The sequence below is a fragment of the Balaenoptera borealis genome, assembly GCF_965194805.1.
Source record: "Balaenoptera borealis genome assembly, chromosome: 16".
Taxonomy (NCBI): domain Eukaryota; kingdom Metazoa; phylum Chordata; class Mammalia; order Artiodactyla; family Balaenopteridae; genus Balaenoptera; species Balaenoptera borealis.
Genome location: NC_138872.1, coordinates 32,739,173 through 32,811,261, shown reverse-complemented (window position 1 = coordinate 32,811,261; position 72,089 = coordinate 32,739,173). Strand labels below are relative to the sequence as shown.

General features: G+C 40.7%; 1 protein-coding gene across 1 annotated transcript; it reads left to right on the top strand.

The window, feature by feature from the left end:
• Window positions 1-52,761: 52,761 nt before the first annotated feature.
• PROKR2 (prokineticin receptor 2) lies at window positions 52,762-66,506 on the top strand. The gene is made up of 3 exons (XM_082361648.1): window positions 52,762-52,926; window positions 55,057-55,658; window positions 61,793-66,506. The coding sequence occupies exons 2-3, from the start codon at window positions 55,201-55,203 to the stop codon at window positions 62,487-62,489; spliced, it is 1,155 nt and encodes a 384-aa protein (XP_082217774.1). The 5' UTR covers window positions 52,762-52,926; window positions 55,057-55,200; the 3' UTR covers window positions 62,490-66,506.
• The last annotated feature ends 5,583 nt before the right edge of the window (window positions 66,507-72,089 follow it).

The window sequence follows — 72,089 nt, the reverse complement described above, 5'->3', positions numbered from 1 at the left end:
AGCTGTAATGGTTTGTAAATGTCTTCATTATGAGTTTATAACATCTCCTAGATGGTCACCTTACTCAGTAAAATCACTTCCTCAAAAGCTCTGCCCATGTGTTTACTAAATGGGCTTATGGAGAACAAATAATCACACAAAAGTTTTCTCTTCCACAGAATTCCAAAGATGATTTAAAAGCCCCCCGACCACCAGAAATAAAAAAAGGTAAAACCACTATTTCAGAGAAAACAATTGGGTGATGTTCACAGATCAAAAATAATTGTATTGCAGTACTTAGAAACATTAGCAAGCTGTATTTTAGAATACTTTATAAACTTCTAATCATTTTCAAGTGCTAATACTGTTACAAGTGATGTTTTGGAGATTAATTCACACAACCATGTGGGTCACTAACATTCCTGAGTCCATGCATTGAAAACAAGAGATTGGACCCAAACCCCAAATTATAGACTATAAAAAATAGGCTGTAGGAAAATCACATCAGGACTCAAACATCTTACAACACCCACCAGTATTTTTAGAAATTTTTATGGAAGTATAATAACGCAGATACAGAAAAGTGCACAAATGCTAAGTGTACAGCTTGACACATCTTTTACAAAATGAACACACCAGCATCATGAGCACTCACTGCAAGAAACAGATCATTACCAGTTCCCCCAAAAGTCCTCCTTGTGCTTTCTTCCAGGCACTTCTCCCTCCACGATGACTTCTGAATGTGGTGACAGAGAAAGGCAACTGAGAAGGTATGGTTAAGCCAAGAATGGCAGGATAAGTAAGATTTAGACAGAGAAGTGTAGGGGGGCAGGCTGGGGTGGGGACAGCTTCCCAGGGAGGTGAAGCATCATGTGCAAAGCATCACAACAGAGATTTCTTGAGTCTGTGTTTGTATTTTACATAAATGGAATCATATAATATGTACTCTTTTGTGTCTGGCTTCTTTCATTCAATATTTTGTCTGTAGCTCTAAATCATTCATCCTCATATCTATATTCCAGTGTGGGAATATACCTCAATTTTTTTATCCATTCTGCCATTGTGGGCATTTGAGTCACTTTCAGTTTGGCATTATCACAAACAGAGCTGTCCCACCAGTATTTTTATTGACGGATTAGATGTGATCTTTGCCCAGTAGTTCTGCAGATGAACAAATGAGTGTTATAAAACCAGTGAACTCGAGCGATGGTTCTTAACAGCAAGTATGACCAGCATCTGGAGGCTTCTTTAAGCCCAGAGGGCTGGGCCCTACCCACAGTGTGTGCTTCAGTAGGTCTGTGGTGGGGCCTGAGAATCTGTGCTTCTAACACATTCCCAGATGATACAGAAGCTGCTGGTCCAGGGATTACACTTTGAGAGCCACTGAACTAAAGATATTTGTAGAGCTTTGCCTCTATAGGACCAGATATTATTGAGAACACTGAATGAAGGACACAGGCAGCCTGCAGCAATTCCTAAGCCCAGACTCATTTTCAAAATCTCTCCAACTTTATACAGCTCTTACACAGAAAATTATTTCTCCCTTCCATGGGAGCAAGAGATCTTTCAGTTTGCAAGAAACAGAACCCCATTCAGGTTCCCTCAGGGGATTTGGATTTTTTAAGGAGAAACAGGGAGTAAAGCAGCCCAGGAAATAATTCCAGGAGCTGCTCAGCCAGGCCTTACATAGCTGTACTTGACAAAGTTGAGCAAATGAATCACCTGGGTATCTTGGAAAAATGAAGCTCCTGAGTCAGGAAGTCCAGGGTAAGACCCAATATCCTGCATTTCTAAGGAGCTCCCGGGTGATGCTGATGCCAATCCGCAGAGCCACAGAATAACAGAGTGATAAAGAGTGGAGTGTTCTTCACACCTAATGCAGGCGCTGCAGCTGGTTATCTGCTGGCAGCTCTTAGGACACTACAGGATCTCAGGAAGTCCTCTCAGCTCAGACTCAACATCTCCTTCTCTGCTCTTCTATTTAGCTCCTTCCTCACTCTCCCACCACTGACCTTTCTGCCCCATACCTTCTACTTCCTCATGTCTTCTGTTTAGTGAGACTTCTCCTGCTGCCTGCTCTTCACTTCTGTTTCTAGATCTTACATTTAAATTCCCCAACAGAAGATTTGATTGGGTCAGAACATAAGCTTTTCTGCATAGGCTATTCTTGTAGGGCAGTCCTTGCACTTCAAAGGCCAGATCATACCTACCTGTGGGTCAGAGGTGCCGATCATTGGCCTCATTAGTAGTAGTCTGAGAAACATGGGTGTGGAGTACAAAGAATGATGACCTTATCGGTGGTTCTTGGCCTTGGCTGCACATTAGAATTACCTGGTGGAAGAGGGGAAAGGAGGAGGGCATATAAAAAATACCCAGGCCAAAGCTAAAACCATGGAAATTCTATTGGCCTGGCGGGGGGCATTTATTATTGCTATCTATGAGCTCCCCAGGTATTTCTAAATACCAGTCAATGCTGAGAGTCACTTACTATATTATGTTACTAAGGCTGTTGTAACAAAGTACCACAAACTGGGTGGCTTAAAACAATAGAAATTTGTTCTCTCACAGTTCTGGAGGCTAGAAGTCCAAGACATTGACAAGGCCATGCTCCCTTGGAAAGCTCTAGGGGAGGATCCTACCTTGCCTCTTCCAGCTTCTGGTGGCCCCAGGTGTTCCTTGCCTGTGGCAACATCACTCCAATCTCTGCCTCCATCTCCTCATGACCATCTATACTCTGTGTGTTTCTGTGTCCAAATTTCCCTCTTCTTATAAGAACAACAGTTATATTGGATTCGGGTCCATCCTAATAGTCTCATCTTAACTTGATGACATCTGCAAAGATCTTGTTTCTGAATAAAGTTACATTTACAGGTACCAGGGGTTAAGATTTCAACATATCTTTTGGGGAGAAATAATTGACCTATAATATTGAGCTTTATATAAGAACCTCTCAGAAGGGGGTTCCAGCTTAGGCAGGCATGCTAAGAGTGTTCTGGAGGGGGTAGTACAGGTGACTGTCACCTTGCATGACCTGTGCTTCCCACATTCCTTCCTCCCTGTCCAAAAATAAAGCTACCTTGGAAATCAGTAGTCTCAATTTTCCCACCCAATTTTGAGAAAGTCACTCATTCTGCCCACGGTGACCTTGACAATCAAGAAAACAAAGCCCATATTTGATGTCTACATTCGGAAGGTAGTTAGTTGCTCTTACTACCTTAGTTTACTCTCAGTTCAGAATCTCAAAGAGAGAGCACTTTGCTATCATAATTAGCATCACATACTTTGTAAGAAAATCACAACTCTTCAAAATACCAAAATATATCAAACCAAAACAAAATTTTTATGATCAGAAAAATCTGGCAGGTTTGTTAGGTGTATTCCATAAATAATGTGGTTTTACAATTTTGCAGGAATTATGGGCTCCCTCTATTATTATAAGGACATGAATGTGGAGAGATTCTTCATATGTCACTAACTTTTTCCCATATTGACATTTAAGACATTTGCAAATTACCTGAGAAGTGTAAGAATGTTTCAATATTCCCTGAGGACTGGGTGAATAATACTTCAAATGTAAATACAATTACTACCTCCCACTCTTAAAAGCCATCAGTTATATAAATAGTGTCCCAGAGCTGATTCCAAAGCCTAAGAGTGATTTTGGTTTAGAGTTGGCTGGGCTACAAGACTACCCAGATACCACAGAAATCACATTTTCCAGAAAAAAGCAAGTTTTAGCTGTGGCATTGGCCAAACAACACATTCAAAATGATGGTCATAAGCAACCTGGTCCTGTGTGCTCCACCAGCGCCCTTCTGGGACCATAGAACACTGGGGCTCTCCAAGCACTCCCTGCAGTCAGCCCAGCAGCGGCTCCAGGCCCCGCGGAGCTGCTCTCCTCACCCACTGTGCTCAGCCCCGGTGTCCTCAGCTGGAAAATGAGACTCATACTGCTTCTCTCATCGTACTGTTTTGAGCATGTCAACTGAAAAAAATGCACAGCAAGAGTTGTGAGTGAAGTTTTCTTTGGGGCAAAATGAGGACGATGGCCTGGGAGACAGCATCTTAGATGGCTCTGAGGAACTGCTCTAAAGAGGTAAGAGCAGAGGTCAGTATATATGTGACTTTGATGAAGGGGGTACGTGCAGTCAAGCACATATTTTGGCAGAAGGTCACTACTAGTCACAAGGAGCAAATGTCTCCATTAATGATTTATGTGTTTGTCTAGATATGAGAAGATGCAAGAAACTGGGCTCATAAAATCTTCTCCTGAAAATATCTAATTGTCTGAAGGCCTGTTCTGCCAGTTTTTCCCTGATCTCCGCCCTGAATTCCTTTCAGGGTGTGTTGAAGGTCAGCAACTGCAGTAGCTAGTGACTTCTTTCTTCCAGAACCAGATGGTGAGCAACAATTTTTAATTGGCAACCATGAATCAAAACAACAAATTAAAGTGCTTAGCACAGTGGCTGTCACACAATGGAAACTATAAGCTATCGTTTCTGAGATCACAGTTGCCATTTGCTCACATAATTTATGTCTGCATATGTGCAGTGTATTATCTAAGAAGAATGTCCTATGTTCACCACTCTTTCCCCTGAACCAGAGTTCTGTTTTCCTGCTCTATGGTGACCTTCCAACTTTTTCATGTATCAAAATCAGCCAACCACCGTGTTATGAATTACCTGTGTCCTGCACTGTGCTAGGATTTTGAAAAATACAAAGGAACAGAATGCCCCCTCCTGGCCTCAGGCGGTTTACAATTTTATATGATATGAGAACTGGGTACATCTAATTGGGGATCAAAAGAGGTGGGAGAGGAGTTATTTGATTTGGGGGAAAAAGGGAGAGGGCTTGGTGAGAAGTGCATTCCAGACAAATGAAACAGCATACAAAAAGGCCAGGATTAAGGAATGCAGAAACCTAAAGAAAGTAGAAGGAAGATAATAAAAACAGAGAAAATAGTGCAAAAATGTTATTGAAGAGAGAATGTCTGTGCCATTCTTGACACTGAATAGACAGGAGTCCACAGATTAAAATATTCTAACAAGCACGCAGTAAAATAAGTCTAGTTTTCCACATGGGTTGGGGAGGTGCGGTTTAAATTTACATTCACTTATCACAGTGCAACTTCAAAACAAATGATACCTTAGCAAAGGAAACCATAAACAAGACAAAAAGACAACCCTCAGGATGGGAGAAAATATTTGCAAACGAAGAAACTGACAAAGTATTAATCTCCAAAATATACAAGCAGCTCATGCAGCTCAATATCAAAGAAACAAACAACCCAATCCAAAAATGGGCAGAAGACCTTTGGAGAAATAGACATTTCTCCAAAGAAGATATACAGATTGCCAACAAACACATGAAAGGATAATCAACATCACTAATCATTAGAGAAATGCAAATCAAAACTACAATGAGGTATCACCTCACACCAGTCAGAATGGCCATCATCAAAAAATCTACAAATAATAAATGCTGGAGAGGATGTGGAGAAAAGGGAACCCTCTTGCACTGTTGGTGGGAATGTAAGTTGATACAGCCACTATGGAGAACAGTATGGAGGTTCCTTAAAAGACTAAAAATAGAACTACCATATGACCCAGCAATCCCACTACTGGGCATATACCCTGAGAAAACCATAACTCAAAAAGAGTCATGTACCACAATGTTCATTGCAGGTCTATTTACAATAGCCAGGACATGGAAGAAACCTAAGTGTCCATTGACAGATGAATGGATAAAGAAGATGTGGCACATATATACAATGGAATATTACTCAGCCATAAAAAGAAACGAAATTGAGTTATTTGTAGTGAGGTGGATTGACCTAGAGTCTGTCATACAGAGTGAAGTAATTCAGAAAGAGAAAAACAAATACCGTATGCTAACACATATATATGGAATCTAAAAAAAAAAAAAAAAAAAGGTTCTGAAGAACCTAGGGGCAGGACAGGAATAAAGACGCAGATGTAGAGAATGGACTTGAGGACAAGGGGAGGGGGAAGTGTAAGCTGGGACGAAGTGAGAGAGTAGCATTAACATATAAACACTGCAAAATATAAAATAGATAGCTGGTTGGAAGCAGCTGCATAGCACAGGAAGATCAGCTCTGTGCTTTGTGACCACCTACAGGGGTGGGATAGGGAGGGTGGGAGGGAGATGCACAAGGGAGGGGATATGGGGATATATGTATACATATAGCTGATTCACTTTGTTAAACAGCAGAAACTAGCACAACATTATAAAGCAATTACACTCCAATAAAGATGTTAAAGAAAAAAAACATGATACCTTAGTGGTAGGTCAATTGGCCCACTTGTCAATGAAGGATGGAGCATGAGGCAGCTGTGAAATTAATATGCATTGTAGTTGTTTGTGGACACTTCGAAGACACTTACAGCCCCAGGCTCCTCTGAGGGTTTATTAAAAATAAAAATAAAAAAAGGATAAAGATAAAACTCAAAAGCAATCAGAGTGGAAAGCAAGTCAGCTACAAAGGACCAAGAATCATATTGACTCATGTTTGTCTTTTGCAACTTGCCTGCAAAAGTCACATGAATAGTGACTATCTTCGGGGTGCTGAAGAAAAATAACTTTGAAACAAATTGAGATGTTCTACAAATGGCTCAGCTCTTGAGCAGTTTGTTCTTTGCCAATTCTTGATGATTTTCTTTTCTTGTCAGAGAAAGAAATCAATAGTATACTATTATTTGCATTTTAGAAACACGTCCAAATGTTACAATAGAATATGAAGAATACTCTGGAACTGAATTCAAGCAAAGAGTGCATACGAATTCATTCATGGCTCCCTCCCAGGTTGAAACACTTGACTCTCCAGCTTTTGAGTATGGCCCTCTTGGTGACTGCATCCAACAGAGTGCTGAATGTGGTCTTCCAGGAGAATCCTCCATAATTTCTGTCTCTGTTAAATCCAGATATGCAGATCCATCTGAGTGAGCAATCAAATGTTTGCTGCCATGCTCAGTACATATTGTGAATTAGGAATTTCTTATTTTTTTAATAAATTTATTTACTTATTTATTTATTTTTGGCTGCATTGGGTCTTAGTTTCTGTGCGAAGGCTTTCTCTAGTTGTGGCAAGTGGGGGTCACTCTTCATCACGGTGCGCGTGCCCCTCACTATCGTGGTCTGTCTTGTTGCGGAGCACAAGCTCCAGACGCGCAGGCTCAGTAGTTGTGGTTCACGGGCCCAGCCGCTCCGCGGCATGTGGGATCCTCCCAGACCAGGGCTCGAACCCGTGTCCTCTGCATTGGCAGGCGGATTCTCAACCACTGCACCACCTGGGAAGCCCCAGGAATTTCTAATTTTAGAAGGACTAAGACAAGAAATTGATGGAATATGATAGCACAACTATTCTATCCTTGAGCTTTGACAAAGGCATAGAAAATACCATCTTGTTGATATGAAATAATTATTTTCATTTCTTTTAAAAAACGCATGCTTCATTGTGTTATAAGATTGTGTTGAATTGTTTCTTCCTAATTTACCTATAATCACTAATCCTTTTGAATAATGACATCAAATAAATGATTCACAAATGACAAAAATGGAAAACTACTGACCTAAGAATGAAGTCTAAACTCTTTAATGTACCAGGAAGTGAGCCTGCTTGTGGTCTGTTCCTCAGCCACCTTTTCAGGGTTATCCATCTCTTATTCTACTCTCCAGCCTCACCAGCTAGCCTGTGGTTTCCAGAATGCGCCATGCTGACTCACACCTCCATGCCAATGGTCACCAGCCTGAAACATCTTTCCCTCTCCTTCCCATTTCCTTCCCTCCCTTAAACTACCAAATTTCCATCCAAAACCAGTCCAGAGTCACCTCCCCTACCTAGTTTTTCTAACATGCAAAACCTGATGATTTTCTTTTCTTGTCAGTGAAGAAATCAATAGCATATTATTATTTATATTTTAAAACCACATCCAAATGTTACAATAGAATATGAACACTCAGGAACTGAATTAAGAACAGGGCTCTGTCAGCTCAGGGCCACTGGTGCTCAGACCAGGAACTGCTGGGTTGGGCAGTGAGCACAAATGGGCAGTAACTGCCCAGCTTTGGAAAGTCACCATGAGATCTTCGAATGTACAGGGAGAGGAATAACTCACCATCCAGGGCTCAGAAGCCTTGCTGGGGACTTCCCTCGTGGTGCAGTGGTTAAGAATCCACCTGCCAATGCAGGGGACACGGGTTTGAGCCCTGGTCTGGGAAGATCCCACATGCCGTGGAGCAACTAAGCCTATGAGCCACAACTACTGAGCCTGCGCTCTACAGTCCGTGAGCCACAATTACTGAGCCCACGTGCCTAGAGCCTGTGCTCTGCAACAAGAGAAGCCACCACAATGAGAAGCCCATGCACCGCAATGAAGAGTAGTCCCTGCTTGCTGCAACTAGAGAAAACTCATGCACAGCAATGAAGACCCAACGCAGCCAAAAACAAATTAATTAATTAATTAATAATTTTTTAAAGTTAAAAAAAAATGTCAGGTATTGCTTAGGAATAATTTTTAGAAGTAATGCATGCCGGGCCAACATGGGATACATGAGTCTGGAGTCAATCTGAAGTGGAACCAGCCACATTTTCATAGACCAGTATCTTTTTCCTGTTTTCAAACTGAATCTCGGATGAGTGGTTTCAGAAGTGGAGGGATTGATGAGTGATAATGACAGTTCCCATGTTCCCTATGGCTTCTTGGGAGGAAAGCACAAAGCACCAAAGCAGCATGACACCAGGACATTCCCAGAAAGGGCAGTAAAAGGAAGAGCACGACACTTTCTGTGACAGTTAATTTCAAAAGCCAAAGTGAGCTCTTAGACCTGGTGGTCCACACATGGCAAAGAAGTGCTGACTTTTGCAGAAAGATGCCCCTTGGAAGGACAGGGCAAGGGGCCTGGGCTCTCCCTACCCCTGCCTCAAGCAGACTTGTGTCCAAAGACTCCCTGGCACATAGTATGAGAAAACTTCAAAAACTCTGAGGTTTTTGCTCTTGTTCTTTATTTTTGCCTAAAAGCAAACTCAGAAAATTCAGACCAGGTTAGAGAATGAAATTTTATCATTTCAGTTTTAGTGCAAATATCCAAAACATTTTCTCCGACTTCTTATCTTGGAAGTTCAAACTTATTATAATTTGATAGTACAGAACAATGAACATCCTTATACCATTTGCCCAGAATCACCACATATTATCATTTAGTTACATTTGCTTGCTATTTTTTTTTTACTGAAACTAATTGAAAGTAAGTTGCACAATAACAATAGCCCCACAACCCCGGGGGTGCATGTGACCCACTACTGTTGCCAAATGCCCTGCAACCTGGTACCAACCACTGTGCCTCCTACCCCAGGATTATGTTCAGCCAGCCACCTCCACTGAGGGACCCACTACTGGGAGCCAACTACTGCCCCCGTGTTCATGGGAGTGTGCTCGGGCTGTGAACCTGCACACCTCCTATCAAACGGACAACAGCCAGCACACACTGAGGAAAGAGACAGCAAGCACCCAAACCAAAAACAGCCCTCATGTAAAAAAAATGTTAAACCCACACAAGCTATGCAGGGATGCTCTCACATATAAATAGCCCTCCAAGACTACAGTGGATAAGTGTTTCTCCTAAACTCACAGAGTAAGAGAAATATAAGCAAAATGAAAAAGCAGAGGAACTACTCTCAGTTAAAAGACCAAGAGAATTCACCTAAAGGAACAAATAATGAAACAGACCTCTTCACTCTAACAGACAGCCAGTGCAAAAAGGAGATAATGAAAATACTGAAGGAATTAAGAAAGGCTATCTAGAGAAATGCAGATTACTGAACTAGAAATGATAAGGAAGAGCCAGGAAAAGTTAGAAAGTTCATTTGCTGAAATAAAAGCTGAGCTCAAGGCAATGAATAGCAGAATGAATAATGTAGAAGAAATGAAAAAGAAATGAAGGAAATGATAGCAAAGATCAATAAAACTAAAAGCTGGTTCTTTGAGAAGATAAACAAAATTGATAAACCATTAGCCAGACTCATCATGAAAAAAAGGGAAAAGACTCAAACCAATAGAACTAGAAATGAAAAAGAAGAAGTTACAACTGACACTGCAGAAATACAACACATCAAGAGAGATTACTACAAGCAACTCTATGCCAATAAAATGGACAACCTGGAAGAAATGGACAAACTCTTAGAAAAGCACAACCTTCCAAGACTGAACCAGGAAGAAATAGAAAATATAAACAAACCAATTACAAGAACTGAAATTGAGATTATGATTAAAAATCTTCTCCAGCAAACAAAAGCCCAGGACCAGATGGCTTCACAGGCGACTTGTATCAAACACTTAGAGAAGAGCTAACATCTATCCTTCTCAAATGCTTTCAAAATATAGCAGAGAGAGGAACATTCCCAAACACATTCTATGAGGTCACCATCACCCAGATACTGAAACAGACAAAGATGTCACAAAAAAAGAAAACTACAGGCCAATATCACTGATGAACATAGATGCAAAAATCCTCAACAAAATACTAGCAAACAGAATCCAAGAGCACATTAAAAGGATCATACACCATGATCAAGTAGGGTTTATCCCAGGAACACAAGGATTCTTCAATATATGGAAATCAATCAATGTGATAAACCATATTAACAAATTGAAGGGGAAAAACCATATGATCATCTCAATAGATGCAGAAAAAGCTTTCAACAAAATTCAACACCCATTTATGATAAAAACCCTCCAGAAAGTAGGCATAGAGGGAACTTACCTCAACATAATAAAGGTAATGACAAACCCACAGCCAACATCGTTCTCAATGGTAAAAGACTGAAACCATTTCCTCTAAGATCAAGAACAAGACAAGTTTGCCCACTCTCACCACTATTATCCAACATAGTTTTGGAAGTTTTAGCCACAGCAATCAGAGAAGAAAAAGAAATGAAAGGAAGCCGAACTGGAAAAGGAGAAGTAAAGCTGTCACTGTTTGCAGATGACATGATACTATATATAGAGAATCCTAAAGATGCTACCAGAAAACTACTAGAGCTAATCAATGAATTTGGTAAAGTAGCAAGATATAAAATTAATGCACAGAAATCTCTTGCATTCCAATAAACTAATGATGAAAAATCTGAAAGAGAAATTTCGGAAACACTCCCATTTACCACTGCAAGAAAAAGAATAAAATACCTAGGAATAAACCTACCTAAGGAGACAAAAGACCTATATGCAGAAAACTATAAGACACTGATGAAAGAAATTAAAGATGATACAAACAGATAGAGAGATATACCATGCTCTTGGATTAGAAGCATCAACATTGTGAAAATCACTATACTACCCAAAACAATCTACAGATTCAATGCAATCCCTATCAAATTACCAATAGCATTTTTTCACAGAACTAGAACAAAAAATTTCACAGTTTGTATGGAAATGCAAAAGACCCCAAATAGCCAAAGCAATCTTGAGAAAGAAATACGGAGCTGCAGGAATCAGGCTTCCTGACTTCAGACTATACTACAAAGCTACAGTAATCAAGACAGTGTGGTACTGACTCAAAAACAGAAACATAGATCAATGGAACAGGATAGAAAGCCCAGAGATAAACCCACGCACATATGTTCACCTTATTTTTGATAAAGGAGGCAAGAATATACAGTGGAGAAAAGACAGCCTCTTCATCAAGTGGTGCTGGGAAAACTGGAGAGCTACATGTAAAAGAATGAAATTAGAACACTCCGTAACACCATATACAAAAATAAACTCAAAATGGATTAAAGACCTAAAAGTTAGACCAGGCACTATCAAACTCTTAGAGGAAAACATAGGCAGAACACAGTATGACATAAATCACAGCAAGATCCTTTTTGACCCACGTCCTAGAGAAATGGAAATAAAAACAAAAATAAACAAATGAGACCTAATGAAACTTAAAAACTTTTGCACAGCAAAGGAAACCATAAACAAGACAAAAAGACAACCATCAGAACGGGAGGAAATATTTGCAAATGAAGCAACTGACAAAGGGTTAATCTCCAGATTTTACAAGCAGTTCATGCAGCTCAATATCAAAAAAACCCAAAAAACAAAAAACAATCAACCCAAAAATGGGAGAAGACCTAAATAGATATTTCTCCAAAGAAGATATACATATTGCCAACAAACACATGAAAGGATGCTCAACATCACTAATCACTAGAGAAATGCAAATCAAAACTACAATGAGGTATCACCTCACACCGGTCAGAATGGCCATCACCAAAAAATCTACAAATAATAAATGCTGGAGAGGGTGTGGAGAAAAGGGAACCCTCTTGCACTGTTGGTGGGAATGTAAATTGATACAATCACTATGGAGAACAGCATGGAGGTTCCTTAAAAGACAAAAAATAGAACTACCATATGACCCAGCAATCCCACTACTGGACATATATCCTGAGAAAACCATAATTCAAGAAGAGTCATGTACCACAATGTTCATTGCAGCTCTATTTATAGTAACCAGGACATGGAAGCAACCTAAGTATACATCAACAGATGATTGGATAAAGAAGATGTGGCACATATATACAATGGAATATTACTCAACCATAAAAAGAAACGAAATTGAGTTATTTGTAGTGAGGTGGATGGACCTAGAGTCTGTCATACAGAGTGAAGTAAGTCAGAAGAGAAAAATAAATATCATATGGTAACACATGTATATGGAATCTAAAAAAAAAAAAAAGGTTCTGAAGAACCTAGGGGCAGGACAGGAATAAAGACACAGACATGCAGAATGGACTTGAGGAAATGGGGAGGGGGAAGGGTAAGCTGGAATGAAGTGAGAGAGTGGTATGGACTTATATATACTACCAAATGTAAAATAGATAGCTAGTGGGAAGCAGCCACATAGCACAGGGAGATCAGCTAGGTGATTTGTGACCACCTAGAGGGGTGGGATAGGGAGGGTTGGAGGGAGACACAAGAGGGAGGAGATATGGGGATATATGTATATGTATAGCTGATTCACTTCGTTATAAAGCAGAAATTAACACACCATTGTAAAGCAATTATACTCCAATAAAGATATTTTTTAAATTAATTAAATAAATAAAGGGAGCAAGAGAAAACCAAAGAGGTAATTACAAGCGAACCCCCATAAGGCTATCAGCTGATTTCTGTACAGAAACACTACAGGCCTGAAGGGAGTGGCAAAATATATTCAAAATCTTTTTTTTTATATTATACTCTTTTAAAATTTATTTATTTCATTTATTTATTTTTTGGCTGTGTTGGGTCTACATTGCCACCCATGGGCTTTCTCTAGTTACAGCGAGTGGGGGCTACTCTTCATTGCGGTGCACATTTTTCTCATTATGGTGGCTTCTCTTGTTGCAGAGCATGGGCTCTAGGCACATGGACTTCAGTAGTTGTGGCACGCAGGCTCAGTAGTTGTAGCTCACAGGCTCTAGGGCACAGGCTCAGTAGTTGTGGCTCACAGGCTTAGTTGCTCCATGGCACATGGGATCTTCCTGAACCAGGGATCGAACCCATGTCTCCTGCATTGGCAGGTGGATTCTTAACCACTGTGCCACCCGGGACGTCCTTATTCAAAATCTTGAATGAGAAAAATCTGAAACCTAGAATACTCTACCCAGCAAGTTTATCATTTAGAATAGGAGGAGAAATAGAGAATTTCTCTGACAAACAAAACCTAAAAGAATACAGCAATACTAAACCTGTCCTAAAAGACGTATTGAAAGGTTATCTCTAAATAGAAAAGAAGCAAGAAGATATAGAAAAGAGGAAATCACAACTGGAAAGTAAATCACTTAAGTTACCCACTATACAGGTCAAAAAGAAAGAAAAAAACTATTTGTGAGAGCAATGATAAACACAAGGAACAGCCAAAGGATAAACATGAAGATGTAAAAAGGGACATCAAAATCATAAAATGTGGGGAAGGAGAGTAAGAAAATGCAGATTCTTTTTCTTTTTCTTTTTCTTTTTTTTAGAATGTGTTTGAGCCTATATGACTATCAGTCTAAAGCAAGATATAGGAGGGAATAACATACTTGAAAAACAGGGCAACCACAAATCAAATACATACAATAGATTGACAAAAACCAAAAAGAAGAGAACACAAGAATAAAATAAAAGGAAATCATCAAGCCACAAAAAGGAATACAAAAAGAAAAAGAAAGGAACAAGGAAGAAACAAAAAATCAACTGGAAAGCAAGGTTTGAAATGGCAATAAATACATATGTATGAATAATTACCTTAAAAGTCAATGGACTGAATGCTCCAAACAAAAGACATAGAGTGGCAGACTAGAAAAAAAAACAAGAGCTTACAATATGTTACCTACAAGAGACCCACCTTAGGGCAAAGGACACACATAGATTGAAAGTGAGAGGATAGAAAAAGACATTTCAGGCAAACGGAAATGACAAGAAAGTGGGAGTTGCAATACTCATATCAGACAAAATAGACTTTAAAGTAAAGACTATAAAGAAAGATAAAGAAGGACACTATATAATGATAAAAAGATTAATATAAGAAGAGGATATTACATTCATCAACTTATATGCACCTAATATAGGAGTACCTAAATACCTAAAACAAATACTAACAGACATAAAGGGAGAGATCAAAGGGAATACAATAATAGCAGGAAACTTTAACACCCCACTCACATCAATGTACAGATCTTCCAGACAGAGAATCAGTAAGGCAACAGAGATCCTAAATGATACAATAAAACAGACTTAATTGATATTTTCAGGACATTACATCCAAAAAACCCAGAATACACATTCTTTTCAAGTGCACATGGAACATTCTCTAGGATTGACCACATACTTGGGCACAAAACTAACCTCAACAAATTTAAGAGTATAGAAATTATTTCAAGCATCTTCTCTGACCACAATGGAATGAAACTAGAAATCAGCCACAGGAAAATAAATGAGAAAAAAAAACGACTACGTAGAGACTAAACAACATGCTACTAAAAAACAAATGGATCAATGAGGAAATCAAAAAGGAAATTTAAAAGTACGTTAGACAAAAGGCAATGAAAACACAACCATACAAAATCTATGGGATGCAGCAAAAGCAGTTCTTAGAGGGAAGTTCATAGCAATACAGGCCTTCATCAAAAAACAAGAAAAATCTCAGATAACAACATAACCTACCACCTAAAAGAGTTAGAAAAAGAATAACAAACAAAACTTAAAGTCAGCAGAAGGAAGGAAATAATAAAGATCAGGGTGGAAATAAATAAAATAGAGATTTAAAAAACAATAGCAAAAGTCAATAAAACCAAGAGTTGGTTCTTTGAAAACATAAACAAAATTGACAAACCTCTGGCCAGGCTCACCAAGAAGAAAAGAGAGAGAACCCAAGTAAACAAAATAAGAAATGAAAAGGGGGATTTCCCTGGTGATCCAGTGGTTAAAGCTCCATGCTCCCAATGCAGGGGGCCCAGGTTCGATCCCTGGTCGGGGAACTAAGATCCCACATACTGCAACTAAACCCACACACTGCAACTACTAAGCCCACACACTCTAGAGCTCTTGTGCTGCAACTAGAGAGCCTGTGCGTGCAACTAGAGAAGCCCATGTGCCGCAACTAGAGAAGCCCATTCACCACAACGAAGAGCCTGTGCACTGCAACAAAGACCCAGTACAGCCAAAATAAATAAATAAATAAATAAATAAATAAATAATATTTTTTTAATGAAAAAGGAGAAATCTCAACTGATACTGCAGAAATACAAAAAACCATAAGAGAATACTATGAACAATTATATGCGAACAAATTTGACAACCTAGAAGAAATGAACAAATTTCTAGAAACATACAGCCCACCAAAGCTGAATGAAGAAGAAATAGGTGATTTGAACAGACTGATCACTAGAAGTGAAATAGGATCTGTAATTAAAAACAAAAAACAAACAAACAAAAAAACCTCCCTACAAACAAAAGTCCAGGACCAGATGGCTTCACAGGTGAATTCTACCAAACATACAAAGTATGTTGAGAAGAATATACCAATTCTTCTCAAACTCTTCCAAAAGATTGAAGAGGAGGGAACACTCCCAAAGACATTATATGAAGCCACCATCACCCTGATACAAAAAGCAGACAAAGATAGCATCAGAAAAGAAAATTACAGGCCAATATCTTTGATGAATATAGAGGCAAAAATTCTCAACAAAATATTAACAAACACATAAAAAGATCATACACCATGACCAAGTGGGATTCATTCCAAGTTCACAAGGATGGTTCAACATTTGCAAATCAATCAATGTAATACACCACATTAACAAAAGAAAAGTAAAAAAACACATGATCATCTCAATAGATGCAGAAAAAGCATCTGACAAAATTCAATATCCATTCATGATAAAAACTCTTAACCAAAGTGGGAATAGAGAGAACATATCTCAACATAATAAAACCAATGTATGGCAAACCCACAGCCAACATAACACTCAACAGTGGAAAGCTAAAAGCCTTCCCACTAAAATCTGGAACAAGACAAGGGTGCCCACTCTCACCACTTCTATTCAACATAGTTTTGGAATCATAACCACAGCAATCAGACAAGAAAAAGAAATTAAAATTATCCAAATTGGAAGGGAAGAGGTAAAATTGTCACTATATGCAGATGACAAGATTACAATATGTATTGATAGAAAACCCTAAGGACTTCATACAAAAACTACTAGATCTAATAAATGAATTCAGCAAAGTAGCAGGATACAAGACTAACATTCAAGAATTGGTTGCATTTCTTTATACTAACAATAAAATATCAGAAAGGGAATGTAAAAAAACAATACCTTTTAAAATAGCAACCAAAACATTATACCTAGGAATAAACCTAACCAAGGAGGTGAAAGACTTATATCCTGAGGACTATAAAACATTAATAAAGGAAATTAAAGAGGATTCAAAGAAATGAAAAGATATCCCATGTTCTTGGATTAGAATAATTAATATTGTTAAAATGGCAATACTACCCAAAGCAATCTACAGAGTTAATGTGATCCCTATCAAAATACCCATGACATTTTTCACAGAACATTTGTTTCAAAAACAAAGCAGTAGACATAACTCTCCCAGACTTCAGACAATACTACAAAGCTACAGTAATCAAAACAGTGTGGTATTGGTACAAAAACAGACATAAGGATCAATGGAACAGAACAGAGAGCCCAGAAATAAACCCACACCCCAACAGTCAATTAATCTTCGACAAAGGAGGCAAGAATACAAAGTGGGAAAAAGACAGTCTTTTCAGCAAGTGGTGCTGGGACATTTGAATAGCTGCATGTAAATCAATGAAGTTAGAACTCACCCTCACACCATGCACAAAAATAAACTCAAAATGGCTTAAAGACTTAAACATAAGACATGACACCATAAAACTCTAAGAAGAGAGCATAGGCCAAACATTCTCTGATATAAATCGTACCAATGTTTTCTTAGGTCAGTCTCCCAAGGCAATAGAAATAAAAACAGAAATAAACAAATGGGACCTAATCAGACTTACAAGCTTTTGCACAGCAAAGAAAACCATTTAAAAAAAAAGACACCTTATGAAATGGAAGAAAATATTTTCAAATGATGCGACAGACAAGGGCTTAATCTCCAAAATATACAAACAGCTCATACAACTCAACAACAACAACAACAAAAAACCCAATTGAAAAATGGGCAGAAGACCTTAATAGACATTTCTCCAAAGAAGACGTACAGATGGCCAGTAGGCACATGAAAAGATGCTCAACATCACAAATTATTAGAGAAATGCAAATCAAAACTACAATGAGGTACTACTTCACACCAGTCAGAATGGCCATCATTAAAAAGTCTACAAATAACAAATGCTGGAGAGGCTGTGGAGAAAAGGGAACCCTCCTACACTGTTGGTGGAAATGTAAGTTGGTACAGCCACTATAGAAAACAGTGTGGAGCTTCCTCAGAAAACTAAAAATAGAATTACCACATGACCCAGCAATTCCACTCCTGGGCATATATCTGGACAAAACTATAATTCAAAAAGATACACGCACCCCTGTGTTCATAGCAGCACTATTCACAATAGCCAAAACATGGAAACAACTTAAATGTCCATTGACAGATGAATGGATAAAGAAGGTGTGGTATATATACACAATGGAATACTACTCAACCATAAAAAAGTATGAAATAATACCATTTTCAGCAACATGGATGCAACTAGAGATTATCATACAAAGTGAAGTAAGTCAGAGAGAAAGACAAATACCATATCACTTATATGTGGAATATAAAATATGGCACAAATGAACCTAAGTGTGTGTCTTCTAAGAGTATTCTCCTACACAGCCATGATATTATTAGCACCCTATCAATAAATAATATCAAATATATAGTCCATACTCATATTTTTGCCAGATCTTCCCAATAATATCCTTATAGCTTCTTTTTCAATTGAAGATCCATTCTATGATCACACACTGCATTTGATTTTCATGGCTCTTTAATCTTCTTTCATCCAGAATAGTTATTCTGTTACTTTTTGTCATACATAATATTGGCTTTTTGAAGTGTCCAAACCAGTTATTTTGCACAATGTACCTCAACTGTATTTGTGTGGCTTTTTTCCTCATAACAAGATTTGGCTTATGTATTTTTGTCAGGAGCACCACAAATGTGGGATTGTGCCCCCTCAGTGCATCACATTAGAGGTCACATGATGTCATCTTGTCCCATGATTGGGAATGTTAAGTTTGACCCCTTCCCTAAAGTGATGCCCTCTAGATAACTCCCTTGTAAAGCTACCTTTCCTCCTTTGTAATTAACAAGTAGTCTGAGGGCTGATGCTTCAAGACTGAGGTCTGGGAGAAGACAAGTACTGGAGGTGGATCCATCGATAATTCTGTGAAAAAAGAAAATACAAGAATGTTAGAGAGGAAAGTAAGTGCTCCCTCCCACACCACTTCCCTTTCACACACACATGCACACGTGCATACACACTCACTCCATGGATCCCTGGAGATGCTGAGGAAGAAGAATAATGGGATACCCAGCATTTATGGGGTGAGGGTTTGAGCTGTTCTATTTGCAAACTAAAGGAAAAATAACCCAGAATGCTGGAAGAATTGGTAGCATTGAGGTGGCAGGCACCCTGGTAAGTTGTTTGCAGTAATGAACCCAACCTGTCCATGCCTCTCTATCCATGCTCTTTTGTGGTGCCCTCTCACATGACCTCTGAACCTGGCCATATGACTTGCTTTTGTCAATGGGACAGTACCAAATGACACAAGTAGAGACCAAAAAAGTGCACATTAGGATTTGCTCTCTTGCTGTTCTTGGACCTTGAGAAAACCATGTGAGTGACCCATATAGCCTGCTGGACAGTGAGAGACCACACGGCCCTGGCACTCCCGTCACCACAGTCCACAACTGGAAAACCAGCAGACAAATGAGTGAAGCCATCTAAGACCAACTAGTCCACATCCATCTCACAAGCTGACCTCAGCCACATGAACAAGCACAGCTGAGATCAGCCAAGCCTAGCCCAGATCAGCAGAATGGCCCAGCTGACCCATAGACTCATGAGAAATGATGAGTAGTTCTTAAGCTACTAAGTTTTGGGACAATTTATTACGCAGCAAAAACAAACTGATACACTTAGGAACTACTCTAATTCACAAACTTTGGTTCAAGATATAAACTGTCACCTGGTTTTTAAAAAATAATATCCCTCTTCATAGATGATAACCTTTTTCAAAACAAAATTTATACTGAAACTTTATCAGTATTTTCCAAAAAACTTAAAATAGTTTCAGCAAATTCTAAATTCAAGTGAACTCAAAATCAATATCTTGTGACTTTTTAACTACATGCTTATTTTAGTACAAGATAGACATGTACAGTTGAAGAATACATTGGAACATTCCAAATGTTCTTTAGTTGGGTTATTAACATAAACACACTGTTCAATAGAAATACCAAGCCTCAATGAAGGCCAATCAATTCAACCTCAAAGACTAACTTTGCTGCAAAGGGTTTAAAGTAGTATGAAAATCCCATAGAGGAATGCTCAAACTTTCCTGCATGTTAGAATCATCTGGAGAAGCTTTTAAAAATCCCAATACCCAAGCCACACTCCAGACCAATTAAGTCAGAATCCCGGGGAGTAGTCCCCAGGTATCAGTATTCTTTCACAGTTCCTTGAGTGACTCCAATGCACAGCTAAGCCTGAGAACCAGACCCACCAAATGTGCCTGTATATAAATGTATCAACAGATGTAAGTCATTCTGCAGTTTGAGTAATTGAGAGGCAAAAATATAGCATGTGGTCCACTCACTAATACATATTCTACAACAACCCTTTACAAAAGCATCAGAAGACGTGTTTGTTCATCTGCAATTTCTACCCATGACAATTTCATATTTTAGGTAATGTAAAAAAAATGATCTGACAACCAAACTTCACAATTATCCAATAATGCTTAATTTTTTTTTCTCTTCCAGAGTGTATCCTGAACCATGGAAACTTACTAAAACACTGCAGAAAGTGTTCAGCTACTTAATTTGAGTATTAAATAATGTAATAATTTTCTCAATAGCCCTCTGCACTCCGAGGATTCCCTATTCTGTCTCTGCCTGCCTAGCAGAAAATACTTTTAAATCTCTTTTGAAGACTATTCTTGGCTTGCTGTTCTGAGTTCCTTGGCCCTCATATCCTAACAGCTTTATGACTCAACCCCAGGACTCCTAAACCATGTGCATGGAAAGTCATTGCATCTACATTGTGACTTTTCCATAGGGTCTTTTGCTGCTCTGGGATTTTGTCTACATTTTACAACCTGGCTCCTACAAATCCTCTGCAGCTCTTTTAGCCAAAGATCTCTAAAATGAGCCAAACTACTTTTCTCCCTAGACTTTTAAAATCTTCCAAGGCACCACTGAACAATTAGTTGCCTAAGTCACATCACACCCACAACATGACATGTTGTTTAACAATATTCTCTGAACAAGAAGATAACACACCAGGATGATGGGTTAAAAGAGATTCAGGGGCTTCCCTGGTGGCGCAGTGGTTGAGAATCTGCCTGCTAATGCAGGGGACACGGGTTTGAGCCCTGGTCTGGGAAGATCCCACATGCCGCGGAGCGGCTAGGCCCGTGAGCCACAACTGCTGAGCCTGCGCGTCTGGAGCCTGTGCTCCGCAATAAGAGAGGCCGCTATAGTGAGAGGCCCGCACACCGCGATGAAGAGTGGCCCCTGCTTGCCGCAACTAGATAAAGCCCTCGCACAGAAACGAAGACCCAACACAGCCATAAATAAATAAATAATAAATAAATTAAAATCTCTAAAAATAAATAAAAAAAAGAGATTCAGAGCTACACAAACTGGACATAGCCAATTCAACCAATTATGCCCAAGTTGTAAATGTGATCATCAACATCTCCTGCCATGATTTCCCCATCCAGCCCAGAGGTGGTATCGAACACCTTGAACTGAATCAAGTTAGGGTTATTTTGCGGCAGAAAATAGACAATAAAATCTGAAACAGAGAACCTACAAATAGTCCCAATGTCTCAAAGAATATTCTAAGGTCAACTATAAATATATTGACCTCCAACTACAAGAGGAGGTCAATGCCTTGTCATTTCACAAAGGCTAATAGAATGATATTTTGAAATGTGTGTCCAGCTATACTGGGTCTAAAGGGATGGTGAGGGAGGATCAGTGGCTGTTAGCATCAAAGGAAATTGGGAAATTCCATGTCACCAGAAGGGACTAGAAGTGAAACCTTAGTGACTGATGACCCATCAGGAGAGCCTGCTCTGCAGGGAGAAGAGGGAAGCAGGGACTCCTGACACAGCCTGAGTCTTGTCAAACAGGGGGAGGGTGGAGAGTGGGGAGGCAAAACAGATGCAGAAAGCCAGCGCTTTCCCAAAATACAGATGGGTTTTTATGTCTAATATGGGAATAAGGATTGACAATTACAAACAGATTTCAGAAGACTGTGAGCCAGTTTATAGGAGTGGGTTCAAACAGACTTTTAAAAGGAAAGATCTGATTGCTTTTTCTGAGTGAGGTATCCTGGTCCATTCAGTAGGGCCAGGAGAAGCACTCTAGACCCTGCCTCACTCCTGCTCCCTCTCCCAGCAGACACAATTCCATATTATCCCAGATGGTTCCAGTTTCTAGAATGAAAACCTCCTAAAGGAGAACTCCTGTTCCTTCTTTAATAAACCATTTGTTTCTTGGTGTTGAGGCTCAGAAACCATCTTGTATTTCACTCAGTTGTTTGATGGTAGAAAGTGAGCCCAGGTGATCTCTTTTTTTTTTTCTTTGCTATACATAGTAACACACATATCAACTTGGATTTAATCACGTTCTTCATACATATAAACAGAGGTTACAGTTTCTTTGTGGAATATGCCAGCACAAAGTATTACCTCCAGCCCCACTGTAACATGATCTGCCTGAAAGAGGTAGGGTGGAAAGTTCCAGAGCTGTTTTTGTTCCTGAGGTGGAGGGTAGAGAGGAGGAGTGCTGTCTCCCCACTCGCCTGCTTGACGGAGTCCATACAATTCTGCCTGCAGCCAGCCAGCCACAGCTGATTAGACCAGAGATGGTCAAGGGCTGCCATGTACGGTTGTCTGGGCTGTACCCTGCACAAGGAAAGGAGTGGGTGGGCTCAAGTGAAGCCTGAGTGTGTGCCTTGGGTCAGGGCTCCATCTGCCTGCCTGGAGGAAGAATGCCTTTTCCAAATTAACACAAATGCACCCTGTATGCCTGATCTGAGCTAGGTGAGTTAAATTCTCTTTCTTCCAGGCACATAGGATTCCTGGGTTTTAAAACTGATAAGTCAGATAGAACTGGGTCTGGAACAGGGAGAGAACAGAGCAAACACACAGAGAGGAGAGGGTGCAGAAAACCAGCCTGAGCCCCCAGAATGTGGGGATACAAGCTGCGTAATGATCTCCGGCTGGGATTCTGGACCCGAGAGTTCTGACTTGGGTTCCATGAGATATGCCTGGCTCTCTCACCTAGATTTCCTTCCTTGATATGGGCTGGTTCAAGTGCATTTCTGGTGGTTGCAACTAGTGATGCTTGACTGAGGCAAAGGCCCTGTGAAAAACTAATCCCCAGGTGCCTTTGAGATAGATCATCTGAGTCCCATGCCTGCTCAGTATAACTTCCCCTAATGTTTCTCTATTGATGAAAGTAGAAAAGTGTTTGCCAAGAGCTAGGGAGAATAGAAAGGGGGAACTAGAGTTTAATGGATTTAGAGTTTCAGTTTTGCAAGATGGAAAATTCTAGAGATCTGTTGCCCAACAAGATAAATATGTTTAACACTACTGAGCTGTACACTTCAAAATGGTTAAGAGGGTAAATGTAATGTTATGTTTTTCACTACAATAAAATATATTCATATAAAAGATGATAGACTATTGTTCACTAGTTCTGAGAGTTGCCAGATTTTGTCTAAACCAGTCCAATTGCATAATGAACCCCCTTAGAATGATAAGTGCTGCCTGCAAAAGAAAAAGTGGAAAATAGTAGTTGTCCTATCAAGAAAACTTTCTACTTCAATAAAAGTAGCAACAATCACTAATTCAAGACATGAGGTAGAAGCCAGCCTCTAGCTCTGCGAAGCTAGAGCCCACCAGATGGGCTTCAGATAGGTCAGGGTGTTAACCAGCTTTGGAAGGTGCACGGAAGTTAAACAGGGAGATGCTGACTTCTGAACTCCCTGCAATTCAATATCCAGCGAAGCAGATTGAGTTTGTTGGCCTTAAATAACAGGAAAGTTGCAGTCTGAACTCCAGTTTTGCAGATTACAAAGCAAAGGGCATTCTATGGGAATAGACACACCGTGGGGCAATAATGAATATTAGAGATGGCCTTTGCCATTAAAAACAAAATGGAAATTGTGGGAATGGAATTAGAAGAAAGGGCATGGCACCTACTGGGCCTTCAGACATGGACAATGCCAATGGTGGGCTCACTCCTTCACTTCTTAACTTTTTTTTTAATTTGATTTTTATTTTATATTGGGGTATAGTTGATTTACAATGTTGTGTTAGTTTCAGGTGTACAGCAAAGTGATTCAGTTATACATATATCCATTCTTTTTCAGATTCTTTCCCCATATAGGTTATTACAGAATATTGAGTAGAGTTCCCTGTGCTATACAGTAGGTCCTTGTTGATTATCTACTTTACATATGGTAGTGTGTATATGTTAATCCCAAACTCCTAATTTATCTTTCCCCACCCTTTCCCCTTTGGTAACCATGTTTGTTTTCGAAGACTGCTTCACTTCTTAACTTTCAATGTAAGTATAAACATGAACATTTACAATACCACATCTCGGCTGTCCCTTGCCTGCCTTTTCCTCTCTTTCTTTCACGCCAACCTCATCTCCAACTGGGGTGCTGGGGGTCAGCAAATAAAGACGGCATGTCTGCATGGGGTCTCCTTCAGCCCCTATTCCGATTTTGCCATGTGGAAGCCCAGTGGCCCCTGCAGGTCCTGTCTGCACTCTAATCCTCATCATTCCTTATAAAGCATCCCTAGTGGGGCAGGGACAGCATTGTGTGGTGAAGAGAGTGCAGGTGTCCTAAGATGGGGCTAGAAGCACGTGTGCAATTCCTGCTAGCATGACCATCCCCCCACCAACTCTCACCCACCTTTCCCTCAAAGTCAAAGGCAAGAGTGTCAGTGTTCCGAGCCTTTGGGTGCCTTTTTTTAGGGACATCTTCTATCTCTCCTACTCAGACTGTTTGTGATAGGAACAGTAAGATTTGGCTTCTTTATTCCCAACTCATGCCCAAAGTGGTACAAAAGCCAAAAATATGCCACCACCTAGACTGTGCAGACTCCTGAGGGTGCAAGCCACTCCAGTACCTCCCAGCTCTCATCCCTATGAAACCATTCGGGACTTAAATGTTAGTTGCCTTCTGTTTAACAAGAGACAAGTATGTATGATTCAGGCCATTTACTGGGTATATGGTTTCTCAAAACCTACTTCCAGTTCCCTTAACAAGCTGTGCCTTTGGATAATCTGGTATCTCTCATTTTTCCGTCTTTGCCCCAGCTCAGAGGCACTCCACGCTTCACCTTTCAAAGCCTTACACTGACTAGCACAGTGTGTTATATAGAGCCGGTACCCAAAAAACCATGTTAGACTTGTCACTGATTTTAATTTTCTCTTCCTGGTGCCTGTGTGTTTTTTAAGTGACATTTTCAACTAGTAAAGGATCAAAAAGTGTCTAAACTAAATTAAATATAGAGAAAAAGCCCAAAACTGAATTTTTTAATTAAAAAAATAAAAGTATTCACACAATCCTGGCTGATATGAGAGACTATAACTAAGAAAACAAAACGCCATTCTGCTAGGAAGATGCTCTGCTGTTTTGAGCTGAGTGCATTAAGGGCCACGTCTTATAGTCAATGATTTACATCACAGTATTTTAAGTTTTTGTCTTGGTTTTTGTGGGAACCTAGGTGAAGAATGAACACTTTTCTGAAGAAGCCAGGAAAACCTTATTGATATATAGAATAAAAATCTATCCGCATGGGGCCCAGGTATGTGTCTTCTGAAAAAGGTCTGGGTACACCCTCCACTTAGAGAACTGCCATCATGGCCAGTCTGGGCTGCAACGCTCAGAGCCCCCAGATTAAATACGGGTCTTGAGAATCTTGTTCATTTTTATCCTGCTTTGTTCAGCTCTTGCTTCAATACCACACTCCCTTTGAGGCAGGCAGAGTTCACTAGAGCAAGAACATGTGTGATAAATCCTGACCCCAGCCACCTTTCCCTTGCACTAGGGAAACCACAGTTCTCAAGTTAGTGCGATGGGAAAATCTGGGATTTGGAGCCTCATTTGAATCTCAACTCTGCCACCTATTAACTGTCTGACCTTTGCAACTTAACCTCTCCGAGCCTATTCTTTCCTGCATGAAAATATCTGAATCTGTTAGGAGTCCTTGATAGCAAGCAACAGAATCCAATTTTAGGTAAATTAAGCCAAAAATGGAAATTTACGTATTGTTAGTTTCCGGTGTACAGCAAAGTGATTCAGCTATTTTTTTCACATTATTTTCCATTATGGGCTATTACAAGATATTGAGTATAGCTCCCTGTGTTATGAGTATAGCTCCCTTGTTGCTTATCTATTTTATGTTTAGTAGTTTGGATCTGTTAGTTCCGTACTCCTAATTTATCCCTCCCTTGCTCCCTTTCCCCTTTGGTAACCATAAGTTTGTTTTCTTTGTCTGAGAGTCTGTTTTATACATAGATTCATTTGTATTATTTTTTAGATTCTACATATAAGTGATATCATATGACATGTGTCTTTCTCTGTCTGACTCACTTCACTTAGTGTGATAATCTCTAGGCCCATTCGTGTTCCTGCAAATGGCAATATTTCATTCTTTTCTATGGCTGAGTAATACTCCATATGTATATGTGTGTGTATATCTATCTATATATATGCACACATACATATATATACAGGTATGTGTATATATCAATATATACTACATCTTCTTAAACCACTTATCTGTTAATGTGCACTTAGGTTGTTTCCATGTCTTGGCTATTGTAAATAGTGCTACTATGAACATTGGGGTGCATGTACCTTTCCAAATTAGAGTTTTCAGCTTTTCCAGATATATGCCCAGGAGTGGAATTCTAGATAATATGGTAGCTCTATTTTTAGTTTTTTAAGTGACTTCCATACTGTTTTCCATAGTGGATGCGTCAATTTATATTGCCACCAACAGTGTAGGAGGGTTCCAAAAAGGGAAATTATTGAGACAAGGAGGTGCTTCACGAAATAAAAGCAACAGCTGAAGGGGCAGGGCAGGCAGTTCTGGGATCCAAGACACAAAAGATAAATGCGGTGGATTGCTTTGTTTGGCACCAATTCTTCACTCCTCCCTTCATTCATTCCCTTTTGCCGTATAACTTTGCAGCACCCTCCCATAGAGGGTGGGGTGACCTCCTCCAAACCATGACTCTGGACTCAGCCATATGACTCGTTTCAGCCAATGGGATTTTAGCAGATGTGATGCAAGGAGAGGCTTGAAATGGCTTCATACATTGAAATTAGCTTGTTCTTGCACACATGTCATCACCTTGTGAAGGATGTGCTCAGACGAACCTGTTGGAGGATGAGAAACATGAAGTAAAGGGACAGCCAAGAATTATAGCATAACCATGCAAAGTAATGCTCACACAGCAAATGTTCTGGGTGCTCATGCACACACACTCACTATTTCAGTGCATGTCTTCCAACTAACATCACATGCATCTCTTTGCTTGAGGACTATCTCTGACCACAGAATTCTGCTCTGCCCATGGGTTGGGCAGACTGGACAGATTGGGGAATTAACACCTCTGAAGAATAGTCCTCTGCAGATGACTGTGAGCTCCCTCATGCCCTCTGCTGGCAGAACACTGGGGTGCTTGTTCCACTGTCCCAGAGTCGCCAGTTGAATTCAGTTCCATTTGCCCATAGGGGAACTTGCATGGTTTCACACCCTTTATTGGCTACCTTCCCTTCCCTGTCTTACTTTTCTACTCCCCTAACATTATTTCTTGGGATTACCTCCCCAGTAAACTTGATGTGCTCAAATCTTTGTCTCAGGATCTGCTTTTATGGAAATCCAAACTAAGACAGCCTACTTTCACCTTGGCATGCAAAATGTAATAAGGAAGAAAATTTGTATTCTATTACAAGTTAATCATTAAAGGGAAGTTGCCTATAAGCTTAAATTATACATAATGGCTCATCTCTGGGAGTGCTGCCTCCCAGGTGATGAGTGTTAAGCTAAAATACCTTTGTTTAGCTCACAGGAAACATCCTGATCAGGCCCACCTGTCTGCACCTGACTGCAGGAAGGAAGAAATTAAGACATCCCCTCCAGAGGCTGACCAGAACCAGGAAATGTTTGACATTATTCCCTCCCCTTTCAGTATAAAAGAAGCCTGAATTCTACCTCAGGCAAGTTGGTTCTTTGGGACACTAGTCCACCATCTTCTTGGTCTGCTGGCTTTCCAAATAAAGTCACTATTCTTTGCCCCAACAGCTCATCTCTCGATTTATTGACCTGTCATGTAGCAAGCAGTATGAGCTTGGACTCAGTAAAAAAAAAAAAACCAAGGTCACATTCTTTTTTATATTCAAGTCAAATAACTCAGAGCCCTATGTTACCTATAGTGAAAATGTCTTTCTTCCCCCTCCTGAGTCCTCCCATAGTGATCCCATGCATTCCCAAAGCCAGTATGTGTATAATAAAATCCAGGTGATAAGGGTCACCACCAAGGGACTGGATGTGGAGAGGGGGTGGAGGAAGGATTTAGTTTTTGACTTTCTACATTTCTACATTATGTGGATTTTTTCCACATGCATGCACCCAAACCCTGCCTCAGGTGACATCTGAGAGAGGAGTTTTTCTGTCCTTTCCTGAGCTCAGGTAGATGTCAGATGAGCACCTCGATACATCAGCTTTACCTGCAGGAGGAAACACCAAAGAAGCTGAGTGTCAACCTAAATCAATACAAAGCACCAGGACTTCCCTGGTGATGCAGTGGTTAAGGCTCCACGCTCCCAATGCAGGGAGCAACTAAGAGTTTGCATGCCACAACTAAGGAGCCCGCCTGCTGCAACGGAGACCCAGCACGACCTAAATAAATAAATAAATATTTTTAAAAAAAATACCCAGTACCTTCCTATAAAACTAAACCCTTTCTAAACCCAACCAAACATAGCTCTTGACTTGAAAGCCTTCAGTCTTTCTTATAAGCTACACTATAGTCATCTCATTCATCTGAACTTTCAGAGAACAAGATCATTACCACCAAGAGGATTTCATTAACTAAACTCTCAGTGAGTCCAGCTTTAATGCCATTGATGACCTGCTTCTTGCAAAGACTTTGCTCACTCAGGCCACTCTCTCCCCACCACTGCCTCATCCTGAGGGTTCTGAAAACCTTCAGAAACAGTTTAAAAATAATCACAATTTTCTGACCAAAAATCTGTAAGCTACCATAGACAGGAAGTGTGCCTGGCAGAGACAGAACCTGCTGCCTCATCTCACTGCTGACCATCATCTTCCTGGTACTGCCCTGGAAGCAGATGGAAACCAGAGAGGGAACAATACTCTACCTGGGTCAGGTGAGTCAAACAGCATGTCTTAGAGTCACTCTTCCCAGAACTCTGTGAAAGCCAGGTGGATTGAATGAAAGGTGGAAGCCAGTGCCAATGCACCTTGAACCATTAATTATGCTCCACTTTTTCCAATTATAATTCACAGAGTTTTATTACATTTACTTTCAAAGTAATTAAGTATTTTACCTAACAATGTGTCTACAGTCGATAACAAGGTCACATTCTTAATTTGATTATTAGTTACTTTATGAGAGGCACACAAACACATATAAAAATAACCTGAAGTAATTTCTTGGGAACAGAGCCCCTCCCTACCATACTTTGAATGACTGAGAGGACACCCTGCATTCAGAACTGAGGACAGGTGTGATAGAATGACATTGCTGAGAAATCATGCTTTTGAATATTGACTTTTTCAGCCTCAACATTTGCAGCCCCTGGCACTCACCTCTACCAAAGACTGTTTACCACAAAAGTGCAAAATGGTGAGATCTCTATGGAGTTTGATGTGACAATATCTAGCAGAATTACAAATGATTTTATGCTTTGACTCAGCAGCACCACTTCTAGGAATTTATTATCCAAATTGTATTTGCACATATACAAAAAGATGTTATGTACAAAGTTATTCATTGAAGCACTATTAATTTCATATTATAACACTACATATAGCACTAAATAGCTAAAAAGTGGGAACTAATCCAATTTATAATTTGACAGGCGTATTTTGAAAATATTAAACCAAAATCCAGCAATAGGGAAATTTTAAAAAACTGTGGTATATCCACACAATAGACAATTGTACAATTGTAAAAGAAAGAATGAAGCAGAACTCCATATCTTGATGTGAAAACTTCTAAAAGGGGAATAAATGAGATATATTATTGTATTTGTAAAAAGAAACAAATGAAAAGGGGTAAGGAGAACAAAATAGATGAGGACAGGGTGAGAGTGATACTTCTCAATGTATAATTTTGTGTATGTTTTGATTTTTGAATCATGTGAATTTATGATGGATACAAAAATATTAATGATTACATGATATTTTATAAAAGACCTTTTAATCATGTTTTAATCAAGTTGTGGGAAATTCAGGTTGTTTCCAATTCCTTGTTATACTACACGATGCTGCTGTCAACATATTTGTAGTGAAATCTTTATCTGCTTCACTCATTATTTCCATAGGACAAATTTACAAAAATATAATTTCTGTATTAAAGAATGTAAAATTTTCAAGGTTTTTCATATATATTGATAAATCAAGCCCCAGAAAATCTGTACCCATTTTTAAAAATTTTTTATTGGAGTATAGTTGCTTTACAATGTTGTGTTAGTTTCTGCTGTACAGCAAAGTGAATCAGTTATACGTATACATATATCCACTCTTTTTTAGATTTCCTTCCCATTTAGCTCATTTTTATAGACTATATTTTTTAGAGCAGTTTTAGGTTCACAGCAAAATTGAGAGGAAGGTGCAGAGATTTCCTCTATACTCTCTGCCCCCACACATACATAGACTTTCCCATTATCAACATCTCTCACCAGAGTGATACATTTGTTGTAATTGATGAACCTACATTGACACATCATTATCACCCAAAGTTTGTAGATTTACATTAGAGTTCATTCATGGTATTGCATATTTTATGGGTTTGGACAAATGTATAATGACCTGTATCCCCCTTTATAGTATCATATAGAGTAGTTTCACTGCCCTAAAAATTCTCTGTACTCTACTTTTTCATCCATCCCTCCCTGCTAACCTCTGGCAACAACTGATCTTTTTACTGACTCCATAGTTTTGCCTTTTCCAGAATGTCACATCATTGGAGTCATACTGTACGTAAGCGTTTCGGATTGGCCTCTTTCACTTAGTAATATGCATTTAGGATTCTTCTGGGTCTTTTCATGGCTTGACAGATAGCTCATTTCTTTTTAGCACTGAATAATATTCCATTGTCTGGATGTACCTGTTTATTTATCCATTCACCTACTGAAGGACATCTTCGTTGCTTCCAAATTTGGGTAGTTATGAATAAAGCTACTGTAAATATCCATGTGAATGTTTTTGTGTGGACATAAGTTTTCAACTCCTTTGAGCAGATACCAAGGAGCATGATTGCTGGATCTTATGGTAAGGGTATGTTAGTTTTTTAAGAAACCACAAACCGTCTTCCAAAGTGGCTGTACCATTTTGGATTCCCACTACAAATGAATGAGAGTTCCTATTGCTCCACACCCTCACCAACATTTGGTGTTGTCAGTGTTCTGGATCTTGGCCATTCTTACGAACAGATGTGTAATAGTATCTCATAGTTGTTTTAATTTGCATTTCCCTGATGACATCTGATGTGGAGCATCTTTTCATATGCTTATTTTCCATCTGTATATCTTCTTTGGTGAGGTATCTGTTAAGGTCTTTGGTCTACTTTTTAATTGGGCTGTTTGTTTACTTACTGATGAGTTTTAAGAGGTCTTTGTATATTTTAGGAAATAATTATTTATCAGATACAACTTTTACAAATATTTTCTCCCCAAACCAGTGGTTTGTCTTATCATTCTCTCTTTATTTTGGAAGAAAAAAGTGTTTATTTAGGCCATTCACTAGGATCATAATAAATAATGTAATATACTAATGTAATAACAGATGTTCTTAGGCATTTATCACATTTATAAATATACAACCAACCTGGCTTACAGGGCTGTTGGGACAAATTTGGAAAAGTGTATTTGGCAATACAGTGAAAGTTAACAATCTTAAGACTATCAGACAGATCTATCAGACAGATTCTCTTCCTATCATTTTTTAAAATACATCCTCTATATGTCTATGAATAAATGGTAATGTTCACTTATAGTTTCTACTTTTTATAAACATGCCAGAGCTAAGCCAATTCTCAAAGATCCAGGTTGGCAATTTGTTATTTGTCAATATTTCTAATGGAAACCAGATTTTAGAAAAGAAATAACAGAGATAAACTCTTTTGTATTTCAGTATAGAGGCTGATATATTGCATGCCAGAATCATTTAAATGATAAACTGTGCCTGAATGAAATAAAACCCCAAAGTACAAGTTTATAAATAGTAACTTTGATACTCAATATAAAAATGCTAGAGTAATATGATGTTTGTAATTTGATAAATGACCAAATTATCTGACTGCAACAGTGATGAACTTTGATTAAAACTTAGTCTTGTGGAGAGGAGCTTCAAGATGGTGGAAGAGTAAGACGCGGAGATCACCTTCCTCCCCACAAATACATCAGAAATACATCTACAGGTGGAACAACTCCTACAGAACACCTACTGAACGCTGGCAGAAGACCTCAGACCTCCCAAAAGGCAAGAAACTCCCCACGTACCTGAGTAGGGCAAAAGAAAAAAGAAAAAACAGAGACAAAAGAATAGGGACGGGACCTGCACCAGTGGGAGGGAGCTGTGAAGGAGGAAAGGTTTCCACACACTAGGAAGCCTCTTCACGGGCAGAGACTGTGGGTGGCGGAGGGGGGAAGCTTCGGAGCCACGGAGGAGAGTGCAGCAACAGGGGTGCAGAGGGCAAAGTGGAGAGATTCCACACGGAGGATCAGTGCTGAGCAGCACTCACCAGCCAGAGAGGCTTGTCTGCTCACCCGCCAGGGTCGGCGGGGGCTGGGAGCTGAGGCTAGGGCTTCGGAGGTCGGATCCCAGAGAGAGGACTGGGGTTGGCTGCGTGAACACAGCCTGAAGGGGTTAGTGCACCACAGCTAGCTGGGAGGGAGTCCGGGAGAAAGTCTGGAGCTGCCGAAGAGGCAAGACTTTTTCTTGCCTCTGTTTCCTGGTGCACGAGGAGAGGGGATTAACAGCACCGCTTAAAGGAGCTCCAGAGACCAGCGTGAGCTGCGGCTATCAGCGCGGACCCCAGAGACAGGCATGAGACGCTAAGGCTGCTGCTGCAGCCACCAAGAAACCTGTGAGCAAGCACAGGTCACTATCCACACCTCCCCTCCCGGGAGCCTGTGCAGCCTGCCACTGCCAGGGCCCCGTGATCCAGGGACAACTTCCTCGGGAGAACGCACGGCGCACCTCAGGCTGGTGCAACGTCACGCTGGCCTCTGCTGCCACAGGCTCACCCCGCACTCCATACCCCTCCCTCCCCACTGGCCTGAGTGAGCCGGAGCCCCCGATTCTGCTGCTCCTTTAACCCTGTCCTGTCTGAGTGAGGAACAGACACCCTCAGGCGACCTACATGCAGAGGCGGGGCCAAATCCAAAGTTGAACCCCGGGAGCTGTGCAAACAAAGAAGAGAAAGGGAAATCTCTCCCAGCAGCCTCAGGAGCAGTGGATTAAATCTCCACAATCAACTTGATGTACCCTGCATCTGTGGAATACCTGAATAGACAACAAATCATCCCAAATTGAGGAGGTGGACTTTGGGAGCAATGATATATATTTTTTTTCCCTTTTTCTCTTTTTGTGAGTGTGTATGTGTATGCTTCTGTGTGTGATTTTGTCTGTATAGCTTTGCTTTTACCATTTGTCCTAGGGTTCTGTCTGTCCGTTTTTTGTTTTTGTTTTTTTTAATATAGTTTTTAGCACTTGTTATCATTGGTGGAGTTGTTTCTTGGTTTGGTTTCTCTCTTTTTTCTTTCTTTCTTTTTTTTATTACTTTTTTTAATTTTTATTTTTTAAAAAATTATTTTTTATTTTAATAACTTTTATTTTATTTTATTTTATTTTATTTTATCTTCTTTCTTTCTTTCTTCTTTTTTTTTTCCCTTTTATTCTGAGCTGTGTGAATGACAGGATCTTGGTGCTCCAGCCAGACGTCAGGGCTGTGCCTCTGAGGTGGGAGAGCCAAGTTCAGGACATTGGTCCACAAGAGACCTCCCAGCTCCATGTAATATCAAACGGCGAAAATCTCCCAGAGATCTCCATCTCAACGCAAAAACCCAGCTCCACTCAACGACCAGCAAGCTACCGTGCTGCACACCCTATGCCAAACAACTAGCAAGACAGGAACACAACCCCACCCATTAGCAGAGAGGCTGCCTAATATCTTAATAAGGCCACAGACACCCCAAAACACACCACCAGATGTGGACCTGCCCACAAGAAAGACAAGATCCAGTCTCATCCACCAGAACAAAGGCACTAGTCCCTTCCACCAGGAAGCCTACACAACCCACTGAATCAACCTTAGCCACTGGGGGCAGACACCAAAAACAATGAAAACTACGAAACTGCAGTCTGTGAAAAGGAGACCCCAAACACAGTACGTTAAGCAAAATGAGAAGACAGAGAAACACACAGCAGATGAAGGAGCAAGGTAAAAATCGAACAGGCCTAACAAATGAAGAGGGTATAGGCAGTCTTCCTGAAAAAGAATTAAGAAGTATGATAGTAAAATGATCCAAAATCTTGGAAATAGAATGGAGAAAATACAAGAAATGTTTAACAAGGACCAAGAAGAACTAAGGAGCAAACAAACAATGATGAACAACACAATAAATGAAATTAAAAATTCTCTAGAAGGGATCCATAGCAGAATAACTGAGGTAGAAGAACAGATAAGTGACCTGCAAGATAAAATAGGGGAAATACCTACTACAGAGCAGAATAAAGAAAAAAGAATGAAAAGAATTGAGGATAGTCTCAGAGACTGCTGGAACAACAATAAATGCACCAACATCCGAATTATAAGGGTCCCAGAAGAAGAAGAGAAAAAGAAAGGGACTGAGAAAATATTTGAAGAGATTATAGTTGAAAAATTCCCTAATATGGGAAAGGAAATAGTTAATCAAGTCCTGGAAGCACAGAGAGTCCCATACAGGATAAATCCAAGGAGAAACACACCAAAACACATATTAATCAAACTATCAAATATTAAATACAAAGAAAAAATGTTAAAAGCAGCAAGGGAAAAGCAACAAATAACATACAAGTGAATCCCGATAAGGTTAACAGCTGATCTTTCAGCAGAAACTCTGCAAACCAGAAGGGTGTAGCAGGACATATTTAAAGTGATGAAGGGGAAAACCTACAACAAAGATTACTCTACCCAGCAAGGATCTCATTCAGATTTGACGGAGAAATTAAAACCTTTACAGACAAGCAAAAGCTAAGAGAATTCAGCACCACCAAACCAGCTTTACAACAAACGCTAAAGGAACTTCTCTAGGCAGGAAACTCAAGAGAAGGAAAAGACCTACAATAACAAACCCAAAACAACTAAGAAAATGGAAATAGGAACATACCTATCGATAATTACCTTAAATGTAAATGGATTAAATGCTCCAACCAAAAGACATAGACTGGCTGAATGGATACAAAAACAAGACCCATATATATGCTGTCTACAAGAGACCCACATCACACCTAGGAAGACATACAGACTGAAAGTGAGGGGATGGAAAAATATATTCCATGAAAATGGAAATCAAAAGAAAGCTGGGGTAGCAATTCTCATATCAGACAAAATAGACTTTAAAACAAAGACTATTACAAGAGACAAAGAAGGACACTACATAATAATCAAGGGATCAATCCAAGAAGAAGATATAACAATTGTAAATATTTATGCACCCAACATAGGAGCACCTCAATACATAAGGCAAATGCTAACAGCCATAAATGGGGAAATCGAAAGTAAGACAATCATACTAGGGGACTTTAACTCCCCACTTTCACCAATGCACAGATCATCCAAAATGAAAATAAATAAGGAAACACAAGCATTAAATGATACATTAAGCAAAATGGACTTAATTGATATTTATAGGACATTCCATTCAAAAACAACAGAATACACATTTTTCTCAAAGTGCTCATGGAACATTCTCCAGGATAGATCATATCTTGGGTCACAAATCAAGCCTTGGTAAATTTAAGAAAATTGAAATCGTATCAAGTATCTTTTCCGACCACAACGCTATGAGACTAGATATCAATTACAGGAAAATATCTGTAACAAATACAAACACATGGAGGCTACACAATACACTACTTAATAACGAAGTGATCACTGAAGAAATCAAAGGGGAAATCAAAAAATACCTAGAAACAAATGACAATGAAAACAAGATAACCCAAAACCTATGGGATGCAGCAAAAGCAGTTCTAAGAGGGAAGTTTATAGCAATACAATCCTACCTTAAGAAACAAGAAACATCTCAAATAAACAACCTAACCTTACACATAAAGCAATTAGAGAAAGAAGAACAAAAAACTCCAAAGTTAGCAGAAGGAAAGAAATCATAAAGATCAGATCAGAAATAAATGAAAAAGAAATGAAGGAAATGATAGCAAAGTTCAATAAAACTGAAAGCTGGTTCTTTGAGAAGATAAACAAAATTGATAAACAATGAGCCAGACTCATCAAGGAAAAAAGGGAGAAGACCCAAATCAATAGAATTAGAAGTGAAAAAGTAGTAGTAACACCTGACAATGCAGAAATACAAAGGATCATGAGAGATTACTACAAGCAACTATATGCCACTAAAATGGAAAACCTGGAAGAAATGGACAAATTCTTAGAAATGCATAACCTTCTGAGATTCAACCAGGAAGAAATAGAAAATATGAATAGACCAATCACAAGCACTGAAATTGAGACCGTGATTAAAAATCTTCCAACAAACAAAAGCCCAGGACCAGATGGCTTCACAGGCGAATTCTATCAAACATTTAGAGAAGAGCTAAAACCTATCCTTCTCAACCTCTTCCAAAATATAGCAGAGGGAGGAACACTCCCAAACTCATTCTACGAAGCCACCAACACCCTGATACCAAAACCAGACAAAGATGTCACAAAGAAAGAAAACTACAGGCCAATATCACTGATGAACACAGATGCAAAAATTCTCAACAAAATACTACCAAACAGAATCCAACAGCACATTAAAAGGATCATACACCATGATCAAGTGGGATTTATCCCAGGAATGCAAGGATTATTCAATATATGGAAATCAATCAATGTGATACACCATATTAACAAATTGAAGGAGAAAAGCCATATGATCATCTCCATAGATGCAGAGAAAGCTTTTGACCAAATTCAACACCCATTTATGACAAAAACCCTCCAGAAAGTAGGCATAGAGGGAACTGACCTCAACATAATAAAGGCCATATATGACAAATCCACAGCCAACATCATTCTCAATGGTGAAAAACTGAAACCATTTCCACTAAGATCAGGCACAAGACAAGGTTGCCCACTCTCACCACTATTATTCAACATAGTTTTGGAAGTTTAACCACAGAAATCAGAGAAGAAAAGGAAATAATAGCAACCTAAATCAGAAAAGAAAAAGTAAAGCTGCCACTTTTTGCAGATGACATGATACTATATATAGAGAATCCTAAGGATGCTACCAGAAAACTACTAGAGCTAATCAATGAATTTGGTTAAGTAGCAGGATACAAAATTAATGCACGGAAATCTCTTGCATTCCTATACACTAATGAGGAAAAATCTGAAAGTGAAATTAAGAAAACACTCCCACTTACCATTGCAACAGAAAGAATAAAATATCTAGGAATAAACCTACCTAAGGAGACAAAAGACCTGTAGGCAGAAAATTATAAGACACTGATGAAGGAAATTAAAGATTATACAAATAGATGGAGAGATATACCATGTTCTTGGATTGGAAGAATCAACATTGTGAAAATGACTCTACTACCCAAAGCAATCTACAGATTCAATGCAATCCCTATCAAACTACCACTGGCATTTTTCACAGAACTAGAACAAAAAAATTCACAATTTGTATGGAAACACAAAAGACCCAGAATAGTCAAAGCAATCTTGAGAAAGAAAAACGGAGCTGGAGGAACCAGGCTTCCTGACTTCAGACTATACTACAAAGCTACAGTAATCAAGACATTATGGTACTGGCACAAAAACAGAAATATAGATCAATGGAACAGGATAGAAAGCCCAGAGATAAACCCATGCACATATGGTTGCCTTATCTTTGATAAAGGAGGCAAGCATATACAGTGGAGAAAAGACAGCCTCTTCAATAAGTGGTGCTGGGAAAACTGGACAGCTACATGTTAAAGAATGAAATTAGAACACTCCTTAACACCATACACAAAAATAAACTCAAAATGGATTAAAGACCTAAATGTAAGAGTGGATACTATAAAACTCTTAGAGGAAAATATAGGAAGAACACTCTATGACATAAATCACAGCAAGATCTTTTTGATCCATTTCCTACAGTAATGGAAATAAAAACAAAAAGAAACAAATGGGACCTAATGAAACTGAAAAGCTTTTGCAAAGCAAAGGAAACTACAAACAAGACAAAATGACAACCTTCAGAATGGGAGAAAATATTTGGAAATGAATCAACAGACAAAGGATTATCTTCCAAAATATATAAATAGCTCATGCAGCTCAATATTAAAAAAACAAACAACCCAATCCAAAAATGGGCAGAAGACCTAAATAGACATTTCTCCAAAGAAGACGTAGAGATTGCCAAGAAGCCCATGAAAAGCTGCTCAAAATCACTAATTACTAGAGAAATGCAAATCAAAACTACAATGACATATCATCTCACACTGGTCAGAATGGCCATCATCAAAAAATCTACACACAGTAAATGTTGGAGAGGGTGTGGAGAAAAGGGAACCCTCTTGCACTTTTGGTGGGAATGTAAATTGATACGGCCCCTATGGAGAACAGTATGGAGGTTCCTTAAAAGACTAAAAATAGAACTACCATATGACCCAGCAATCCCACTACTGAGAAAACCATAATTCAAAAAGAGTCATATACCAAAATGTTCATTGCAGCTCTATTTACAATAGCCAGGACATGGAAGCAACCTAAGTGTCTATCAACAGATGAATGGATAAAGAAGATGTGGCACATATATACAATGGAATATTACTCAGCCATAAAAAGAAACGAAATTGTTATTTGTAGTGAGGTGGATGGACCTAGAGTCTGTCATACAGAGTGAAGTAAGTCAGAAAGAGGAAAACAAATACCGTATGCTAACACACATATATGGAATAGATAAAGTTCTGAAGAACCTAGGGGCAAGACGGGAATAAAGACACAGACCTACTAGAGAATGGACTTGAGGATACAGGGAGGGGGAAGTGTAAGATGGAACAAAGTGAGAGAGTGACATGGACATATATACAGTACCAAATGTAAAATAGATAGCTAGTGCAAAGCAGCCACATAGCACAGGGAGATCAGCTCGGTGCTTTGTGACCACCTAGAGGGGTGGGATAGGGAGGGTGGGAGGGAGGGAGATGCAAGAGGGAAGAGATATGGGGATATATGTATATGTATAACTGATTCACTTTGTTATAAAGCAGAAACTAACACACCATTGTAAAGCAGTTATACTCCAATAAAGACGTTAAAAAAAAAAAAAAAACAGAAAAAAAAATGTCATCACCAAACCCAAGGTCATCTAAATTTTCTCCTATGCTATCTTCTAGGAATTTTAGAGTTTGCATTTTACATTTGGGTATGTGATCCATTTTTGTTGATTTTTGGGGTTTTTTAATTTTTCATTTATTTTTTATTTAATATAGTTGATATACAATATAAATTACAGGTGTACAATATAGTGATTCACAGTTTTTAAAGGTTATACTTCATTTGTAGTTATTATAAAATATTAGCTATATTCCCCATGTTATACAATATATCCTTGTAGCTTATTTTATACATAATAGTTTGTACCTCTTAATCCCCTACCCCTATATTGCCCCTGCCCCCTTCTCTCTCCCCACTACTGGTAACCACTAGTTTGTTCTTTATAAGGGTATGCAATCCATTTTGAGTTAATTTTTGTGAAGGCTGTAAGACCTCTGTCTAGATTTTTTTTTTAATGTGTAGATGTCTAGTTGTTCCAGCATCATCTGTTGAAAAGACTATTTTTCTCCATTGTTTTGCCTTTTCTCCTTCATCAAATATCAACTGGCTATATTTATGTGAATCTATTTCTGGGCTCTCTATTGTATTTCATTGATATATTTGTCTACTCTTTCACCAGTACCACACTGTATTGATTACTATCGCTTTATAGCAAGTCTTGAATTCGGTAGTGTCAGTACTCCAATTTGTTCTTCTCCTTCAGTATTGTGTTGGCTAGTCTGAGTCTTTTGTCTCTCCATATAAACTTTATTTTTTAATATTTATTTATTTATTTGGTTTCTCTGGGTCTTAGTTGTAGCAGGCGGGCTCCTTAGTTGCAGCACGTTTGCTCCTTAGTTGTGGCATGAGAACTCTTAGTTGCAGCATGCTTATGGAGTCTAGTTCCCTGACAGGGATCGAACCTGGGCTTCCTGCATTGGGAGCGTGGAGTCTTATCCACTGTGCCACCAGGAAAGTCCCTCCATATAAAATTTAGAATCAGTTTGTCAATAGCCACAAAGTAACTTGCTGGATTTTTATTGGGATTGTGTTGAATCTACAGATCAAGTTGGAAAAAACTGACATCTTGACAATATCGGGTCTTCCTATCTGTGAATATGGAATAGTTCATTTATTTAGTTCTTCTTTGATTTCTGTCATTAGAGTTATGTAATTTCCCTCATATAGATCTTGTCCATAGTTTGTTAGTATTTCATTTTGTGGGGGAGCTAACATAAATGGTATTGCATTTTTAATTTCAAATTCCACTTGTTCTTTGCTGGCATGTAGGAAAGCATTTGACTTCTGTATATTAACCATGTATCTTGCAACCTTTCTATAATCACTTATTAGTTCCAGGAAGTTTTTTGTCAGTTCTTTTAGATTTTCTACATAGACCATCATACCATCTGCAACACAGATAGTTTTATTTCTTCCTTTCTAATCTGTATCCCTTTTATTTACTTTTATTGTATTATTGCATTAGCTAGGACTTCCAGTATGACGTTGAAAGCAGTGATGAAAGGGGACATTCTTGCCTTGTTCCTAGTCTTGGTGGGAAAGCTTTCAGTTTCTCACCATTCAGTGTGATGTTAGGTTTTCTGTAGATATTCTTTATCAGGCTGTGGAAGTTCACCTCTATTCCTAGTTTACTGAGGGTTGTTTTCTTTTTTTACCTGAATGGGTGTTGGATTTTATTAAATGCTTTTTCTGCATTTATTGATATGATCGTGTGATTTTTCTTCTTTAGCTTGTTGATGTGATGGATCACATTAATTGATTTTCAAGTGTTGAACCAGCCTTGCATACCTGGTTGTGGGATAAATCCCATATTGTTGCAGTGTATAATTCTTTTTATACGTTGTTGGATTCAATTTGATAATATTTTGTTGAATAGTTTCACATCTATGTTTATGAGAGATAGTGGTCTATATTTTTCTTGTAATGTCATTGCCTGGTTTTGGAATTAGGATAATACTGGCCTCATAGAATGAGTTAGGAGGTATTCCTTCTGCTTTTATATTCTGAAAGAGACTGCAGAGGACTGGTGTAATTTCTTCTTTAAATATTTGGTGGAATTCATCCGTGAGCTCATCTGGGTATGTTTTCAGTTTTGGAAGGTTATTAATTATTGATTCAATTTCTTTAATAATGTAGACCTATTCAGATTATTTATTTCTTCTTATGTGAGTTTTGGCAGATTGTTTCTTTCAAAAAATCAGTCCATTTTTATCTAGGTTATCAAATTTGTGGGCATAAAGTTGTTCAGAGTGTTCCTTGATTATCCTTTTAATGTTCATGATATTGGTAGTAACATCCCCTCTTTCATTCCTGGTGTTAGTAATTTGTGTCCTCTTTTTTTTCTTCACTTGACTAGAAGCTCATAACTTTTATTCATCTTCTCAAAGAACCAGTTTTGGGTTTCATTGATTTTTCTCTATTAATTTCCTATTTTTAATTTTATTGATTTCTGTTCTAATTTCTCTTATTTCTTTTCTTCTGCTTACTTCGAATTTAATTTGCTCTTTTTCTAGTTTCCTAAGGTGGAAGCTTAAATGATTTATTTTAGATCTTTCCTCTTTTCTAATGTATACATTCTATGCTACTCAATTTTCCTCAAACCTCTGTTTTCACTGTATCGTACAAATTTTTATGAGTTGTGTTTTCATTTTCATTTATTTGAAAATATTTTTAAATTTCTCTTGAGATTTTTTCCTTTGACTCATGTATTATTTAGATGTGTGTTGTTTTTTGTTTTGGGGTTTTTTTTTAATTTTTGAATTTTATTTAATTTATTTTTTTATACAGCAGGTCCTTATTAGTCATCAATTTTATGCACATCAGTGTATACATGTCAACCCCAATCTCCCAGTTCATCACACCACCACCCCACCCCCTGCCGCTTTCCCCCCTTGGTATCCATATGTTTCTTCTCTACATCTGTGTCTCAATTTCTGCCCTGCAAACCAGTTCATCTGTACCATTTTTCCAGATTCCAAATATATGCGTTAATATACATTTGTTTTTCTCTTTCTGACTTACTTCACTCTGTATGACAGTCTCTAGATCCATCCACGTCTCTACAAATGACCCAATTTAGTTCCCTTTTATGGCTGAGTAATATTCCATTGTATGTATGTACCACATATTCTTTATCCACTTGTCTGTTGATGGGCATTTAGGTTCCTTCCATGACCTGACTACTGTAAATAGTGCTGCAATGAACATTGGGGTGCATGTGTCTTTTTCAATTATGGTTTTCTCTGGGTATATGCCCAGTAGTGGGATTGCTGGATCATATGGTAATTCTATTTTTAGTTTTTTAAGGAACCTCCATAATGTTCTCCAAAGTGGCTGTATCAATTTACATTCCCACCAACAGTGCAAAAGGGTTCCCTTTAATCCACACTCTCTCCAGCATTTGTTGTTTGTAGATTTTCTGATGATGCCCATTCTAACTGGTGTGAGGTGATACCTCATTGTAGTTTTGATTTGCTTTTCTCTAATAATTAGTGATGTTGAGTATCTTTTCATGTGCTTCTTGGCCATGTATATGTCTTCTTGGGAGAAATGTCTATTTAGGTCTTCTGCCCATTTTTGGATGGGGTTGTTTGTTTTTTAAATATTGAGCTGCATGAGCTGTTTATATATTTTGGAGATTAATCCTTTGTCCATTGATTCGTTTGCAAATATTTTCTCCCATTCAGAGGGTTGTCTTTCTGTCTTCTTTATGGTTTCCTTTGTTGTGCAAAAGCTTTTAAGTTTCATTAAGTCCCATTTGTTTATTTTTGTTTTAATTTCCATTACTCTAAAAGGTGGATCAAAAAAGATCTTGCTGTGATTTATGTCAAAGAGTGTTCTTCCTATGTTTTCCTCTAACAGTTTTATAGTGTCCAGTCTTACATTTAGGTCTCTAATCCATTCTGAGTTTATTTTTGTGTATGGTGTTAGGGAGTGTTCTAATTTCATTCTTTTACATGCATCTGTCCAGTTTCCCCAGCATCACTTATTGAAGAGACTGTCTTTTCTCCATTGTATATCCTTGCCTCCTTTGTCATAGATTAGTTGACCATAGGTGTGTGTGTTTATCTCTGGGCTTTCTATCTTGTTCCATTGATCTATGTTTCTGTTTTTGTGCCAGTGCCATATTTTCTTGATTACTGTAGCTTTGTAGTATAGTCTAAAGTCAGGGAGTCTGATTCCTCCAGCTCCTTTTTTTTCCCTCAAGACTGCTTTGGCTATTCAGGGTCTTTTGTGTCTCCATATAAATTTTAAGATTTTTTGTTCTAGTTCCGCAAAAAATGCCATTGGTAATTTGATAGGGACTGCATTGAATATGTAGATTGCTTTGGGCAGTATAGTCATTTTCACAATATTGATTCTTCCAATCCAAGAACATGGTATATCTTTCCATCTGTTGGTATCATCTTCAATTTCTTTCATCAGTGTCTTATAGTTTTTTCCATACAGGTCTTTTGTCTCCCTAGGTAGGTTTATTCCCAGGTATTTTATTACTTTTGTTGCAATGGCAAATGGGAGTGTTTCCTTAATTTCTCTTTCAGATTTTTCATCATTAGTGTATAGGAATGCAAGAGACTTCTGTGCATTAGTTTTGTATCCTGCTACTTTACCAAATTCATTGATTAGATCTAGTAGTTTTCTGGTGGCATCTTTAGGATTCTCTATGTATAGTATCATGTCATCTGCAAACAGTGACAGTTTTACTTCTTCTTTTCCAATTTGTATTTCTTTTATTTCTTTTTCTTCTCTGATGGCCGTGGCTAAGACTTCCAAAACTATGTTGAATAATAGTGGTGAGAGTAGACATCCTTGTCTTGTTCCTGATCTTAGAGGAAATGCTTTCAGTTTTTCACCATTGAAAATGATGTTGGCTGTGGGTTTGTCATATATGGCCTTTATTATGTTGAGGTAGGTTCCCTCTATGCCCACTTTCTGGAGAGTTTTTATCATAAATAAATTGTTGAATTTTGTTAAAATTTTGAATTTTGTTAAAAGCTTTTTCTGCATCTATTGAGATGATCATAGGGTTTTTATTCTTCAATTTGTTAATATGGTGTATCACATTGATTGATTTGTGTATATTGAAGAATCCTTGCATCCTTGGGATAAATCCCACTTGATCGTGGAGTATGATCCTTTTAATGTGTTGTTGGATTCTGTTTGCTAGTATTTTGTTGAGGATTTTTGCATCTATATTCATCAGTGATATTGGACTGTAAGTTTCTTTTTTTGTAGTATCTTTGTCTGGTTTTGCTATCAGGGTGATGGTGGCCTCATAGAATGAGTTTGGAAGTGTTCCTTCCTCTGAAATTTTTTGGAAGAGTTTGAGAAGGATGGGTGTTAGCTCTTCTCTAAATGTTTGATAGAATTCACCTGTGAAGCCATCTGGTCCTGGACTTTTGTTTGTTGGAAGATTTTTAATCACAGTTTCAATTTCATTACTTGTGATTGGTCTGTTCATATTTTCTATTTCTTCCTGGTTCAGTCTTGGAAGGTTATACCTTTCTAAGACTTTGTCCATTTCTTCCAGGTTGTCTATTTTATTGGCATAGTGTTGTTTGTAGTAGTCTCTTAGGATGCTTTGTACTTCTGTGGTGTCTGTTGTAACTTCTCCTTTTTCATTTCTAATTTTATTGATTTGAGTCCTCTGCCTCTTTTTCTTGATGAGTCTGGCTAATGGTTTATCAATTTTGTTTATCTTCTCAAAGAACCAACTTTTAGTTTTATTGATCTTTGCTATTGTTTTCTTTGTTGCTGTTTCATTTATTTCTGCTCTGACCTTTATGATTTCTTTCCTTCTACTAACTTTGGGTTTTGTTTGTTCTTCTTTCTCTAGTTCCTTTAAGTGTAAGGGTAGATTGTTTATTTGAGATTTTTCTTGTTACTTTAGGTAAGGTTGTATAGCTATAAACTTCCCTCTTAGAACTGCTTTTGCTGCATCCCATAGGTTTTGGATCATCGTGTTTTCATTGTCATTTGTCTCTAGGTATTTTTTTTTTTTTTAAAAAGCTCCTTTTATTTTTTTAATTAATTAATTTATTTATTTATGTCTGTGTTGGGTCTTCGTTTCTGTGTGAGGGCTTTCTCTAGTTGTGGCAAGCGGGGCCACTCTTCATCGCGGTGCGCGGGCCTCTCACTATCGCGGCCTCTCTTGTTGCAGAGCACAGGCTCTAGACGCGCAGGCTCAGTAATTGTGGCTCACGGGCCCAGTTGCTCCGCGGCATGTGGGATCTTCCCAGACCAGGGCTCGAACCCGTGTCCCCTGCATTGGCAGGCAGATTCTCAACCACTGCGCCACCAGGGAAGCCCCTCTAGGTATTTTTTGATTTCCTCTTTGATTTCTTCAGTGATCTCTTGGTTATTTAGTAACGTATTGTTTAGCCTCCATGTGTTTGTGTTTTTTACATTTTTTTCCCTGTAATTCATTTCTAATCTCAAAGCGTTGTGGTCAGAAAAGATGCTTGATATGATTTCAATTTTCCTAAGTTTACTATGGTTTGATTTGTGACCAAAGATGTGATCTATCCTGGAGAATGTTCCATGTGCACTTGAGAAGAAAATGTAATCTGCTGTTTTTGGATGGATTGTCCTATAAATATCAATTAAATCTATCTGGCCTATTGTGTCATTTAAAGCTTCTGTTTCCTTATTTATTTTCATTTTGGATGATCTGTCCATTGGTGTAAGTGAGGTGTTAAAGTCTCCCACTATTATTGTGTTACTGTTAATTTCTTCTTTTATAGCTGTTAGCAGTTGCCTTATGTATTGAGGTGCTCCTCTCTTGGGTGCATATATATTAGTAATTGTTATATCTTCTTCTTGGTTTGATCCCTTGATCATTATGTAGTATCCTTCCTTGTCTCTTGTAACATTGTTTATTTTAAAGTCTATTTTATCTGATATGAGTATTGCTACTCTAGTTTCCTTTTGATTTCTATTTGCATAGAATATCTTTATCCATCCCCTCACTTTCAGTCTGTATGTGTCCCTGGGTCTGAAGTGGGGCTCTTGTAGATAGCATATATATGGGTCTTGTTTTTGTATCCATTCAGTAAGCTTGTGTCTTTTGGTTGGAGCATTTAATCCATTCACGTTTAAGGTAATTATCAATATGTATGTACCTATGATCATTTTCTTAATTGTTTTGGGTTTGTTTTTGTAGGTCCTTTTCTTCTCTTGTGTTTCCCACTTAGAGAAGTTCCTTTAGCATTTGTTGTAGAGCTGGTTTTGTGGTGCTCAATTCTCTTAGCTTTTGCTTGTCTGTAAAGGTTTTAATTTCTCCGTCAAATCTGAATGAGATCCTTGCTGGGTAGAGTAATCTTGGTTGTAGGTTCTTCCCTTTCATCACTTTAAGTATATCATGCCACTCCCTTCTGGCTTGTAGAGTTTCTGCTGAGAAATCAGCTGTTAACCTTATGGGAGTTCCCTTGTATGTGTCATTTTTCACTTGCTGCTTTCAATAATTTTTCTTTGTCTTTAATTTTTGCCAGTTTGATTACTATGTGTCTTGGTGTGTTTCTCCTTGGGTTTATCCTGTATGGGACTCTCTGCACTCCCTGGACTTGGGTGGCTATTTCCTTTCCATGTTAGGGAAGTTTTCAACTACAGTCTCTTTGAATATTTTCTCTGGTCCTTTCTCTCTCTCTTCTCCTTCTGGGACCCCTATAATGCGAATGTTCTTGTGTTTAATGTTGTCCCAGAGGTCTCTTAGGTTGCCTTCATTTCCTTTCATTCTTTTGTCTTTATTCTGTTCCTCAGCAGTGAATTCCACCATTCTGTCTTCCAGGTCACTTATCCATTCTTCTGCCTCAGTTATTCTGCTATTGATTCCTTCTAGTGTAGTTTTCATTTGTTATTGTATTGCTCATCTCTGTTTGTTTGTTCTTTCGTTCTTCTAGGTCTTTGTTAAACATTTCTTGCTTCTTCTCAATCTTTGCCTCCATTCTTTTTCCGAGGTCTTGGATCATCTTCACTATCATTATTCTGAATTCTTTTTCTGGAAGGTTGCCTATCTCCACTTCATTTAGTTGTTTTTCTAGGGTTTTATCTTTTTCCTTCATCTGGTCCATAGCCCCTGCCTTTTAATCTTGTCTATCTTTCTGTGAATGTGGTTTTTGTTCCACAGGCTGCAGGATTCTAGTTCTTCTTGTTTCTGCTGTCTGCCCTTTGGTGGATGAGGCTATCTAAGGGGCTTGTGCAAGTTTTCTCTAGAAGTGTGTTGTTTTATTTCCAAATATTTTGAGGTTTTCCAGCTATCTTTCTGTTATTGATTTCCAGTTTAATTCTATTGAGGTCTTAGAGTAGACTTTATATGATTTCTTTTTTTTTAAACTGGTTAATGTATACAAGTTCATTGCCACTAGACCTGCCTTACAAGAAATGCTAAAGGAATTTCTCCAAGTTGAAACAAAAGGATACTAACTAGCAATATGAAAACATATAAACATATAAAACTCACTGGTAAATGTAAATATATAATCAAGTTCAGAATACCCTAATACTGTAATGGTGGTAAGTAAATCACTTTTATCTCAAGTATAAAAATTAAAAAACAATTTTAAATGTAACCGTAGCTACAATAACATATTAATGAATGCTCAATATTAAAAGGTGTAAACTATGACATCAGTAGCATAAAATATGGGGGAAGAAGTAAAATTCTAGACTTTTTGTATGCAGTTTAAGGTAAGCTGTTATCAGCTTTAAAAAATATTATATCTAGAAGATGTTTTGTGTAAGCCTCATAGTAACCACAAAGAAAAAACCTATAGTGGTTACTGAAAAGATAAAGGAAAAGATAAAGCATACTATTACCCAAAAAAAAAAAGAATCACAAAGGAAGACAAGTAAGAAAGGAAAAAAGCAACTAAGGAACTAAAAAATAAATAGAAAACAATTAACAAAATGGCAATAGTAAGTCCTTACCTATCAATAATTACTTTAAATATAAAAGGACTAAATTCTCTAATTGAAAGACACAAGGTGGTTGAATAGATAAAAAAATAAGATCCAACAATATGCTATCTACAAGACACTCACTTTAGCTTTAAGGACACACATAACTTGAATGTGAATGATGGAAAAAGATATTCCATGCAAATGGAGTATCAGATAAAATGGACTTTCAGTCAAGATTGGTCACAAGAGAAAAAGAAATATACTAGATAGTGGTAAAGGGGTCAATTCATCAAGAATATACAACAATTGTAAATACATATGCACCCAACATTAGAGCACCTAAGTATTTTAAACAAATATTTACAGAACTGAGGAGAGAAATAGACAGCAATATAAAAATAGTAGGGAACATCAGTGCCCCACTTTTCACATTGAACAGATCATCCAGACAGAAAATTAATAAATAGCACACCTGAATAACACTATAGACCTAATGGGCCTAAGAGACACATACAGAACATTCCATACAACAGCAACAAAGTACACATTTTTCTCAAGCGCACACAAAATATTCTCCAGGACATCCTATATTGGGTCACAAAGCAAGCCTTAACAAATTTAAGGAGATTGAAACCATATTTAGTGTCTATTCCAACTGCAATGATATGAAACCAGAAATCAGTAACAGGAAAAAACTGCAAAATTCACAATTATGTGGAAGTTAAACAACACACTCCTGCATAACCAAGGAGCCAAAGAAGAAATCAAAAGGAAAATCAGAAAATACTTTGAGACAAACAAAAATGAAAACACTACATACTAAAACTTATGGGATGTATCAAAAGCAGTCATAAGATGGAAGTTTATAGCAATGAATTTGTACATTAAGAAAAAAGAAAGATCTCAAATAAACAACCTAAATTTACACCTCGAGGAATTAGAAAAAGAAAAACTAAGAAACCCAATATTAGCAGAAGGAAGAAAATAATAAAGATTAGAGGAGAAATAAATAAAATAAAGAATAGAATGATAGAAAAAAATCAATAAAACTGAGCTGGTTTTTGAAAAGATAAACAAAATTGACAAAACTTTAACTAGACTAACCAAGGAAATAAGAGAGGACTCAAAAAACAAAAGTGTAAATGACAGAAGAGATATTACATCTTGTACCACAGAAATAAAAAGAATCCTAAGGTCACTATGACAACAAATTGTATAACCTAGAAGAAACAGATAAATTCATAGAAACATACATACAACCTACCAAGACTGAATCATTAAGAAATAGACAACAGTAGAACAATAGAACAGATCAATGATGACTAAGAAGATTGAAACCATAATCGAAAGACTCCCAGCAAAGAAAACCCCAGGACAGGATGCTTTCACTGGTGAATTCTACCACAAATTTAAAGAAGAACTTTTTAAAAAAATTCTAAAATTCATATGGAACCACAAAGACCTGGAATAGCCAAAGAAATCCTGAAAAAGAAGAACAAAGCTGGAGGCATCACACATCCTGGTTTCAAACTAAACTACAAAGCTATAATAATCAAAACAGTATGGTACTAGCATTAAAAACAGACACACAGTCTAATGGAATAGAATGCAGAGCCCATAAATAAACCCATACACATACACTTAACTAATATTTGACAACAGAGCCAAGAATACCCAGTGGGGAAAAGATAGTCATTTCAATAAATGGTATTGGGAAAACTGGATATTTACATGCAAAAGAATGAAATTGGATCCCTATATATATATATATATATATATATATCACTCACAAAAATTAACTTGAAATGGATTAAAGACTTAAATGTAAGGCCTGAAATTCAAACTCCTAGAGGAAAACACCATGACATTTGTCTCTGTGACCATTTTTTAGGTATAACACTAAAAGCACACTCAATAAAAACAAAAATAAACAAGCAGGACTACATCAAATTAAAAAGCTTCTGCACAGCAATAGAAACAATCAACAGAATGAGGAGGCAGCCAATGGGATAGGAGAAAATATTTGCAAACCATCTATCAGATAAGGGGTTAATACCCAAACTGTATAAGGAATTCATACAGCTCAATAGCATTAATAATAATAATCTGATTTTAAAATAGGCCGAGGGCTGAATAGGCATTTTTTCAAAGAAAACATACAAATGGCCAACATGTACATGAAAAGATGCTCAATATCACTAATCATCAGGGAAATGAAAATCTAAACCACAATGAGATATCACCTCACACCTGTTAGAATGGCTATTATCAAAAAGACAAAGGATAACAAGTGTTGGCAAGGTTGTAGAGAAAAGAGAACCCTGTACACTGTTGGTTGGAACGTAAATTGGTGCAGCCACTATGGAAAAGGTGTGAAAGTTCCTCAAAAAATTAAAAGTAGAACTACCATATGATCCAGCAATCCCACTTCTGGATATATATCAGAAGGAAATAAAACCACTATCTTGAAGAGATATCTGCACCCCCGTGTTCATGGCAGCATTATTCACAATAGCCTAAACATGGAAACAACCTAAGTGTCCATGGATGGATGAACAGATGAGATATACATATAATGGAATATTGTAGAATGGTGGTTGCCAGGGGCTGGAGAGGTAATGGGGAGATGTTTGTTGAAGGGTACAAACTTGTACTTAAAAGATGAATAAGTTCTGGATATCTAATGTACAGCATGATGATTACAGTTAACAATACTGTATTATATACTTGAAAGTTGATGAGAGAGTAAATCTTAAATGGTCTCACCATCAAAAAAAAAAATTATGTGAGGTGATGGATGTGTTAACTAACCTTATTGTGGTAATCATTTCACAATGTATACATGTATCAAATCTTCACGTTGTATATCTTAAACTTGCACAATGTTATATGTCAATTATATCCAATACATCTGGAAAAAAAAAAACTTAAAGAGGAGAAGGAGGGGTTAGTTCTACATAAGGTGAAAGGCAGAATCACATAATGTCACCACCCGAAGGGTTTCTTAATCATCTATTCAGGTATTTTAAGTTGGCAACCCAGTGGACTATATTCTTTCTGAGATATGTTCTCTTTGGCCAACACAGGGTTTTTGTTTTGTTTTAACTAACCCAACTTTATTTATAAAGTTCTGAAATCCCATCTCTGGAAAGATCGGAAGATCTGACAAAGCAGAGTCCATATTCCAAGCTGTCAATAATCATTGGCTGGGATTTAACAGCAGGGAATCCCTTTAGACCTTCAGTCTCCTGCCACAGTTTCCAGTTCCAATTCTGTAAAGCCAGAGCTTCCCTCTGTGCTTTGCAGCTACCAGTCATCAGAATTAGCAGGTCCTGAGGGTTTAATCCCCTCGCTCAATGTATAAGGAAACCAAGGACCAGAGAGGCAATAGAAATTGCCTAAAATCAGAGCCTGTTGTAAACAAAGTGGAGGGCTCGGGCGTCCCCCTAAAGACAGGAGGAGACCCAACTGGGATGGTCTTTGAATGACCAAGGACTTTGGCAGTTGTGGACATCTCAGGTTTTAGTGAGGACTTCGGGATCGGAGCCTTGAGCAGGGTAAGCTGCCCCCGGTCCTCAGCTTCCTCCCGGGGGTCTCCTCCCCCACAACCCCAAAGTCCCACTCTGCACTCGCTGGAGTATCCCCAGCACCAGCTCCCGGAACGATGGAATGCACCCTGGGCTTCTCCAGAAGGAGTCACTGTGTAGCAGGAGCGGACGCTGTCACTGGACTCCCTGGAAGACAGGATCCTCGGATCCTCGGATCCTTCACTGGCGACCCCCTTGGGGCGCCACCTAGGGGGTGCAGAGGGCCTCGCGGGTTCTTCGGAATCGCATTATCTAAAAGGCTAAATGTAAAATAGAGAAGCAGTGGGAAGTAGCTGCATAGCACGGGGAGGTCAGCTCGGTGCTTTGTGACCACCTACAGGGTGGAGTAGGGAGGGTGGGAGGGAGACGCAAGAGGGAGGGGATATGGGCATGTATGTATATGTGTAGCTGATTCACTTTGTTATAAAGCAGAAACTAACACACCATTATAAAGCAATTATACTCCAATAAAGATGTTTAAAAAAAATAAAAGGCTACTGCGTTCCATTCACACGGGGGTACGGAGGGCTCAGAAACTCTCTAGAGGGACCCACCCGCGCCAAGGAGGCTAGAGCTCCATGCGCCCGGCGCCCGGGGAGCACCAGTTGCAGGAGCCGAGTGCCCACCCTTTGCCTCCGCGCAGAGACAGGCGGGGACTCCGGGGCGGAGCCCAGCGCGGGGCGGGCGCACCCGGCCGCGCCCCAGAAGCCGGGAAGAGCTTCGCGGGCGGAGCGCCAACTGTAGCAGGAACCCGGAGACCGCGACTCGCCTGGGAAGCGCGCTGAGCGAGGAAGAAAGAGGAACACCTCCTACGCAGCGCAAGTCCGGGTCCCCGAGGCCGCCAGGGAGACGGGGAAGCGCGGAAGCCTGTAGGTGCAGAGCTCCGCGCAGTCCCGGGGCTCCAGTGGCCGGGTGGGGGGCGTCGCCCGGGCTGAGGGCTCCGATGCCTACTTCTTTCTCTGGGGTCTTCGAGCAGCTTTGCCTGCTGCCGCCCTCGGGATGCGCCCTGGCTGGCTCGCACTAGAGGAGTGGGTGCCGGGAGATGACCGGGCCGGGGACCGTAGGCTGGGACTGGGCAGTGAGGCCGCAGACCGAGGGAGCCAGCGGGTGGGCGGGCGCCAAACTGCAGGGGAGGGCGTGGGCGGGGGGCACCTACGGGAAGGTGAGCAGGAAAGGGGAGGTGTCTCTGGGAAAATTCCCTTTCACCGTCTCCTCCCTCCACCCCCAGTTTTCTTCCCGCCCGGAGATCCCACCGGCTTTGCTTCTCGAGCCTAAATTTCTGACGATTCCCGCCCCTGCCGGGGCAGCGCCTCCGGGAGCCGTGCGGCCGTGCCGTACCGGGTGGTTAATAAGGGAGAGGAAGGACGGGGATCCTGGAGCGGCTTGATCAAGGGCAGGGAGTGCATCCAGCGGTAACGGGGAGGGGACCTGCTCCAGCCTGGGCGCCCGCTGTCTCCTCGCGGGTCCCGGGACAGAAGAGCAGCCGAACGTAGAAGCCGAGAGGGCGCAACTCCCGCTTCTCCGTCTCAGTGTCTGCGGGGGTTGGGGTCTCGCGTGAGACGGAGAGGCGACCCAAAAAGAGGACGCCCCCAGCTGCGGTTTTGAGCCTCCCCTCGGGTACACAGCAGGCAGGCGCGCCGCAGGTTGGAGTGTCCCCGCCACCCTGCGACTGCTGTCCCTTCCGGGAGCAGTTCCTGTCCTTCGTTCTCCCGCTCTTCTCACAGGGCTGGGCCAAACCTACTGTCCAGTTTGGTCCACTTCTTGCTTCCAGCATCCCGCGGCCCGCACACTTGGAGTCCTTTCCAGGTGTGCTAAGAGGTGGGGGAAGGTGGTTCATGGCTGGATGGCCGGGACCCCCATTCTGCAGGTGCTGGACCTGGGTTCTTTTTCCAGTCCCTCAGACACAGCGAACCCAACAGTGCCCAATCTCCTGATTGTACTTCAGAGTAAATACTTCAGTACTTCAGAGACTTTATTTCCTCCCCCGCGAGCATCTGGAGGCACCAAGAATGTAGAGGACTTAGGCCATAAGAGACAGGTCAGCCCTCAGGCCCTCCTGGGTCCTCACTGACACTCCCCCCACCCCCCTTGGGTGGCTGTTTTCAGTTAAGCGAGGTCTTGGAGCAGCCACCACTTTCAGAGGACACAGACTTTGGTGACAAGATGTGGTACCTCCCAATCAAGGCTGATTCTGGAAGGGGAGCTGGGGGCCTGGTGAAGGGACAGCTCAAAAGAGTGGAGACAGGGAAGGGAAGCAGACAGAGGACTTCTTTCTAGAGTGGCCCAGCAGCGCAGCAGGAGAATTCCCTCCCACCCACAGGCCCCTCCACCTGCAGAGTCCTGATCAGGATCCTCAGTCATTCCTTCAGCAGATTCCTATCCAGCCCCTACTCTGTGCCAGGCCCTGGGCTAGGCAACAGGAATTTGGTTTACAGGAAAACTGGGATTCAGAGAGCATAAATCACTGGCCCAAGTTGACTCAGCCTGTCCATGTGAAAATGGTGATTTCCAAGTCTGTGGACTGGCCAGGACAGAGGGAGCAGTTCCTGCTTTGGAAGAAGGACCCTGCTGTATCCCCATATTCTGGCTTCATTGTCCCTGGCCAACAGCTGGCACAATGTTGTGACTGCCATAGAGTCCTGGGCCAGCTGCCTGAGCAGCTGGGAAAAACTTCCAGAAGACCCCTGTGGGGGCTGCTGGGGGGAGGGGGACTGGGCAGTCAAACTGGTCCTGGTCCCTGGACAAAGGGCAAAGATACACATTCTTCTTGGGTGTCTCTGGGGAGTCCAATCCATCCCATGCCCAGTCCCTCTTGACAGCCAAACAGCCAATAGAGGGTTTCCCAATTTCCAGAACTCATGTGTCCTCCCCTCTGTGCCATGGGTAGTTCTGTCTGTGGGTTAGACACTGCGTCTGGTTGGCCTATACCTGGGGGGACTCTGGGAGGATGCTACCAGGTGTTCTCCTATATTTTATCAACTGGTTGTGTCTCCTTCCAGGATCCACGATGGCGTCTTGACTCCCCACAGATGTGGGCAGGGTACTAGGATCTCTGACCTCATGAAAGCAGAGGGTCTGGACCCCCAGCTCAGAGTACTCAGACCCCGGAGACTCCTGCATACCACTCACTGGCAAGCTTCACCATGGCAGCCCAGAATGGAAACACTAGTTTTGCAACCAACTTCAGTATACCCCAAGACCATGCCGCCTCCCTCCCCTTCAACTTCAGTTATGGTGATTACGACCTCCCTCTAGATGAGGATGAGGATATGACCAAGACTCACACCTTCTTTGCAGCCAAGATCATTATCGGAGTGGCACTTGTGGGCATCATGCTGATTTGTGGCATTGGCAACTTTGTCTTTATCACTGCCCTTGCCCGCTATAAGAAGCTGCGCAACCTCACCAACCTGCTCATTGCTAACCTGGCCATCTCAGACTTCCTGGTGGCCATTGTCTGCTGCCCCTTCGAGATGGACTACTATGTGGTGCGCCAGCTCTCCTGGGAGCACGGCCATGTGCTCTGTGCCTCTGTCAACTACCTGCGTACCGTCTCACTCTACGTCTCCACCAATGCCCTGCTGGCCATCGCTATCGACAGGTGAGGATGTTGGGTAGGGGTAAAGATGGAGGTGGCCCAGGTTGCCTCTTTCCTCACTTCAGCTCTAAAAGTTGGCATTACTCCAGATTCAAATGCTTGTCCATCTATCGAGGCAAAAGGAGACTTGATTTCTCCAGTTGTGGCTCATGTTCTCCCAAATGTGGACAAGAGGGAGGCTCCTGAGCCTCCCAGCTCTGGGCCATGCCCCCATACACCACATCTGCTTCAGATACAGGCATGTCATATAACCATGAACCTCACCAAACACAAAAGCAAAAGCAGCAAGTTTAGGCAGGTTACTACTTAGAAGCCATGTTAACTAGGTTAGCCAGGGCAGCTTCCAGTCTAGGTAGCATGTGCGAAGTTTTTCCTGTAACCACTACCCAAATCAAGATATAGAACATTTCCATCCCCTAGAAAGTTTCCTTGTGCCCCTTACCAGTCAATCCTCCCACCCCAGGCAACCACTGATCTGATTTCTAGCATCATAGTTTAGTTTTGCCTATTTTTTAACTTCATAAAAATGGAATCATACAGTATGTACTCTTGCTTTTGGTGACTTTATGGCAGAGCTGATTTTAAAATAAGATTACAGGGTTTGGTTGCAAAAAAGAGGGAAGGACATTCTTGCCTTTTTTGAATACATCCATGTGCTTATTTGCATATATTTGTGTGAGATGTTCTGTAAGTCCTTGATCTAGTGTAAATTTATAAAGTAAAATTTCTAATAGCAGCTTCAGACAAATCTGAAACATGTTTTATTTATGTAAATAGCTGTAGGCCAGCATTGGACCACCAGGGGCCCTGTTTGAGGGGGGCAATTTGTGTCACATCTTCTTGGTCCACCATTGTGAGTTATGCTGAAACTCATTTTGATGTGTTTTTAATCATCTTTTTCCCTTTTATCTCCTTTCAACTCCAGTTTTTCCCTCGTTCTCAGTGCTATTTAGGTCTGTGTTCCTTTTTAATCAACCCAGTGATTATTTTTCATTTATGATAATATAATACACATACAGGTATAAGAGGCATCTTCCTTTTTATAACTTAATTCCTGCAAGAAAAAACAATTTTGTTATCACAACTCTGAGGCTCGTAAGCCCTGAACCCAGTGTTTATGAAACTTACCTATCAACCAACTGCACAAAATTCCCCAGGGGAAATGATACAAAGTATGTTTGGTACAATGGTACAAAGTCAGATTCCTGGGCCCCTACTGAATGGGAATCCCCTGGGCTAGGGCCTAGGCATCTGCATTTTACCCAATCCCTGAATGATTCTGATGGTTACTCAAGTGAGTTACCACTGTTCTCATCACCTTTGTTCCATTGAAACCTTTGTCTTTCTAATGTAGGTGTGGGGTTTTTCTTTCTTTCTCTCTCTTTCTTTCTTTCTTTTTCTTTCTTTCTTTCTCTCTCTCTTTCTCTCTTTCTTTCTTCTTTCTTTCTTTCCTTCTTCCTTCCTTCCCTTCTTTCTTTCTTTCTTTTCTTTCTTTCTTTCAACATGGGAGATTCTCAGGAAGCAACCATTCTGTTACAATACAGAGTGGTTCCTTTTCCACCCCAAACCAGCTCTGCCTCAGTCAGCTTCCAGCTCTGTCAGCAGTTCCACCATCTCCCAGTCACCCAAGCAGGAGATACTACCATCATCCTTTTCCTTTCTCCCTGTTCTACCCCCACCCACACACCCCTACACCAGGTGCAGCCCTACACCAGGTCCTGGCAATAGTCCCTGCAGCTTCATCTCTTGGCAAGTCATGGCTGAACCATCATAATGCTCCTCTAACTTGTCTCTTCACCCCTTCAGGAGCCCCTGACTGTCCCCTGAAATCTATACTCATCCATATTAAGCATCAGAATATCACCACTGAAGAGTCTTTCTAACATGTCTCATTCCTTACAAAACCTCCAAAAGTTTCGATGCTTATAGAACACATGCCAAATCCTGAGTCTAGCACTCTAGAGTCTTTGTAATCTGATGCCAATCTGTCTTTTAATCTCATGCTGTGTCTGGGGACACAGACAGTCTTTTCCAAAGGATACTGTGTTTTAAGCGCAATAACCACTTCTATCTTCATGTTTCCATAGTGCTTAGCGCAGAGCCTCAAACCTGTGCCTTAGTTTGGTTTACCCCTAAAATAGACCCTGAGACAAGGATTCATGTGCAGGTAGCCCTCAGGAAGTACCTATAGGGAGATAGGAAAGGAGGCAGGCAAGGGAAGGCAGTCAATACAAGCTGTGTTATTGAACAAGTTTCCACTGTGCACAATTGATGCTTATTCCTGCCACAGAACTCTTGGAGCTGGTGTAGATCTCACCTCAGAGTTCTCCCAGGAGTGAGAGGTGGGAGGGAACTAGGATATTTACACACCAACCCTCATAAGTCATTTGTGAAGGCCACTCTGGAAATTCTGTGCAAGTTACCAAGAGGACTCTGGAAGCCAGAGAAGGCCTTCCAACAAAGAAATGCAGGTGTTAGCAGGTGGCAGTGGACAGGTATGCACTGAAGTGATAAAAGCAAAGGGATAATAGAGGGGCACCAACAGCATCTGCTACAACCTGGTAGATCCACAGGTTGCTGGGTCCTACTGTGTGCCCAACCTATGCGTATGGAAACATAAAGTAGTAGAAGACACAGTCTTTGACCTCAGGGAGCTTTTCTTCCACACAAAAACTAGAATAATCTAGTGATAAGTGAAGAGTAACTCAGAGAAAGACAGATGATTATGTTAGTGATGCAGTCTGGGAACGCTTCACGAGGAAGGTGTTGCAATTCAAGTGTGCTATTCTGACCACCTCCTATTCACCCCGTTGATGAAGGCAGGACTCTCCAGCACCAATAGTAGTAGATGACTGAACACACAACACCTGAAACTAGAACAATGAGGGTGAAAGCACTTGGTTGGTCTCATATACTGCCAGCCCAGGGGAGAAGAACACTGCACACCAGGCAGGGTCACATGAGAGCTGTGCTTGGGAATAGAATGAACCAGCAGGGTATGTGGGCAGCAGGGTTTATAGTGACAAGAGGCTGAGGTGACCCTTGGCTCCCATGGGAGGATGTGATTGGCTTGTTTGAATGATTTTGCCAACTGGCAGAGAAGTGAAACCCATTAGGTTGAGGATTGGGGGTGCAGCTATTCCCACTGATAGAGGAACTAGCAGGACAAGAGCCTTTCTCACTGGGTGGAGGGGTATATCTGATGAAAACAGAGGAACTCACAGCTAGGCTTTTGGGGCCCTGTAGATGTCAAAGCAGTATATGGAATTTCAGCCCTTACAATCCAGGACCCTAATAAATAAATAGCACCTCTCTTTCTCACTCACTTTCAAACCAACTGAAAAATCAGGCAAAATGATAAGAAAGATGGATGACGGCCAAACTCTCACTTTTGCTGAGATGACACTAATATTAAATAATGGACTTGTATCTGTAGGCATGGAGACCACATCCTACTCAGAATTAGATAAACCTGCAAACCCTGACACAGGCAGCAGCAGAAGAGCAAGGTTCATGTGCAGAGGGCCTAGAAGGGATGATATTTGAAGTCATAGAGAACCCAGAAGAAGAGTGTTGACCTCAAGAAACACACATCCAAGCAGATAGATGGCAACAAAGACTTTGCAGATATCCCTCTTGCCAGTGAATGAGTCATGGGAAAAGATGGGTTTAAACAAAGTATTATAGCGTCCACCATGCTTTCTGTACATTTACCTTCTCAAATAGAATCTTTCAAAAAGCCTGCAAGGTTGTCTGTAAAGTCATTTTTATCTTCCTTTCACAGATGAAGAAACTAAGTCCCAGAAGCATAAGTGATTTATTCAAGGATTTAGGTGCACAGCTGAAATCCAGGCCTTCTGAATAATGCCTAGGCCAGTGTTCTTTATTTTAGTATTTAGCTGATGACAACTCTGAATTTTGGAGCATCCTATAGGATAAGGAATTAGAATTTAAGAGTTGACAACAGATTAAGCAGGGCTGTGGAAGTTCTCTTTGGCATTGGTTACTGAGATACTTTTCATGCTAGAACCAGATTGAGAGAGTTATTAAGTCTTGAATTAGTTCTGCATTATCTAAGGACTTTGAACTCAGTATGATAGGCAGAATAATGATGCCCCCAAGATATCCACATCCTAATCCCCAGAATATGTTATGCATGAGGGGAATTAAGATGGCAGATGGAATTAAGGTTGCTAATTAGCTGATCATAAAATAAGGACATAAGACTGGATTATCCAGGTGGGCCCAGTGTAATCACAAAGGTCCTTAGATGTGCAAGAGGGAGGCAGAAAAGTCAGTGTCAGAGTGATGTGTTGTGGGAAGGGCTTGACTGGTCACTGGTGGCTTTGAACATGAAAGGGGGCCCTAAACCAAGGAATGCAGGCAGCCCTAGACAAGAAACAAATGAGATTTTCCCCTCAGAGCCTCCAGAAAGGAACACAGTGCTACCAACACCTTGATTTTAGCCCAGTGAGACACATATCAGACTTCTGACCTCCAAAACTATAAGATAATTAATTTGTGTTGTTTAAGCCACTGAGTTTGTGGTAATTTGTTACAGCAGCAACAGGAAGCTGATACACTCAGTATCACAGAAAGACAGTGATTGTGAGTTGTCCCTGCCCCATTGAAGGATTGGCTAGCCCATTTGTCCCAATCTCCAGCCCTGTGAGCCTTGTGCTACCCAGGCAAGTCACGCAGGTTAACTTGGAAAAGCTGGGTCCCATGGATGGGTGAAGAACTCCAGTAAGCAATGCTCATTAATATATACAGTTAGGGTGCAGCCAATGGTTGGGGTGGGATGCAACTTTATCTCATGTCTTCAGAAAGCTGCAAGCTGGGGAGAGCCAGGCTGCCATGAGATCTCCTAATTGAAGTCTATAGAGTCAGAGCTGCCAGTGAGCAAGGGGAAGGCAAGAGCCGATAAAACAGTCGCATGACAGACATATTGCCAGGGACAGACAGAAATAACATGGCAGAAGGCCTTCTTGGTCAAGTCAGAAACTTGGAAAGGTGACCAAAGGGTCTAGTTACAAAAGAAGGGTAAACTGGATGGAATTTCTATGGGTGGCTTCCTGCTCTTGGTCATAACCTGACTCAAGCTGCAGGTATAAGGTACATATTCATTTCCAAGGTTGTATTGTTTCTTCCCTACCCCTCATGCCTCTTTTCTTCCTCTACCTTCCTCCACCACCTCTTCCTCTCACTCCATAAAATGCACAGGAATGATTCCAGGGCACTAAATTACCTAAATAGGTGTTGTTAGGTTTTTCTGGAAAGAAGGTATTCAACCTACACAAATGAGCTCATTTCCCACTAAGGGCTCCAACCTCTTTCCCAGGCAGCATTGCTCATTGGAAAGAGCAGGATAAAAGTTTCATGCTGTGTGCTGCTTTATGGTGTCAAGGCAACTTTACACACCTTCTCATCTGAGCTTGAGACAGCGCAGGGAGGTGGGTGTAAAAGTTTTGTATCAGGAGCCTGGATTCTGTTCCCTGCACCAAGTGAGCTTGGGCAAGTCATTTACATCTCACTAGATTCCTCAGATTCTACCCTTAGTCCACTCCTGCTCTGTAATGTGGGGTGACACCTGAGGCCAGGAGAGAGAAATTCCTAGTCCACAGCTCTTCTTTCACCTCTACACCAGAAGATATTTAGATTGAAGAGTTTTGAAAGAATTATGTTCTTAGGCAGAATGGCAAGCTGGAAAGCCAAGGTGGTATCAATAGGACTTATAATCATGATAGGCCACATGTACATGCCACACCTAGCACATGCCAAGCATTTCACAAACATTATAATATTTAATATTTACAGCAGCCCTGCAAGGTAGGTATCATTTTATCTCATGTTGCATTTGAGGAAACGAATCTCAGAGAGACTGAGTGATTCACTCCAGCCAAGATTTATTCTGTCTGTTTGACCCAAATCCTGTGCTGTTTACACTAAATCACTCCTCTCCTCCAAATGCCAAATGATGTTGCTAAAATAAGATGAAGCACGTTGACGCTGGAAAATAGATACGTGGGGAGTCATTGTGCCATTTTGTCTGCTACTGTGGGTGTTTGGGTTAGTTAAAAACCAATAATGATTACAAGCACACATCATTATTACTGATAGCTTCCCTCCCCCACCAGATATCTCGCTATCGTTCACCCCTTGAAACCACGGATGAATTATCAAACAGCCTCCTTCCTGATCGCTTTGGTCTGGATGGTATCCATTCTCATCGCCATCCCATCAGCCTACTTCACAACGGAAACCGTCCTCTTTATTGTCAAACGCCAGGAAAAGATCTTCTGCGGCCAGATCTGGCCAGTGGACCAGCAGCTCTACTATAAATCCTACTTCCTCTTCATCTTTGGCATCGAGTTCCTGGGCCCGGTGGTCACCATGACCCTGTGCTACGCCAGGATCTCCCGGGAGCTCTGGTTCAAGGCGGTCCCTGGTTTCCAGACAGAACAGATCCGGAAGCGGCTGCGCTGCCGCCGGAAGACGGTGCTGGTGCTCATGTGCATCCTCACGGCCTACGTGCTGTGCTGGGCGCCTTTCTACGGCTTCACCATCGTGCGCGACTTCTTCCCCACCGTATTCGTGAAGGAGAAGCACTACCTCACAGCCTTTTACGTCGTCGAGTGCATCGCCATGAGCAACAGCATGATCAACACCGTTTGCTTTGTGACCGTCAAGAACAACACCATGAAGTACTGCAAGAAGATGCTGCAGCTCTACTGGCGGCCCTCCCACGGCGGGAGCAAGTCCAGCGCTGACCATGACCTCAAAACCAGCGGCCTGCTGGCCACGGAAGAGGTGGATTGTATCAGGCTGAAGTGACCCACTGGTGTTTCATAATTGAAAACCCAAAAGCCAGTACTTGGAGCACAATTCACCAATAACCAAGTTCACAGGCTGCTTGGGGAAAGGGCAACTGTGTTCACACCTCACTGCTTTCAAGGAGCTGGAGTCATAAAATGCGATGCAACTAGACACAAACCACAGCAGCTGACATTTACTGATACCTGCTCAACACCTACTGTGTGCACAACCACACCAGCGAGATTAGATAAGGGCAACAGGAGCTGACATTTACTGATTACCTACTGTGCAAAAATATTTAAATAGCAAAATGAAATGGCAGAAGCCATTGGAGTCACCAAGCTATATCCAGATATTTAGGTGGTCAAACAGAGGCCACAGATGGTTATCTAGACTCATTCTTCATCTTCCCTCATTCTGTATCTGGCCAGTGCAGGAGAGTCAAAGCCTACAGAATGCAGCACAATGGAGATAAAAGGGTGAATTAGAGTGTGGGGTTTACAGCCTCATGGGAAGACAATTCACGCCAGCACACTGAGCTTTCCCACCCAGATCTTATGACCTCCCTAGAACATTCTCTAGGATTCTGGCTGCCGGAAAAGAATTTTTCTCATAACCAGGTCATTGGTTATCTATAATGGTGTAATCTCAAAGGAAAGAACCAAAAAAATTTCTTTTCCACTGATGCTTGAAAACTCATCATTCTTTTGGGTGAAGACAGACAATCCTGAAATGAGGAACACATCCAGTTCCTGAAACCTTAATGTGAAGGATGTCAGCAGCTCTAGTGTCAGGGAGGAAGGGGACAGAGAAAGGGGTGGAGTTTGCCACTGGCAATGAACATAATCTGTGTGGCCATTTTGCTAAGGCCTGGGCCACTTTTCTAGAACACACCCTCTCTTGCAAAGATGAGCTCTACTTGGAATCCAAAGACCTGGGTTCAAGTCCTAACTCATGTGACCTAGATGTTTACTCTCTCTGCATCTCAGTTTTGTTCAACGAAACAGGGATGATGAAAATATTTTCTCTGCCTGCCTTACAGGACTGTTGGGCAAGCCCACTGAGGTCATAGTTTGTAAAAGTGCTTTTCAACTATACAAGTGATGAGAATGGATAAGAGATATTGAATGATTTGTTTGGACCCCATCCACTGTGGCTTATTATGGAGAAACACTCCCACTTTTTCATCCTTAGTCTATGGACCAGTGATCTCTGAACTCTTCTCAGTGCAGTCCATCTACATCAGAGCAAAAAAGGAATCCTTGTCCTGGGTTATAAGCAGGAAGATTCAACTTCAGAGTCTCAGTTACCCACACACCCCCCTAAACTTTCAGTATCCCTGTGGTCATAGAAGTGTTGACAGTCTTCCCTGCATGTTGCTAAACAGCACACCCCAAGGCTGCCTAAGTCTGATTGTATTATCACACATCTGTGGTAATTGTGTGTAGTTGTCTTCATTTCTTCCTGATTCATTTTGAAGCAGAGTCTATACAAATGGTTTGGGATTGACCTAAATGACCCACATTTGGGCAATTCCTGCTCTTCTATAGTCAAGGGGTTATTTAGTTGTTTGCTTGTCTGTGTGTGTATGTGTGTGTATTTAATTAATTGTTGGTGTTTTTAATCCAACAGTGACGTTTCAACCAACATTTTCCTCCATCACCACCCAGCAGATTCACCTTCAGCCCAATCACTATACCCTCAGAAAATGCAAACTCACTTTAACATTAGGCTAAGCCAAATTGTTTATAAATTCTGATTAGACAAAATTACCAATGCATTCTAAAGCCAAGCAAGTAAATATTGGGGGTTATCTGCATTTTCACAAATATGATAACTGCATTTTTATTTATTACCCCTGTCCTGACTCTTCTCCTAAAGATGATTCTTTAAGAGTAGACTGTTACCAATTGTGTCTGTCAAAAGAATTCAATCCCTTTTTCCTTTTTATACTAAAACATACCATCCTCCTTTCATTTAAATTTAACTGAAACAACTTTTGTAAATATTGGTGAGATTTGTGATTTTCCAGTGAATTAAAGTGTTATGTTGTTATCAAATGAAATAATTAACATATGGAATCTTAACCACACTGTTGAAGCATTTTCCCTGTTAATCTTCTATATGTTAGTATATTTAGATCAATGAAGTAATAGCCATTTAAACAATTCAACCTTGAAACAGAGAAGGAAGTTCTTGAAGGCATTTTTAGAACAGTGGCCGCTCACACCAGCAACCAGCCTCATCTTGGTCACGTCCCTCAAGCTGCCAGCCCAGGAGTGTACTCATGCATGCAAATAAATCAAAGAACCGCTACTCCATGCTCACGTTACCCCTTCATTTTAAAATCATCTTGTTTGTTTAATGAAAACTGCTGTTTGCATGGAGACTGTTCATTCATCTAACTGGTGTTAAGGTAATAAATTAATTGCACTTGTGTTTACACTTTTCTTTTCAAGACTAATTAATGCTAAGCTTAAGATACGTTTAATGCACTGAGATATATAAACATTCATATATACTATTATATATTGAAAATTTAATCACCTTTGGCAAAACGGATCCATTTCCTTGGCGAGAATAAGAGAAGGATGGCTTTGCGATGAAGCTATTAGATTTTTCTTTCAGCATCCAACATCAAAAATAAGTTGATTCTCAAGTTGAAGAAATCAAAAGATGGCTTCAGGCCTTTCATGGATAAAAACCAATTGCAGACTTCTGAAGGAAAAAGTAACACATGGGAGGTGGTTAGGAAACTTAAAGTGAGTTCTATTTCTAGGGGAAAATTTTGGCTTTGAATCATATCTCCTCAATTTAACCATTATCTCTCCCTTGGGCTCAAGAAGACACACACACACACACACACACACACACACACACACACACACACAGCTCAATAGGACACCAAAGCAGGAAAAGGCCTTTTAGGACATGTAACTCAACTCACTCCTTTCTTAGGTGAGAATATCTGAATTTCAAATGAGGAAATTACTTGCTTAAGGATGCACAGCTAACACTAACACTTGCTGGAGCCAAAACATTGCCCCAAGGTCTCACTCTGGTCTAGTGAGGTGCATTCAGTAACTGCCCTCCTGTGTCCAAAGGAGGGGACTTCCTCTAAGAATGTTTAAAAGGCCATTTAAACTGGTTTCTGGAGGAGAGAAGATGGCGGAAGAGTAAGACGCGGAGATCACCTTCCTTCCCACAGATACAGTAGAAATACATCTACACGTGGAGCTGCTCCTACAGAACACCCACTGAATGCTGGCAGAAAACGTCAGACCTCCCAAAAGGCAAGAAACTCCCCCCGTTCTTGGGTAGGGCAAAAGAAAAAAGAAATAACAGAGAGAAAAGAATAGGGATGGCACCTGCACCAGTGGGAGGGAGCTGTGAAGGAGGAAAGATTTCCACGCACTAGGAAGCCCCTGCGCGGGCAGAGACTGCGGGTGGCAGAGGGGGGAAGCTTCAGAGCCACGGAGGAGAGCGCAGCCACAGGGCTGCGGAGGGCAAAGCGGAGAGATTCCCGCACAGAGGCTGGGCGCCGACCAGCACTCACCAGCCCGAGAGGCTTGTCTGCTCACCCGCTGGGGCGGGCGGGGCTGGGAGCTGAGGCTCGGGCTTCGGTCGGATCGCAGGGAGAGGACTGGGGTTGGCGGCGTGAACACAGCCTGAAGGGGTTAGTGCACCACAGCTAGCCGGGAGGGAGTCCGGGAAAAAGTCTGCAGCTGCCTAAGAGGCAAGAGACTTTTTCTTCCCTCTTTGTTTCCTGGTGCGCGAGGAGAGGGGATTCAGAGCGCCACCTAAACGAACTCCAGAGACGGGCGCGAGCCGCGGCTATCAGCGCGGATCCCACAGCAACAGGGGCGCAGAGGGAAAAACGGAGAGATTCCCGCACAGAGGTTCGGCGCCGAGCAGCGCTCACCAGCCCGAGAGGCTTGTCTGCTCACCCGCCGGGGCAGGCGGGGGCTGGGAGCTGAGGCTCGGGCTTCGGTGCTAGCCGGGAGGGAGTCCGGGAAAAAGTCTGCAGCTGCCGAAGAGGCAAGAGACTTTTTCTTGCCTTTGTTTCGCGGCGCGCAAGGAGAGGGGATTCAGAGCGCCACCTAAACGAACTCCAGAAACGGGCGCGAGCCGCGGCTATCAGCGCGGACCCCAGAGACGGGCGTGAGACGCTGGGGCTGCTGCTGCCGCCTCCAAAAATCCTGTGTGCGAGCACAGGTCACTCTCCACACCGCCCCTCCCGGGAGCCTGTGCAGCCCGCCACTGCCAGGGTCCCGTGATCCAGGGACAACTTCCCCGGGAGAACGCACTGCGCGCCTCAGGCTGCTGCAACGTCACGCCGGCCTCTGCCGCCACAGGCTCGCCCCGCCTCCTCTGTACCCCTCCCTCCCCGCGGCCTGAGTGAGCCAGAGCCCCCGAAGCAGCTGCTCCTTTAACCCCGTTCTGTCTGGGCAGGGAACAGACGCCCCCAGGCGACCTACACGCAGAGGCAGGTCCAAATCCAAAGCTGATCCCCAGGAGCTGTGCGAACAGAGAAGAGAAGGGGAAATCTCTCCCAGCAGCCTCAGAAGCAGCGGATTAAAACTCCACAACTTGATGTGCCTGCATCTGTTGAATACCTGAATAGACAACGAATCATCCCAAATTCAGGAGGTGGCCTTTGGGAGCAGGATATATTAATTTTTCCCCTTTTCCTTTTTTTTGTGAGTGTATATGTATATGCTTCTGGGTGAGATTTTGTCTGTATAGCTTTGCTTTATAATAGCTTTATTTTACTTCACTATATTATAGCCTCTTTCTTTCTTTCTTTCTTTCTTTCTATTTTTTCTCCCTTTTACTCTGAGCCGTGTGGACGAAAGGCTCTTGGTGCTCCAGCCGGGCATCAGGGCCGTACCTCTGAGGTGGGAGAGCCAACTTCAGGACACTGGTCCACAAGAGACCTCCCAGCTCCACGTAATACCAAACGGCAAAAATCTCTCAGAGATCTCCATCTCAACATCAAGACCCAGCATCACTCAATGACCAGCAAGCTACAGTGCTGAACACCCTATGCCAAACAACTAGCAAGACAGGAACACAGCCCCATCCATTAGCAGAGAGGCTGCCTAAAATCATAATAAGGCCACAGACACCCCAAAATACACCACCAGACGTGGACGTGCCCACCAGAAAGACAAGATCCAGCCTCATCCACCAGAACTCAGGCACTAGTTCCCTCCACCAGGAAGCCTACACAACCCACTGAACCAACCTTAGCCACTGGGGACAGATACCAAAAACAACGGGAACTACGAACCTGCAGCCTGTGGAAAGGAGACCCCAAACACAGTAAGATAAGCAAAATGAGACGACAGAAAAACACACAGCAGATGAAGGAGCAGGGTCAAAACACACGAGACTTAACAAATGAAGAGGAAATAGGTAGTCTACCTGAAAAAGAATTCAGAATAATGATAGTAAGGATGATCCAAAATCTTGGAAATAGAATAGACAAAATGCAAGAAACATTTAACAAGGACGTAGAAGAACTAAAGAGGAACCAAGCAATGATGAAAAACACAATAAATGAAATTAAAAATACTCTAGATGGGATCAATAGCAGAAAAACTGAGGCAGAAGAAAGGATAAGTGACCTGGAAGATAAAATGGTGGAAATAACTACTGCAGAGCAGGATAAAGAAAAAAGAATGAAAAGAAATGAGGACAGTCTCAGAGACCTCTGGGACAACATTAAACGCACCAACATTCGAATTACAGGGGTCCCAGAAGAAGAAGAGAAAAAGAAAGGGACTGAGAAAATATTTGAAGAGATTATAGTTGAAAACTTCCCTAATATGGGAAAGGAAATAGTTAATCAAGTCCTGGAAGCACAGAGAGTCCCATACAGGATAAACCCAAGGAGAAATATGCCAAGACACATATTAATCAAACTGTCAAAAATTAAATATAAGGAAAACATATTAAAGGCAGCAAGGGAAAAGCAACAAATAACACACAAGGGAATCCCCATAAGGTTAACATCTGATCTTTCAGCAGAAACTCTGCAAGCCAGAAGGGAGTGGCAGGATATACTTAAAGTGATGAAGGAGAAAAAGCTACAACCAAGATTACTCTACCCAGCAAGGATCTCATTCAGATGTGATGGAGAAATTGAAACCTTTACAGACAAGCAAAAGCTGAGAGAGTTCAGCACCACCAAACCAGCTTTACAACAAATGCTAAAGGAACTTCTCTAGGCAAGAAACACAAGAGAAGGAAAACACCTACAATAACAAACCCAAAACAGTTAAGAAAATGGGAATAGGAACATACATATCGATAATTACCTTGAATGTAAATGGATTAAATGCTCCCACCAAAAGACACAGGCTGGCTGAATGGATACAAAAACAAGACCCATATATATGCTGTCTACAAGAGACCCACTTCAGACCTAGAGACACATACAGACTGAAAGTGAGGGGATGGAAAAAGATATTCCATGCAAATGGAAATCAAAAGAAAGCTGGAGTAGCAATTCTCATATCAGACAAAATAGACTTTAAAATAAAGACTATTACAAGAGACAAAGAAGGACACTATATAATGATCAAGGGATCGATCCAAGAGGAAGGTATAACAATTGTAAATATTTATGCACCCAACGTAGGAGCACCTCAATACATAAGGCAAATACTAACAGCCATAAAAGGGGAAATTGACAGCAACACAATCATAGTAGGGGACTTTAACACCCCACTTTCACCAACGGACAGATCATCCAAAATGAAAATAAATAAGGAAACACAAGCTTTAAATGATACATTAAACAAGATGGACTTAATTGATATTTATAGGACATTCCACCCAAAAACAACAGAATACAAATTTTTCTCAAGTGCTCATGGAACATTCTCCAGGATAGATCATATCTTGGGTCACAAATCAAGCCTTGGTAAATTTAAGAAAATTGAAATCGTATCAAGTATCTTTTCCGACCACAACGCTATGAGACTAGATATCAATTACAGGAAAAGATTTGTAAAAAATACAAACACATGGAGGCTACACAATACACTACTTAATAACGAAGTGATCACTGAAGAAATCAAAGGGGAAATCAAAAAATACCTAGAAACAAATGACAATGGAGATACGACGACCTAAACTGGTTTCTGACCTCCTGGGAGAATCTTAAACTGCACAAAAGATACCTTCCTTCCCTCTGGCAAGCAAAGAGTGCATCCATCCAAGGGACTTCATAATCTAGACCCCAGGGTTCCAGAGAAATCAGAATTACACCAGGGTCACTCTAGCGCTCCTGCCTTTCTTTTCTCCTATTGAGAGAAATGCCCCCTCAGGGAGAGGTCTGAGCACATTTGGCTTGAACATACATGGAACTATTTAGATGTGGTGCTGGAGCCATGTGGGAAAGCAGATTATGAAGAGGGGACCCTGGCCCTAGGAAAAGTAGGTGGTGGGGGAAAGGGCTTTCTCATATTCAAAGGCAAAGCAAGCCCAAGGCCAGAGTGTGCAGTCATCACACAAGTTCCAGCTGGCTGATCCTGAGCAGTGGTCCTTCTTTGTGCCTCCCAGGAACCAAATGCCTTCTGGTCACCAGGTCAGCCTCTCTCCTGAGGTACACCAACCAGGCTACACATCACCTCCTGGGGTTGCTTGAACCACTTACTCCTTTACAGATGCTCAAAGAGCTCCAAATACAGGACAATATTCCCAAGAGATAAGCTGGTGTGAAAAAAAAAAGTGGCACTTTCTTCAGATATAACAAATTGGCGGGAGGTGAGGGATTCATTGGAACTTGTAAAGAATAAGTAAGTATTGAATAGAGGGAAGTAGGCAGGGGTTTGCCTCCAAGAAGCAGGTGGTCAGCTCTTGGAACAGAAGGTCATATAGAGGCAAGGTCCTTCCATCCCTTTGTTGACTGAATTTCCACATATGAGTCACAGGCTGAGATGAAAGAGGTCATCTCCAGAATCTCATTTAATGCTGACTGTAGGTTACCAGCTCTGGGTCCAGCTCCTAGGCAGGTTCCTGACACAATATTTTGACTGAACTCTGCAGCAGGGATGGTCCAGTGTGTGCAGAAGAAGGTCTTCCACCCACTCATCCAGTCTCTGTGCTGGCTGCACAAAAATGGGAGTGCAAGCCTGAATCTGAAAGTGACTCTTGAAATGATATATGATTAATTCCATGTTGAGGTTGAGACACTCTAAGCACAAAAATGGAGAGAATTTAGAAGACAGATTCCTTCCAGCCATGGGAATCAGAGAAACTTTGGAGTAGGGAGGTAGTTAGGCAGAGCTCTGGAAGATGGAGAATGGTGGGAAGAGGGTGTTCTAGGCAAAGAGGACAGAATGAGCAAAGACATAGAAGAGGAGAAATGAGATAGAATATAAGTGGAACAGCAAATAGTTTGATTTGACAGACATATAGAATGCAGAGTGTTTAAGGGGAGAACAAACTCCAGCAGCAGGATGAAGAAAGAAGTGTACTGAAAGAGCCTGGGATTCACAGTCAGAATCATGTTCAAATAGTAATTCATACTTAACCATGCAAATTTTACTATACCCCTTACCCCTTCATCTATAAAATAGGAATGATAATAGTACTTACATCATAGGATTATACGTGATTCAAATATATATCTTAGAAAAATGCCTAGCACAACATAAGCAGTCAATAGATATTAGCTGTTATTTTTAGAATGATTAATTCTGGGAACAGAATTTCTCCTAGAGGAATCCAGAGTATTGTGTCACATATAATGGATATACTATTTGGGAATTATTCAACCAGAGTATTTTCATCTTCTGTGACTCCAAGTCTCTAGCCATCTTGGACTCCCAACTGTACCTGGCCAGCTCAAATCACAGGATATCTTCCATAACATAAAGAAGATGCCCTTCCATCATTAAGACTGAACCGGGAAGATTAATGACCCTCAGGAAGGAGACGATGATGTAGGGGAAGTCCCTTCCACACAGGAAGAAGAAAACAGAGCCTACCCCTTCCAGTCCCCATGGTTGTGGGAAAGAAAGAAACAAGTTGGTTAAAGACCATATGCATTTGTCCTTGCTTTCTCCTTCAGGGTCTAAATCTAGGTGGTGGAAGTGAGGATGCAATAGAAGCACCTAAGTAATAGAGAAGCCTAAGATCATGGGGCATGGAGGCACCAATGAAACACTTGCGCAGGTTCACAGGGGGAGGCCCTAGACCTCTAAGAGGAGCCAAGCCGTGGAGGAAGCTGCAAGACAGAGGAGTCTGATGTAGTGCCTTGATACCTCACAACAAGCAGTGAGGTGTAGGGATCCATAAATTCGCATGTGCCCCACTTAGGGGTCACAGATGGATGGACAGAAGCCTGGGGTTGCATCAGAAAGGCCATTTTGTGTGAGACCTTTGCAATCAAGTACAAATAGCCAGAACCATAGACTCCAAAAGACTAGTTGGAATGTATTATTTTTCAACAACCCATCCTGCAGCATGGCCAGCAAGGATCCAGAATCCATATAACAGCATGTGATTCTGAGTATTCCTTTTATCCTCCTCCAACATGCAGTCACGGAAGCTCCACTATATTTGGAAGGAGTAAGGAGAAGGGGCTGAAATCCAAAACATTTC

Coding starts and splice junctions, on each gene's coding strand:
- PROKR2 (XM_082361648.1), top strand. CDS start 55,201: ATGGCAGCCCAGAATGGAAACACTAGTTTTGCAACCAACTTCAGTATA. Junction 55,659..61,792: donor CTGGCCATCGCTATCGACAG/GTGAGGATGTTG, acceptor CTCCCCCACCAG/ATATCTCGCTATCGTTCACC.